Source organism: Vicia villosa, linkage group LG3 (assembly GCF_029867415.1).
Source record: "Vicia villosa cultivar HV-30 ecotype Madison, WI linkage group LG3, Vvil1.0, whole genome shotgun sequence".
In the NCBI taxonomy this organism is placed as follows: domain Eukaryota; kingdom Viridiplantae; phylum Streptophyta; class Magnoliopsida; order Fabales; family Fabaceae; genus Vicia; species Vicia villosa.
This window is the reverse complement of record NC_081182.1, coordinates 27,514,212-27,586,300: the sequence shown is the minus strand read 5'-3', so window position 1 is coordinate 27,586,300 and position 72,089 is coordinate 27,514,212. Positions and strand designations below refer to the sequence as shown.

General features: G+C 34.8%; 4 protein-coding genes across 4 annotated transcripts; 1 reads left to right on the top strand and 3 right to left on the bottom strand.

Moving 5' to 3' along the window:
• Positions 1–3,089: 3,089 nt before the first annotated feature.
• Positions 3,090–7,198, bottom strand: LOC131660779 (uncharacterized). Its single transcript, XM_058930096.1, has 5 exons — positions 6,609–7,198; positions 6,379–6,471; positions 6,230–6,301; positions 5,940–6,059; positions 3,090–4,379 (listed from the first exon to the last, which is right to left on the bottom strand). The coding sequence occupies exons 1-5, from the start codon at positions 7,083–7,085 to the stop codon at positions 3,324–3,326; spliced, it is 1,818 nt and encodes a 605-aa protein (XP_058786079.1). The 5' UTR covers positions 7,086–7,198; the 3' UTR covers positions 3,090–3,323.
• A 10,597-nt stretch (positions 7,199–17,795) lies between these two features.
• Positions 17,796–21,322, bottom strand: LOC131660778 (NADH dehydrogenase [ubiquinone] iron-sulfur protein 7, mitochondrial). The gene is made up of 2 exons (XM_058930095.1): positions 20,841–21,322; positions 17,796–18,312 (listed from the first exon to the last, which is right to left on the bottom strand). Exons 1-2 carry the CDS (start codon positions 21,233–21,235, stop codon positions 18,078–18,080), a joined length of 630 nt encoding a protein of 209 aa, XP_058786078.1. The 5' UTR covers positions 21,236–21,322; the 3' UTR covers positions 17,796–18,077.
• A 6,907-nt stretch (positions 21,323–28,229) lies between these two features.
• On the top strand, positions 28,230–29,386 carry LOC131655253 (probable transcription factor At5g61620). The gene is made up of 3 exons (XM_058925148.1): positions 28,230–28,530; positions 28,626–28,828; positions 28,962–29,386. Exons 1-3 carry the CDS (start codon positions 28,299–28,301, stop codon positions 29,211–29,213), a joined length of 687 nt encoding a protein of 228 aa, XP_058781131.1. The 5' UTR covers positions 28,230–28,298; the 3' UTR covers positions 29,214–29,386.
• Positions 29,387–57,500: 28,114 nt separating this feature from the next.
• On the bottom strand, positions 57,501–59,703 carry LOC131660777 (zinc transporter 4, chloroplastic). The gene is made up of 4 exons (XM_058930094.1): positions 59,438–59,703; positions 59,296–59,350; positions 58,516–59,195; positions 57,501–58,156 (listed from the first exon to the last, which is right to left on the bottom strand). The coding sequence occupies exons 1-4, from the start codon at positions 59,450–59,452 to the stop codon at positions 57,701–57,703; spliced, it is 1,206 nt and encodes a 401-aa protein (XP_058786077.1). The 5' UTR covers positions 59,453–59,703; the 3' UTR covers positions 57,501–57,700.
• Between the last annotated feature and the right edge of the window lie 12,386 nt (positions 59,704–72,089).

The following is a 72,089-nucleotide window of genomic DNA, read 5'->3' as shown; positions in this document are numbered from 1 at the left end:
TAGATGGCATATCCCAAGAAGAAACTTATATGAAGAGGAAATTAGTATCCTTATTTGAAGAATTAGGCTATGTTAACAACGTTTCTCTTTCCGGGGGAGGAACCAAGGAAACAAAAGAAACATTTGTTACTGGAAGATGCTTCAAAAGAAGATAAGCATGTCATCTTAGGTAAGTATTGTGGGAGACTCCTTTCAACTGTGGTTTTTCTCGAAACATGTAATCCGACCTCAATCCTTTTTTGAATATCTAGCATTTTAATACATCATTTATACCTCCTAATTTCATGATTACCTTGGTGAATCAGTTAATGTACTCTGTCATGATATATTTCTTATTTTGCATGATCATGTTGAGTACAACCATAATGGTGTGTTGCCACTTTCGAGCGACAAACTGAGCAGTGAACGAGTCACACAATTCCTTCCATGAATTTATGTTCTTGTCTAGGAGAATTTCAAACCAGATCATAGCATCTCCCTTAAGGGTTAGTACAAAAAGCTTGCAGTTCACACCTCCCTGAGCGTATTGTCCATGTGTTAAACGTGCTCGTCTAAATTCCACTTATTGTTATAAATCTCTAGCTTATAGAACTTCTCAAAAGACCTCGAAATCCTGTAGTCGAGAATGTGTACGGAGACTGGGTTTCTCTTTCGCTCAAAGGTTTGGAAATATTTGTTGTGTGTTTCTCTTCTTCAAAAGTGGTGTGTTAACGAACTACGAGGACAAAGAACCTTTGATAAAGTATGATTGTCACTTTTCTCTCCGCAGTTGGGAGCATGAATGTGATATCCTCTATTTCGATTTTGGCTTAGTGGCCTCATAATTACTATGTGTTGTTAGGTTGCGTTCATTTGAGGTGTCTGTTGTATGACTCATTGATTGTTGCGCAAAGCCGCCTCGCACATGGTGCTGGTTCTCGGAGGAGCGCGTTGTAAATTCTCTTCAATTTTGAGTATCATGTTTGTCATGGCTTCAGTATTCGACTAATATACCAAGTTATAGACAATGTTTAGTAGGTCAAAAACTCTTTATATGCCCATATTAGCTTGCAGTTATTGAATATTCATGATCATCTACTATATAAGTATTTCCTTTCGATAAAGGTTACTACGAAGGTTGACTTTGGAAAAGCAGTTACAGAGATTGGAAAAACTGAAGGGTTTGGAACGTTCCTCAGTCAACACTTAGAGGAACAAGATCTTGTTATGCAGGAACTGACTAAGAGGTCACTAGAACTAGATAATCCTCTACTAGAGGAGGTGGCGGAGCCTTGTTAGCTTCAACGTGACGTTGAACATTAGATATAGTAATCTTAGATGTCCCCATCATTTTGTGAGTTCCATATCTAATTTGATTGAGAAAGAGATCGGTGTTTCCTGAGAAGAAGATCGGTGAAAAGCCAGTGATTTTCATGGAAAACTGCAGAAATCAACAAATAATTCCCGCTGACGACAACACTCTTCTACTCAGGGAACCAAACAGAAGTGATGGATTAGATTTGCGGTGTAGTGGGTCAGACTTCTAGAGTGGTGGAGAGGGCATTAACGTGCAAAGTTAACACTTCAACGCCTAATTCAATGACTGAATAGTATGGACGTTTAATACCATCGTGTATGATTCATAACCTTATGTGGATTGTCGTTCTATTAGATTCAACGATGAGAAATTATGTAAGATTTGGAGGTGTTAACTTTGGATCAAAACACACATAATTGGAGAAGTAACGTAGGTTCCATGTTGCCCGGTATACAAGGATCAATATGGGTTGGTGAAAGATACATGTAACATATTGAATTCGCTATATTTGAAGAAGATGTAGCATTAAAGCACATAAAGCGTGAACCTATATTTAAAGGGAAAGAGAATGTCTCAGTTTTTGTTAATATAATAGGGTTCGTTTAGATCTCATATATACTAGAGATTTTTTTACAATAAAAACTTAAGCGAAAAGATAATACTAAAAAGCTTATTAAAATTTTTTCCATTTCTTTGTCTCACCATTTTTTCATTACTATAATTTTATATAAAAACACACATATCTAAGACAGGTTATATATAATTAATATTTATTTTACTTTATACTCATAAAATTATTATAATTGAATTCTCAATTTCTTTTAAGAAATATAGAAAATCCTCACCCCTAAAAAACACTCAAAGATACTTACACCGACTATAAATGACCAAAAGAGTTGTTGCAGTATTTGAATAATTGTCACTTCCGAAAGTAGCTTTTAGGACTAACTCAAGCCTAAAACCTAAATTTCAATATGATATCAGTCTATTCTATGCTAGATATTTTCCTTTCCACCTGTATTTATCTTTGCTTCAGATGTCCCTAACTTATAAGATTGAATTTAGCCTAAAACTCAGAAAATAATAATATAAAAAGTTCAAAAAGCAAGATAAAATAATGTAGTAACTACTAACAAAGTCGAGACAAAATAGAACTATTAAGAAATGACTATGATCCAAAGACAGTGGTAAGAGCAAGCAAAGCTATAGAAAGATACATATTGTAGCATTATATAGTGAAGCATAACTATGATCCAAAAGCAAAGAGGATGAGGATTTTGCAATGCACACAAAAATGGGAATGGCTTGGGTATCTTTACTGTTGCCCATGACTTTGTAACTTTAGTTGATATCATGAATGATGAATAGTTAATATATATTATATTAATGTGATAGAGTAATTTTTTGCCTAAAGTTATCAATGTCATAATATTTGAAAGTCACTAAACTTGGACGAAAATCAGTAAGAAAAGATGCTATCCTATGATTTCAGGTTGGCTCCACAAAGAATTTTTTTGATAATTGCAACCATGAAGATAAGAAATATCATTCAAGATCTCCAAAAATGTGGAACTCATGCTCTAAACGTTTCTGTTTTCTTTTAATCATAAGCAATAGATATTTAAAACAACTAACTGGTATACAAATAGAAAAAGCAGGCCATTTAAGTATTCTGTGTTCTTTCAAGTAATACCTTTTAAAATAGTTGCACTGAATTCTGCCCATGGAATTTTGCAACTTTGTTTCAAGTAACACCATATATGATACTACACTAGCCAATATAGAACTCAAATGAAAAATATAAAGCTCGAACCATAATGCACCTGTAAATATAAATAAATTGAAAAGACAAATACTAGACTAACATCCGATTGAGTACAATTTGTTAGTTCCTATTCAACCTTTTAGAAAATATTCAAGTACTTGAACAAGTTGATGCTTCCATTTTAGACACTCCAATGCCATACAGGGAACAAAAAAATTAAACCACCAGCTCAAAGGACAATCATAACCCATCATAAAAATATCAACTTTTGGGGGACGCTTTAGCAACACCACCCTGTTGAACAGGCTGTGCAGCTGCCCCATCACTAGCATACACGGGAGGCTGAGTATAACCAGCACCATAGGAACTGTTTCCATACGATGGTGGGGTCTGACCGTAGCCAGGCTGGCCACCTTGAGGAGCACCATACGATTGAGAACCGTATCCTGGTTGCACTGGTGGCCTCTGAGTGCCTGACTCTGGCTGAGCATACCCAGAAGGTGGGGCCTGGGTAGGGGGATATGCTGACTGACCATAACTTCCAGCGGTGCCAGGTGACTGTGATTGACCATACACAGGTGGATTTGCAGTTGGCTTTTGAGATGGAGGGGCACCATAACCAGGTCCATAACCAGATTGTGGTTGATTCCCATAGGCCGTTTGGGAGGTAGGGGCTACCCCATAACCTGGTTGAGGAGTCCCTTGTTGGTTGGTAGCATAGCCTTGCGTGGCAACAGTAGAGGGTTGCGAAGTTTGGGACGAATCTGCCTGTGAGCCATAGTTGGAAGTGTGCCCTTCCTGTGTTGGGTTACTCCCACTGCCATAGCTGGGAGCAGAGCCATAACCTTGTTGCTGATCATATGTTGGGGGCTGACCATACCCTGATTGTTGTGGTGCATTATACGCACCATAGCTTTCCTGACCATAACCCCCCTGTCCTGGTTGGCTATAACCAGTGGAAGGTGGCTGACTGTAATTGTATGCAGACCCATCAGCTGGCTGAGCAGGACCCCCGGGATTTTGCTGTTGCTGGGGTTGTTGATTGTAATAATCATAACCACTTGCAGACTGCTGGTGAGGTGGTGCAGTGGACTGGTCCCAATTGGCAGGGTACCCGCCAGGTTGCTGGGGAGGATAGCCTGAGTATGGAGGCTGAGGCATGTTATACTGTGCTGGACCAGAGTATGATCCAGGTTGCCCATAGCCATAACCAGGTTGTTGAGCAGGAGCAACAGGGGGGGCCCAGCTAGATGGTGGACGGGATTGGTAACCTTGCTGAGTGTAACCGCCGGAGTTCCCTGAACCTCTGAGACGATTCTGCAGAGAGAAACATTACAACCACAACTTTAAAAGGTGAACTCACCCAAGAAACCATAAAACAAATCAATAGATGTACACACAACAGGTAAAAGGCGCATAAATTAAATCAAAATAAAAACTATAAAATAAATAGTATATCCCCTGAATTAACAAATTCCATACAGGGTTAGAAGGGTATGTGGTAAATACTAATGCTTAATTACCATACTGGTTCGTGATAAAACTGAATAACTTGGTTGTATGCATGTCTTTTCCCTATTTGAATCAATGGGTAGAAAAGGAAGCACAAACAATGAAAGTAGACAACATACAATCTTTATTGCCTCAAAAGTGCAATCGATTATATAGTGTCAAAATGTGCAAGAACTCATTTCAATTGGTAAGATTAAAAATTAGTTATTATTTTAATAAAACGGATTGTTAAGCCAGCAGATGTTTTACTCACTTCAAAAACAAATAGAGGAAACAAAATCCATATATACAGACAGTAAAGACAACTTTACTAAGCCCCGAGTACATAGAAACAGTCCTCTGGACCTTTCCTTGACCCAACCAAACAGGTCAATCTAAAAGAACTATGAAATAAAAGCAAATAAAACTGATTAGTGAGTGCCGTCATATTTATAACTGAAAGAGACTTTAAAGTACAGTAACAAGCCAGTGCACATAACTATTTAAAGTATAAGTTCTTACGAGCAATCAACAGAAAACCACAAATGGCATGTTGAACAGAATTTTAAACGAAAAAAATTTAATGTCCAGTCTAGTGATGATGACACTTGTCAAAGACACTAATGAGACTCGCTACACTTGATGACATTGAATATCAAAATTGGGTTATAGAGCCAAAGCCAGGCCATTCTGTGCGAACATTAGCAATGAGGTTCATGTTGCATGTTGGTATTACCAATTATTCACCATACCCCTACAATAGTCCCAATAAAAAGCCAGTCATAGGATAAACAATAAATAAGCATTTTCCATCGTGGAAAAGCTTACAGTCCCAATGTGTATCCATTATGAACAAAAAATCAATAACTTAATAGTATCCTTCATGGTCCCAAGAAGCTAAACCGCAAAAAGAACAAACAAGCCAACCCACAAAAGCGATGCTATGATAAAACTAGACAACAATTACAAAGCCATCCCACGAAAAGCACAATGCTACGATAAAACTAGACAACAATTACAAAGCCATCCTTTCAAGAACTAAGCCACTTAGAAAATGACTAAGAGAGACTCACAAATGACTAAGAGACTGAGTCTGCAGTGTACTATTGTATTTGTCTATTTTATAACTTAATGGGAGACTGCAGACAGACACTAAAAATACTAGAGATTTGAGCACCTTGTTTTTACGAAAAGGGAGAATAAAATGGATAAATTTTTCGCAGGGGCTTAACTCAAAAGGTCCATAATCCTATAAGAACTGCAAACATATTTATTCCTAAAACAAAACATGGTTACAAATTCATAACTTAATATTTAAACCAGACTTAGCATGTCCCAATAAAAAATGATAACCCGAATAAAACAAAAACAGTGTTGATATCATACCTCGCCAGTGATGATTTGGTTAACCAATAGCTTTGCTGCTTCAATTTGATCAGGAGCCCCGTCAATTTTTAATGTTCTTTCTGTTGATGGATCGCCTGGGGGAAGATGCAGAGGTATCACCTGAAAAAATAGACATTAGTTGTCAAAGTTACTAAGAATTGGAAATCCAAGTCTTGAGACTTGAGAGACATAAGCAGTCAACTGTTAACAGCATCCAACTTTAAACATAATTACAATTTATAAAGCATATATCAAAAAAATGCAAAGAAAACAAAAGCACAAAAGAGAACCTGAATCCTTGCTCCAGTAGAAGCTTGCATACTCTTAATTGTCTCTCCTCCTTTACCAATTATAAGGCCCACCTAAGAAACCAAATCAACTATAAACAAAACACTGCAGAAAGTACATGCGGGTACATATTTCGAGCAACTTTGCACACCTTATTGTTTGGGATTTGCATCGAAAACTCATCACCCCCAGATTGTGCAGCCATCCGTCTAGTACCACCACCAACAGAAGCCCCAGCTTCAGCCTAGTAAAACGAAGCAACTCTCATTATGATATATTTCAGTAACAAGTTACATTTACAGCAATTAGAATATCAATTGAGCAAAACTTATCATAAAAAACACTTAATATCACAGTTAAAAAAATCAGTAGAGAACAAACCTCAGCAAGGACTTCATTGATGAGTTTCTCAGCAGAAGCAACAGCCTCAGAAGTCCCCATAAGCTCCACCATCCTAGTAGTAGAATTAGGATCCGCATCCATATCCCTTGTAACCTGAATCTTCGCCCCAGACTGCATCTGAAGATACTTAATAGTCTCCCCTCCCTTTCCAATAAGAACCCCAACCCTCCCATTAGGTATCTCAATCTTCTTACTAGAACCACCACCATAAGAACCAGCCGAATACTGCGGCTTCGAATCGTAAGAATCGAAGCCGGATTGTGGACCACCGTTATCAGACTTGGAGCGTTTAGGATCGAAGGAGAGAGGAGGAGCGCCGCCGCCGGTGACACTGAGGAGTCGAGCGGCGACTTCTTGAGCTCGCTGTTTGGCGGTTGCGACTTCGAGGTCTATCTCGGTGGCGGTGGGTTGGTCTTCGTATTTGCGTTTTAGGGCGTATTGTGGTTCTTCCGCCATCGTGATAAACCCTAGAAGAAGAAACCCAAAACGCGCTCGGAGAAAGTTGGATTAGGTTATATTCGATTCAGCTGTGACTGGGAGGTGTATATATAGTCACCTGGTGTTGCGGCGTCGTTTTATACTAGTGCTCAATTTATAGTCAATAAAAGAGTCACACTGCTACTGGCTGGCACTTTTTAAGCGACTTATTTATAACTAAATCTTTTCGCAATCATTAAATAAATACGTATTAAATATATACTCTTCTTGTATCAAAAACAAATCTCAAATGTCTCTATTATTTATTACCATTCCTTCTTGTAAATCTTTAATTTATATAATTAATGAAAAATAACATTAAAAATTATATATTTTTCCTTCTTATATAAAATTAACTGAATTTTTTAATTTGTATAAAATTTATAAAATATCTTGTAATTTGAAATGACAAGAGAATATGTTGTTTTTCTCTTTCTCTATATTATATTTAGGTAAGGTGGCAAAACGGGTCCGACTCGCGGGGAAAGCCCGTTTTGCCCGCACATTTTTGTTGGTCGGGGTAAGGTTTTAGGTCCGCTCTCTTTAATTTGTCCGTCCCGTTTTTTTGCGGGCTTTTGCAGCCATGAGATTTTTCATACAATTTTACTCTTTTTAGACCTAAAAAATTCAATGTCTGCGGGCTTTCCCTGCCCTCACTTTTTTTACAGGGCGGGACAAGGTTTTAGACTCGCACTCTCAAATATGCCTGCCCCGTCCCGCCCCATTTTTTTGGGCTTTTTTGGGGCAGTCCTAAACGGGACGGGCATGCCCGTTTGGCACCCCTATATTTAGGTATGAGATATATTTGTATTTTTTTAATTATCATTCTTATTTAAGTAAGAATGACATTGCACTGGAGCACCAAAGAAATATAGAGTCTGTTAAAGATGACAATTGTACTCATATTTAGTGGGCACTTGCAAAAAATACCAACAATTAAAAACTCACAAATAGATATGAGCGCGGACATGTGTAATTATCCCTTAAAATAAGGGGTACAAATACCTTAGTACCCATCATGCCACATACTCGCACATTGTATATTTATATATTTTAATTTATATTATTTATAAAATACGTATGTTTATCTCTTTCTCTTTAAAAAATACATCACAATTAAACTATTAGACATTTTAATATAATTGTTCGTTTATTTCATAATTTAATAGTAAAATCTTTGAATTTTTTGTTAATTTTGTTAAAATTTTAAAATGGTATAATATTATAGACTTATTTTTATTAGAACTGCGACTAACAGGTAGAGAAAGGGTACTTAGATTTTCATAAGGTACATATACAAATGTAAAGGTTGGTGCGCACGCATATATGGTCTCGGGTACGGAATTTTTTTTAAAATTTTGGATAAGGGGACGAATACTATATCACCCTATCCATTGTTATCTCTAGGTCCGACATACACAAAAGTATATTATTTATATTAGTGATAATATTACTGTTTGTAATTTATTTTGACTATATTCTATATTCATGAATGATTCATTTAGATATAGCATTTCTATCTTATTTGATAAATGTATGGTTTAATTTATAAATATTTTATTATGATAGTATAATCATAATACACGGTCTATTACATTGATGTATTTCTAAAAATTGTCAAAAATTTAACTCCCTAGGGTGAATACAGAAGTATATATCTGTATTTTGTTGCGGAAATGCATATCCAGACAAAATCATGTCAAAATAAAAGTTCTCTGTGCGCAATGGACTAGTGCATTTAGGGTGAATAGGAAGTGCATCTCCGAAATAATTTCTGACAAAAAGAGAAGTGTGATTCATTTACGCATGTGAAATGGGTGCGTCCGAAAATGCACTTCTGAATTCGTAAGGGCATTTTTTTCAGATTTCCATAGGGTGTTTCTTCACCACTTAAGGCAGGAAAAATGACCTTTGAAATTTTTGGCTTGTAAAATTTTTGGCAGGGAAAATGTGCTAGGTTGGCAAATGGGCTAGGTTCAATATTGAGCTAGGACTCAGGTCACATTGGTTTGCAATATGAGTCCCCTTCAATACATTTTGAGTAATGTATTATTTTTCCCACCCTTGAAGGGTGTTAGTTCACCATGCTGAAAAGTCATAAACGCCTTTGAATTTCATAAGTGCACATTCGAACACATCCAAATCACACACACTCAATGCTTTTGTGTGTGAGTCATTTCATGTTGACCAAAGATGTATTCAGAGCTACATCTTTGTAATCATAGTAGGGTTAATCTGGAGGTGTATCTCCATAACCACCCTTAATTCGAAACTAATTTTTTTTTTACGAATATGCATCTTCGGAATGCACTCTATAAGCTTAAACTAGAAACCATTATCAGACGGATGCAAAAAGTTGGAGAAAAGCATACATTAATATCAAAATACATCAGATTACATAGATAATCGTAACACAAATACATAACAAGACATAAATAATTATAACATAGATAGGTAACATAAATTTAACATTATGCATAAGCAGGACGTTTCAACATCTTCAAAATATATTCGGTTGATCTCGTTATCTCCGTATCCAATTTGATAGAAATTTAGTAACAGTTAAATCTATTCCACATAACCCTTAAATCTGCATAAGTCTTTAGCTTAGAATTGTTGAATTGAATCTACTCATTTGACAAACCAGTATCAGATGGATGCAAAAAGTTGAAGAAAAGCATATATTAATATCAAAATACATCACATTACATAGATAATCGTAACATAAATACATGACAAGACATAGATAATTATAACATAGATACGTAACATAAATTTAACATTATGCATAAGCAGGACGTTTCAACATCTTCAAAATATATTCGGTTGATCTCGCTATCTTTGTATCCAATTCGATAGAAAATTAGTAACAATTAAATATATTCCACATAACCCTTAAATTTGCATCAGTCTTCAGATTAAAATTGTTGAATTGAATCATCCCTTCGTTGTCAATCGAGGGCGAACGGTACTGGAGCTTCATAATTCTTCGATTGTCTGAGTATTGTAGGAGCATGAATCTTCCTAATTGTACGTCTTCCTAAGTGTATCACCACACTTTGAACCATTTGATCATGTTTTCTATACTCATTTAGCTTCGTGATAAATAAAATTCAATCTCGTTTGAGATATGTTGTCAATCAATTATAAGTAAAGGATGTTGTCTTTGAACTAGTGTTTTAATATAGTAATGCTTTGAAGATGTTTGTATCTCATTATGTTGATTTTAGATCATCAACTACCTAACTAAGAATAGAATATACCTAAACATACTCTAATTTAACCTTTATCTCAATTATAATTTACACAAAACATACCATTTATTGTAATTGACTACTACAATATTTATTGCCTAATGAAAACCAAAGCTTTTGCCAAATGGCATCAGTTTTCCAATCGCAATGGTTCTTCTCTCTCTCTCTCTCTCTCTCTCTCTCTCTCTCTCTCTCTCTCTCTCTCTCTCTCTCTCTCTCTCTCTCTCTCTCTCTCTCTCTCTCTCTCTCTCTCTTCTAGTCATATTTTCCACTATATTTATTTACTTGTTTGTCACTATCATGCTCTTTTCCCTCAATTTTCTCTATTTTCAGATTTTGAAATTTTAATTATATTTATAATTATTTTTCTCTTCACATTTGACCTATCCCAAGAAATTTTGAAATTCTAATTCATTTCATGCTCAAGAAATATTTGTTCAATCCTAATTAAATGTGGGAAGATAGAAATGGGAATCTCTAATTCATTTCATGTTCAAGAAATCTGTGTTCAATCCTTAAAATATTGTAACTTTTAGGCAAAATACCCTTTTTGCTCCTTAACTATACCCCAATGTCCACTCTGGTCCCTTATCTCTCAAAAGTGTCAAAGTGGTCATTTAATTGTTCAAAAAGGACCACGTTTGTCCTTTCTATCAGCTCCGTTAGTCAAAGTCAAAGGAATGGCGTATGTGGCTTACATGTGGCAGACACATGTTTATTTTAATTGCCAGGTAGTTTATTTTAATTGCTAGATGGATAATTTTGTCTGAGAAATAAAATAGAAAGGGGAAATGAAATAGAAACTTCATTTTGTCTTTGTTGGTTCTTGGTGGAAACCCTAGCGCAGCTGCCATTGACGAATCTCCAAGCTCAAGTTGCTGCGAACGAAGACGTCATTCAAGGTGAAAGCGAGGATGAAGACGACATCAGAGGTAAGTTTCTGCATCTGTAATAGTAACATAGTTAGGTTTGATGCTCTATTTTGTTTTTAATTCCATGTTTTTGAAATTTATGTTCTTCGCTTCTATTTAGGGCATAGTCTGAAATGGATGAATATCTAATCAATACAATCCACCATAGTGGTGAATTTGCTAGTGAGGACTTGAGTATGTACGTAGGAGGTCAGATTGCTAAACTGAGAGTAGATGTTGATAAGTGGAGTTTTATTGAGCTGTTAGGTAGTATCAAGGAACTAGGTTATCCAGCCATAGAAAACATATATTATAAGGATCCAACTGCTGGGGTGAATCTGTTGGTAGATGATAGAGGGGCATTAGAGATTGCTGATTTATATAGGGTCCATCTTAGTGTTGAAGTCTTTATTAAGCACACATTGTCCCAGCCTGTTTTTGATGATGAGATTGAAGTTGTGTTGGATGAGATTCCACTTAATGAGATGATAGATGGGGTAGAAGTAGAGATTGAGGAGATGATGAAGGAATTTGATGTGAGGACCAATGATGTAACACAAGATGATGTGATGACCAATGATGTAACACAAGATGATGTGAGGACCAATGATGTATCACAAGATGAGGTGAGGAACAATGATGTAACACAAGATGAGGTGAGGAACAATGATGATAATGCAGTTGGAGCTGATAATGGACCTGTGGGTGGTGAGGTTGATGATGATGTAAGACTGACTGATGATAGTTCTGATGATAGCAACTTCGAGTATGATAGTGCAATGGAGATAGTATTTGATGATGACTCTAATGATCATGGTTCTGAATTGGAAGAGGAGGAGGGAAACCTACTGGACTATGATATTGAGATAATGAACAAATGAAAAGTAAAAAAGGAAAACAAATGTGTGATGAAAACAAAGAAGATAGTAAGGGAAGTGATAATGATAGTGAGGATCTTGGAAGTGATTGTGATAGTGATGATAGCAATAGGGCTAGGAGAAAGAAGTATCCAATTTTCAAGCTTTTAAAGGATATGTCCAATTACAAATGGGAGGTCGGAAGAGTGCTTATTGATGATATTGGTGGGAGGGAAGAGTGCCTCACATACACTTTCATTTCTGATCAACAAAAGGTATGACACTTTGATATGTTATAAATTTCTCATGTTATAAATTTGATATGGTATAAATTTCTCATGTTATATTCATTTTTGATGACTTAGGGGTTATTGCCTGCAATGGAGGAACTTCTTCCTAGGGCTGAACAGAGATTTTGTGTTAGGCATCTCTACAACAATTTTAGGAAGAAGCATCCTGGAAAAAAACTAAAGGAGATTATATGGAAAGCAGCCAAGTCAACTTACTACCAAGCTTGGGAAAGAGAGATGAAAGTAATGAAAGAGGTCAATGTAGAAGCATACAAGCACATGATGAGCACTCCTCCAAGATTTTGGAGCAGATCATACTTTAAAACTCATAACAAATGTGATGCTCTACTCAATAATATGTCAGAAGCCTTTAATAGTGTCATCTTGGAGTCAAGGGCCAAACCGTTGATCACCATGGTGGAAGAGATTAGGATATACATGATGGAAAGATGGGCAACAAATAGGATGAGGTTTCAGAGATTGGAAGATGTTGATGTGCTACCAAACATTAAGAAGAAGATTGACAAAACAAGTTCATACACAAACATGTGGCTTGTAAGGTAAACATGTTTCAATTCTGATTTAAATTCTGATTTAAATTCTGCTTGTAAGGTAACCTGTAGTATTCTGATTTTAATATTCTGATTTTAGTTTCAATTCTCATTTAAATTCTGATGTTATTTGTGTCTTAGGATGTCTGATGAGTTTATATTTGAAGTGAGGAATTTGGAAAACCATGCTGAAAAATTTACAGTCAATCTGATAGAGATGACTTGTTCATGTAGAAGATGAGAGCTGACAGGCCTCCCTTGTGCTCACCAGAAGATTGATGATTATGTTCCTGAGTATTACAGGAAATCAAGATATATGCAAGTGTACAAGCCAGTCATTTTTCCAATCAATGGCTCAAACCTATGGGAGAGAACAAAGTACCCTGATGTTCTCCCACCCAAATTTAGGAAAATGCCAGGAAGACCAAAAAAAAGGAGGAATTTGGAGCAAGGTGAACTGGATGGCACTAATAGAAAGATGAGAAGAACTGAATTCATTGTGAAGTGTAGTAGATGCAAGAAATAAGGACACAACAAACTTACTTGCAAGGTACCATCAACTAGTGCACAATCATCTCAGGCTACCAATGCACAATCATCTCAAGCTACTACTGCACAAGTATCCCAAGCTACTACTGCACAAGTATCCCAAGCTGCTCCTTCACAATCATCTCAACTAACTCAAGCTCAGAAGACTACTCCAAAATCAGCCAAGAAGACTACTCCTAAAGCAAAGAAGTTGGCAGTTAGAAGGCCAAATGCACCTTTTATCCCACCTGGTCCAACAACAAGGCTGACTGCTGCAAAAACAGTTGTAGGTCCAACAACAAGGAGAACAACACCTACTAAAAGGGCCACACCAAAATGGAAACCATAGTCTCTTTTTATGTTATGTAATGTTTTAAAATATTAGACATCAGTTACTATGATGTAGTGTCTTGGACCTGTATGCAATATTTTGTGTTTAAGTATTTTGAACCTATTATGCAATATTTAGTGTTAAGTATTTTGGACATGTAATTTTGTGTTTTGGACCTGTGATGTCTGATAGCAATGTTAATGTTAAGCATTTTGAACCTATAATATTTGCCATTTTCTGTCCTATAATTATTAGTGGTTTGCTTACGAATCATTTCCCATTTCATACAATTAATCAAAAGTCAATACATACTATTAGCAGTGTGTAACAAATCATTTGCCATTGATAACTTTAAAATTCAATATAGACTTTTCCAAACATTACAACACTAAAACAAATGACCAACTCCAATTCAATACTAAAACAAATGTCAAATTCAGTACATACTAATTCAAAACATTACAACATACTAATACAGACTTTTCCAAATGACCAACACTAAAACAACACAAAACAGCCTTTTCCAATTTTTTTCAGAATTCATCATCTTCTTCAACTCCCTTGTCTTTTGTTTTAGTATATCATTTGTTGCCTTTAAAGATACCAACTCCATTTTTGCTGCATCAAGTTCAATTTGAAGCTTCTCCATCCTACTATTTTGCATCTTCATATATTGGTCTTTCTCATCCACCACATCATCAAAGAACCATTGAAAAAAATCACACCCTGTTTGGGTTAAACCCTGTGATTTTCAACATTCTAATTAATCAGAAGGCAATACATGAGATGAAAGAACAAGTGAAATTCGTTTTTACCTTGTAATTACGACAACCCCAAAATTGCTTCCCGAAATTCGTGCTAGTTGAAGCCCTACGAAGCAAAGCTATCTATCCACACCCACATACGGGTTTCCATAGCAAATTTCCAGCAAAACCACCACCACTCTTCGTGTTAGATTCATATGAACATGGCCCTGCGATTGATGATGATGTCTGCTTTATTTTAAACAATCAATTTTGGAAACTGACTTGGGATTGAAACAAAACCCTAGAATTTGGGGAAGAAACAAAGATGAATTATTCTGATGGAAACGATGAAGAAGACAAGGTTGAAGAAGGAGTATATGACATTCCACATCACCTGCCACATATACAAACCTAACGTCCGTTTGTGCCATTTGGACAGAAAGGACAAACGTGGTCCTTTTTGAACAATTAAAGGACCACTTTGACACTTTTTAGAGATAAGGGACCAGAATGGACCTTGGGGTATAATTAAGGGACCAAAAAGGGTATTTTGACTAACTTTTATCTCAATATACGTTTTAGTTGTTAACCTTTTTTATTTTGTGGGTAGATGGTTTGACAGAGATAAATGCATCTTAATTGTTTGACACAATATAATATTCTGTGGAGTTTGTGGGATTATGTCCATATGGCTAAACTTAGGCAAACTATGTTCGATTCATTGACTTTCAGTAGTAATAAATATAATTTACTCTAAAATTGGATGGAAGATGTTGAAGTTTTATTTATATGGGAAGAAAATGAAAAATATGTGATAATGCCACTCAATAATTTTATTGTGTAAAGTAATGCCTCAACTATACACTTGCTAATATGTATTTGTTTTTATTCAATCAGCACATTTCGATGCATTCCCTAACAATGTTATAATCAGACTATATACTCCCTACAATGTATATGTTTTTATTCAAAAAATCATATGCTAGTTGTTATCTTTTTCACTTTTGATGACAACTCGGATGGTCTTCTTTCTGATTTTTGGTTTAACAACGGTACATATTCCATTATAGCAGCAGCACTACATAGATGGTTTCAAATCAACTTTTCTAGCCATCTTGTTATCACTTCCTAGTGTTGTCAAGAAATACATGGTTATAGAGCAAAGCTGCACCAGGTAAACTTTATTCTCACTAGGGCACTACAACCAATACTCAAACTTCATAATTATATAGTACATCCAAACTGTCAACACATAAAGTCTGATACAATCAGTTACTATTTTATTTGAAATACTAAACCCTGGTACAATCTGTCACAATCATGTACTCCTGCACCATTGATACAAGTCCGACACAGTCAATTCTGCCTCTATAAACAAGTGTTATGATGCAAAATACGAATTGTAATACTGGCACACACTTTATTTCCTTGTCTTTTGTGGTACATATCCTAACTATTTCATTTATTTGAAAAACAATTCAGTTTTAACAGAACTATATTATTATACTAAAGTTGATGCTAACTATACAATCCATTTTTATTGTCATTCATCAAATTCATAATCTTCAACCTAATTAGCAAAAACTAAGATTTTGAATCATTACTTGGAAAATATTTGACTCATTTTTTGGTTATTGCTTACAAAAATGTTGAATTTATATGGAACTATATAATATCTAAACTATATAATCTTTACACATACTTGAATTCAGTAAGTTTTAAATCATTTAGTGATTATATTCCTAATTGTCATATTTAATGAAACTTTGTTGTATTATGATAGAAACTATTCATATTTTAACTAAAAGATTTGTCATATTATCATATGTTAAATAACCAAGGACGTGTAGCTAAAGATGTTCCTACTTTTGAAATTGCTTCTTATTTACCTTGTCACTAAGCTCTTACATTTCAGGTTTTGTTCCTCTTATCACCTTGTTTACGACACAAACGTTATATATTTGCTTGATATTTGAGATATTTCTAGGTCTTTTGCATTTTAATGTTTCAAGTATGTTTTTGGACGTCACCATTTTCAATGTCATGTCAGAAACAACTTCATTCTCCTTAGGATTAAGACGACATACAATAGGATGATCGGCTAACTTGTGACACAATTAATAATTATATCCATAAGTCTTAAAAGGACAGGCACATTTTCTCGATCCGATGTCATCCCGTTTCAACTTTCGAGTAGGTTGTTGGTACATGCCCCTTCTTTCGCATCTCATTGTTACAAATTATGTCTTCTATAAGAACCATTATCGGAGCTCCTAATTACAACAACGAACCCAAGACGCTCTTTAACCATTGCCAGAGCTCCTAATTACATGCCCCTTCTTTCGCATCTCATTGTTACAAATGTATGTCTTCTATAAGAACCATGAGTCTTGCTAATGAGTGTCCTAAAGACGCTCTTTAAGCATTTCAAATAACGAAAATATTCTATAAAAAAATTAACAGTTTCAATTTTCAAGGCATTAAATACACATATTTTCAAGAAAAACTTGATATTTTAAGGTTTTAAAATAGTGTCTCTGAAACACTCGTTAGCATTTCCCTTTTATAGTATTGTTCGACTCTCCTGCTTAATAGGAAAAGAAAGATGGATTAAACAAAATATAACCAGATTTGATCTCTAACTAAGAGAATGATGTTAAATAATAATTCAATAAAGTTCGTAAAAAACATACATTTTCGGAAATTTGAAAAAAATAGTAAATGGTTTAGCAATAACTTGTGCGACCCTTCTTTTTCACGCTTAAATTGATTGTCATTCGTGATCCAACGAGGGAGATTTTATCTTGAGATTCAACGATCCATTACATACAAACTCTTGATGTTGTTTTCTAATTTAATCATGACATCTGTGACAATTATATTTTAATAACAGCATTCAAACATAAAATACCACAACATACCCCGTCTCTGCAGTATCCTATTTTGATAGAAAAACATCTCCCAACAATTTCTATAGAACATCCAAGTTTTATCCAAATAATAATTGCATAAAGTCATAGTCTATAATAAACCACACACTGTGCAAGGATATGATTATTCGTTTATTCTATGTAAACTGTATCGTTATTTGGGGAAAGCCAAGGGTGAAAGTAGGGGGATAAATGAAAGAAACCATCAGTTCCATTCCAAAATATTCAATGTGACATCCTTAAGTAGGAGTAAGCAAATTTTGTCTAAAAAAAATCAAGAGTAAGCAAGAATGAAACTGGTAAAAAAATAAACATTGTAACTTATGAGTTATGAGGCAAACATGAGTTGTTAAACAACCCTGAAGTACATAAGAAGCACTAGTATATAAGAAACATTCAACTTCTCCGAGACCGTAAGCCCCCAAAGATCTCCACATAGAACATATAGAAATAATGTCACATCACATATCAACAGAATATCCACCAAACAAAGGGTGATTCATAGCAAAAGTAAAACAACCATGAATTGCTTATTATAAATGGCTTGGTGCCAATAGATAAACTTAATCGATCTCACTGTGACCACCAATGGAGGAAGTCCTTGCGCCTATTGATCTTCTTCTGGAGTTGGAGGAGTCCATACAGTAAAGCCTCGGCAGTTGGAGGGCAGCCTGGAACATAAATATCAACGGGAACTATCCTGTCACATCCACGAACAACAGAGTAAGAGTAGTGGTAGTATCCTCCTCCATTAGCACAACTTCCCATGGAGATAACCCATCTAGGCTCCGGCATTTGATCATAAACCCTGCAAGAATTTGTCAGCATTGACTTCAGTACTGTATATGGTAATCTGAAGTGCAAAATTCCCAACACCAAGATTATCGACTTCAGTACTGTATATGGTAATCTAAAGTGCAAAATTCCCAACACCGAGATGATTGACTTCAGTACTGTATATGGTAATCTAAGTGCAAAATTCCCAACACCAAGATGACGACGTATTACAAAAGACGTCACAATTATGGTAGATGTTCTTCAAAATTGCCAAGAGTAATTTGGAAAAGAATCCTCTCAAATTAAAATTTCGTATAACATTGCCAAAATAAAGAATATGTATCCTTTTTTTTTTTTAATATATGCTCAAGGAAGAGGATTCATTCCCAAATCTCAGGTAAGTGAGACACCAAAACAAATTCAGAAACATAAAAAATTTGCAGAGTCCTATAAGTGGAACAGCAATCTGGATAATGATATATTCATAGATAAAGATGAGCAAACTATAGTTTTATATAGTAGAATCATACTAAAATTAAATAGTGGCATGCATTATATTCTCTGTAACAAAAGTTGTCAAAGTCACAAACACACATTGTTAAAAATAGCATTATGTTTAAATTTCAATACCACTATTACACCATAACTATATAATAACACGCTGTACTAATCAGTGTATTGCAAAACAATAGCAAATTGTTCCATTTCCACTATGCTTTAGCTCTATTGCACCTCTCTAGGTAGTCAATCTTGGAGAGCAGCGCAAAACAGTTGACCCCAAAAACAAGGTTGTGTGTAGAGGGGGGATGAAATTACATGAAAAATATTAAAAACACATCTGATATGAAATTAAACAAATAATCCAAGACTCGTTATAATAAAAGTCACATAATTAAAAAAAACATACATTTAAAGACCAACAAAAGTCAAGGAAAAAAAAAAAGAGGGAAACATAAAATTAATGTAGAAAAATATCAAAACAGGGAAACAAAATCAGAAGAGAGGGGTTTGAGGAGGAAATCAAAAGTTCAAAAGAATAGGTAAAAAGTTAGAGAAGCAGAAGATGAGAAGTAAGGAGACAAAGCAGGACAGAAGGGGTAATAAATGAGAGAAGCAGAGAAAGAGAAAGAATACAAAAAGAAACAGTTCATTGCGATGCGGATCTCACTGCAGCGTTCAGGAGGAGGACACTCAATGGTGTCACAAAGAAATAGGAAGGAAGTGGGAGGGGTCGCGGCAAAGACAGAAGGAAGTATAAAGTAATTGTAGAGCTTCACAGAGAAGGAGAAAAGAGAAGAGGGTAGGATGGTTTAGCATACAAAAATGTCAAGAACACCCCCTCAAACATTTTAATTTTTAAGTGCGGTGTGGATTTTTTCCTTCAAATTCATTGCAGTAGACACCATACAGGTGTCATTTCGACGCCCGGCATGATTTGATCTTTGTGAAAGTGCCTGTAGTGGCAGCATCTGACTTACACGATGTACTGAGCTTCACCGTGGCAACCAACAGCCACTCCACGCAGCTATAGACTGGAATTTACTATCTAGGCACTGCTATAGCCATTATTTGACAACACTATATTTAATGTAATATAAGATGATCACTACATATAAACCTCTTCCAACATGCAGGGACGTTCAAATTTAATTGAAATGATTTCTACAACCACATTCGAGCACATAGAGAAGACTATCTGCTAGCCAACTCATATGGACTTGGGTGTGTATTATAAGGAAGAAAGGAAACTGCTGAAGGGAATTAGAAGCCAACCCACATGATTTAGATGCGTATTATTAAGTAAAAAGGAAACTACAGCAGGGGACTAGAAGTTCGTAGAGGAGCAACGAGAAAAGAAATTACTTCTAATAGGGGAGCGCATAACAATTGCAAGGACCTGCACACTTGGTTTGTAAAGAAACCTACTTCTAATTGTAAAATAGAATAAGAGATGAAAGGAAGATGAGGGGATAATCAAAGTCTGAATGAGGATTGGAAAGATAAGAAAGAGACCATTAAAAGAGTGTCTGCAAACTACAGTGTGTCGCTTCATTTTTCCTGTTTGGTGCTTATCATCGGTATTTGAAAATATTACTATTTAATGATACTATGACAAAATCATAAGCAGCAGAAAGATAAATTTCAGGAGATTTCTTCTACTAGTTCCCTACAGGCAGAATATTCTGAAGTAACCTATGATAAGATAATTGTCAATCAAAACAAACGAAACAAAGTATAATTTGATGCAATTAAATCCTATTTGAGATATCTACTGGCCTAAACACTATTAAAATTGTTTCAGAGAGCTTATGTAACCAGCTTTCAAAAGCTGTTTTCAGCTTATTTCCATAAGCTCTACAGAGGATAGCTTATGAAATAACTTGTAGCTAATATCAAAACACTTTAACTTTATTTCATTTTTGGCTAGCAAAAACCTATACATAAACATTTATATGATTAAAAAGCGTTTAATTACGTTGTATATCCAAACAAGACCTAAATCAAGAGTATTTGAACAAACAGAACATAAAAACCCTAGAAAAAGGGGAAGAAACCTACTTGCGAAGAGCGGGTGCCATCTTGTTAGTAAGAGTACCAGCAACAATCATACAATCAGATTGACGAGGGCTAGGTCTGAAAATGATCCCAAATCGATCCAGATCGTAACGAGCAGCACCGGTATGCATCATTTCAACAGCGCAACAAGCAAGGCCAAACGTCATAGGCCAAAGGGAACCGCGACGAGCCCAATTCAAGAGATCATCGACCTTCGAGATCACGTACTCCCCCGTCTTGGAAAGACCGGCTGGAGAGGAAGCCGATGGGGGAGGCGGTGGAGCATAGGGTGTAGGTGAGGTTGTGGATAGAGAAGGTAGGGTTGTGTGGAGAGAAAGTGCACGTTGCGGCGACGCTAGGTGGGAGAATCGTGAGGATGTTCGAGATAGAAAAGCCATGGCGAAGGGTTGCTGCAGAAAACGCTGCTTCGTGAGGCCCTTTCTTTCTTCCCCCTGTTTGTGTTTATTTGGACGGATATGCCAATCAGCGAAACTGTTTATGTTGGCCAACTTGACGTGGTGCACCGTGGACCATCACTATTTTTTTGACAAACTAACCCCCAAACTTTACGATATTGTTTCAATTTTTTCAAACTCAAATTAAATGTATGTTGGCTGTGGGATGTCTAAAATTTATTATTTCATTGAAATTGTGAATTTGATTTCTAGTTTAATAAATAAATGCCAAATTTGGTATTTGTTCCGCGAGAGGAACATAATTGACCAGTGAAATTGAGTTTTTGTTGTGGTGGAAAAGATACTGATTTGCAAGGTTATCACTTCAAGATTCAAGTCAATATGAGAGTAAGATAAGTAAATGAAGTTTGAATTTGAATTGTACATGGAAAACAATGAGTTTCTTCCTTAAAGAGTAGAGCTGTTATAACAACTTGTTGATCTTTAGGCATGAGATGCAGAGAACCGTTGGATGAATCCGGAATTCGAATCACATGCACTCTAACCCAGGATAACATGCCTGCTCCGCGAGTGACGTGGTGGACTCGATTTATTCTCTAGGTCAAGGCTATTGGGCCTTCTAAGTGATCCACAACAATTACTCCCAAGCCCTTACCTCTCTGCTCTGTAGGGTGGGCCTTTGTTGCGTTTGCCTTTTTCTGCCAACTATAGCCCAACTTGAGCGGAAAGTTAAGAAGTGACATCATTGTTAATGGGAAATCGCTATGCTCTATCATAATGACATTTGAAAACTAAAGTACTTGAGTATTTTTTTTAAACAATCTGGATCGTTGATAATGCCTATCATCTTTCTTTTCGTAAGACTTTGTGAAACCAGTTATATAGTTTCTCGGGGGCGTTACCTTTGTTCTTTTCACCATTTGTATTTCTACAACATATTATTTTCTAAATTGATGGAAATGGTGTCCACCATGAGTTAAAAAAAGGATACATTTATCTCTTGGGTAGATCCCGCAATTTTAGCAACCATTTTTAACTTTGCTCGTTAAGGTAGTCTAGAAAGGGTTTTCCTTTAGGTGGGTCCTTCTTTTGGCTATGGCATATTAATCCTTGAGGAAGATAGAAGATAGAAGGATTTACGAATCCACTTTTTCTATAATAGGTCTCCGCTTGCCCCTCAATAGTTTTGAAATAGAATTTCTGAACCATTTTATGGTTGATCCCTCGCAATTGAACCCTGTGAGTTGGGCCTGTGCCAAAGTCTTTCAATATTGGTGTGACTATCAGAAAGGAAATCCATATTTGTAACTTTTCTTTCATCTTTTTTCCAGGTACAACGGAGTGTGACAAATCGTGCTGCACATAGGAACATACGAATATGTTGTAGTGAAAAATAAATTCTCCAAACTTTTCACAGACATGTCCTGACATCTTGTCTGAGACAAGTGTCTCTGCAGACACTATATGCTACAACATAGAGAATATTCTCTCTTACTTGCAACAACAAAACTCCACACACTTTCCTCTATCATACACTATCATGTATTCCTTGCTCTTCATGCACTACTACTGAAAAGACATTTAACAATGGTTGGGAAAGATATATAATCATGCAGGACTAGGCGTTGTTATGTAGCGTGTGGTAGTATATGCGACACTTTCAATCACGGTCCAATGAACGTCGTAGTAAACAGGAAAGTGCACGCTCTTTAACAACGATTATTCCTAATAACCGTTGTGATATTATATGTGAATAAATGTCAATCGTATCATACTAGAATCAACACTACACCATTTTTGAATTGTTGTCAAAACTTGTATTATAAGTACACAATAAATTTGAACAGGTCGATGTATGCAATCTTTCCAACTTCCAAAGAGAATAGAAAGCGTATAGAATTAAAGAAACAATAACGAGCATCTTTGGTTTTTAAACTTCCAAGAGAAGAAGATGAAGAACCAGAAGGGACAATATAAAAGCGGAAGAACCAAAACACAAAAACAACTTCATTCAAAGGAATCAACATGTGGTATCCTGCTCAAGCTACCAACAATGTTGAGAATCCAAATGTTGTTATAGAGGATGTTGTCATGCAAAACCAGCCTGAGCCTCAAGATGTTGCTGCAGATGGTGTTGTAGTGCAAAACCAACATCATATTCAAGATATTGCTGAAGAGGGTGTTGTGTTTAGACTAATGAGAGTTCTCAAGGTGAGGAGAAGAAGAAGAAGAAGAAGAAGAAGAAGAAGAAGAAGGTTGAGGCAAATAATTAATTTTTTCGATTTTGAAGATGATGATGAGGCCGACTATGATTGGTCTAGTTTTATTTCAGCAAGAGGGTTTAGATATGATTATGGTTTTTGATTAAGTAATGAAAGTTTATGTTATGAAGTTTTAATCTTTATGTTTAACTGTCTTAAGGTTATCAACTTAAATTATCAACTTAAACTATCATCTTAAACTACAAATTATATAAACTAACAAACAGATAATTGTAATTGAAAATTCAACAGTTTGCGACGAACTTACTCGTAAGAAATCGTCTTTTAGTTGCATTCCTGTCAAGTTCACTGCATCTTCAATTATTAAATTTCATAACAAAGTAAATATTAAACATAAAGCAGATAGGAATCAGTGTAAATTTTTCAAATTTCAAGCCCTACTTCAACTATTATATTTCATAACAAATTAAATATTAAACATAAAGGAGATAAGAAAACACAACAACTTCAAATTTCTACAAAATCTCCCTGACTTCAGTTTGTTCTTCAAATTTTTGTTCTTCTTTTCTGAATTTTCTTACATAGCCTTCAAATAGCCCACAACTTCCAACTCTGACTTCATATCACTCTCATCTTCATTTCCCAAATTTTCTCTCATGTCTTCACCCCATATGAACAAATTACATGTTTCATCACTCCTCCAAAATGAACATCTCCAAAAAAGCCTTCCTTTATTATGTCCCTTCTTGCATTGGTACAAAATCATACGACTATCACAACCACATAAATTTTCAGATCTAGATTTTACAGTGGAAGAAGACATAGCAAAACATTTGGATGAGTTTGTATTCAAATGCGACATTTGAAACGAAACTGAACAACAATAATGAGTATGGGTGTTCTTGTCTTCTTTCAGATGATGTCGACGTTGTTGGTGCTAGGGTTTATTTATTTTTTTAGTGGAAAAATGGATACTTAGTGTTTAACATATATAAAGAAGCGTCAATGTGTAACAATGGCTTTATAAAGGAGCCGTAGTGATATACCTATTATTTTTTAATTAAATATAAATAAAATTGAATAGGCGCACATTAACGTAAAATGGATTAACTATTTGAGGAACCTAAGGATCAAACTCGGAAAAGTTGGGTTATATCACTACGGTTAGGTAATTAACCGTAATTATAACCTTAAAATTTTTAATAAAAAAATAAAAAACAATTGTTAGCGCATGTGTTTAGAAGTGTCACCACGGTTTTAGGGTGAACCGTGGTGACTTTGGCGTTGTTGTTTTCGTGTTTTGTAGTAGTGATGGATTTGATCATTAAATCTTCCTTCCCTTTCCATTGAACCAGAAAGTATCTTCCCTGAATCTCACCCAGATACAAAACAGGATGTCTGCTCTGATTCTAATTGAAATTCTGGTATACACATCTCAGATGTCCTAAGAGATGTTGAAACATTGATCTCTGAATAACACACAATGACAGGATAAGTATTATTTAAAACAATATTGGAAAGTAACTGAACACACAAGATTGTTAACCTAGTTCGGTGCACGACAACACCTACTCTAGGGACTACCAAGCTAGGAAGGAAATCCATTATTACTAATATCAATTCGAAGCTTAACAACCTCCGGTTTACAACTTCTCACTTAATCCCTACCCAATGCAACTTCTACCTAGAAACCTCCTAGATATGAGAAACCCCCCTCACTTCCAATCACCGCAGTGATGTCTCACAGTAAAAATCTCATTTACTGATATTGACGACCCTTTACATCAATCTTCAATTACAAACGATTCTAGATTAAGAACCTCTTAATCAAGAATAATACTTGATCTTGCTTAAAAGCTTCGATCAAGAATAATAGCTTGAGAACCAAGCAACACACACTTAGATAAATGCATCAACGATACCTAAGTGACATACAAACATTCAATACTTAACAACTTATGAATGAATGACAGAACTTACAACACAATGAAAAAATCATTCTCTTCTATCAAGAATGATATTAGATAGGCTCACAATTAACACACAAACCCTAATCAATTCTACCGTAAGTTCTACTCTAAACTAGGTTTGTCGTCTTCCATATATAACGCACTTCTGGACTGGATTTGGACTTCAAAGCGCAACAAGGAGACTGCTATAAATCTGCACAAGATTCTCCATAAAAATAGGTCTCCAATAATTAGTTTCCTAAATATTCTCCATATTTAAAAATTATGAATACATCTTAAAACAGATAAAATCTTTTATCCTTAAACTAAGCTCCAAATTGAATTGCATAAGATTTCCAGAATATTCTGTATATGTAACAATCCATATTCCAAAAGCCCATATTTGCATACAATCACGATTTTGGATGATTTTGCATAAGACATATTTTCTCGACATGTTTCTTCAGTTGCAGTTGATAGAACATTCTATTTAACATAAATTTGCTGCAAATTGAAATAGCCTATTTAACATGTAGCTCTCTAATTTATTTTACTAAATTTTTTACTAAAATTAATGTGAATCATACAATAAAAAATTAACGATATATAAAATTAAGGTATCACAATGACTTGCATCCAAAACAATCTCGTTGTTTAGGTTGAGGTTATGAGGATGTGTTGTAGATGATTTACAATACTCTCGTAACATTACTTCCGACCTCCTATTCTATGAGTAATACGAATATGACATATGTCTCACTCATGGCATATGAAAATAAAAAATTAAACCATGTGATAAAAGAAATCCCAACTTACCCCTGCTTCGGAGATGCATCTTCGAAGTAATTTTTTTTTAAAATTTTTTTCAGACTTCGGAAGTGCATTTCCGAAAACACCCAAAAATTGGTGTTTTCGGAGATGCATTTCCTTCACTATTTCATCATTTTTCTCCAAAACAAACCCAAACCCTCTCCAAAACTTCCATTATCTTAATTATTCACCATTACAGGACAAAAATTGTAATCGCATTGATAGTAAATTGGGAAGTCTCTTAAATGATAGTAAATGCAGAACGAGTTGTAATCAACCTGATTTGAAATTTCAAAGTGCCTTTTCTTCCTACTTAAAAGCGTGCTCTCTCACCCATTTTTCCTCCATATGTTGCAGCTTCGGTTGTTCGTCCACCTGTTGCAGCGCCGTTTGTTCCATCTGTTGCAGCGCCGGTTGTTACTCCATCTGTTGCTGCGCCGGTTGCTTCCTTGAGTTCGGCTCCGATTTCCATCGAGAGCCTGAATGCCGAAGTTAAACAGAAGGCTACTCTAGAGCCGGCTCCGTCGTCTTAGAAGGCGGTTAGGTTCCCTAACCGACCTGGTTACGGTCAATTGGGAAGGAAAATTCAAGTTCGTGCTAATCATTTTCAGTTGCGAGTGGCTGATAAGGATCTACACCACTATGATGTAAGTATAGTTTGCTCATAAGTTTTTTGAACTTTAAGTGTATAATTTTTGTTGTTGTTTATTATGTTGGTAAGTTACAATGTGGTATGGATTTCTAGAGGATCAGGACTTTCTAACCTGTTGCAGCGTCTCCTCCATCGTCTTTCTAACCTCATTCTTTTATCATCAGGATCGGGACTTTTCAAATTCCCACTCATATGAGAGTCAATCGGGTTAAACTTGACTAAAGCACGCTTCATATATATGAATGTACTAGTACTCATTAACTGTACTCATACAATATCCTACAAGATATTTTACAACATGTTTAAATGATAACAGCCGTGTTAACAAAAGGGCAACAATTTCTACACCTCTTGGTAAAAACATTGGATGAATAATCAAAACAAACCCTAAATTAGGTGTATTTTCCCATTAGGGTTTCATGATCATGAGAGTAATGTGAGGGTTTCATGATCATGAGAGTAATGTGAGTGGAATGTAAGAACAAAAAAACAATAAAAGTAAAGAAAGTGTAATTACCGGGAATATGAAAAGGAGGAGGTAGGTGAACAAGGGTTGGGTTTGGTTCAGTGATGTTGAGTTCAAAGATCGGGGACCGACGTTATCAAAATGTTGACTCATCCTCACCTACCCGTGTTTAACAATATGTAACTTTAATCTTATGTAATGTGATCGATGTAATCTTCATCCGATTAAATAAAGCGAATTGTTCTTGTTTGTTATTTTTCTTCTGTCCAGACCTTATTTCGGAAGTGCATTTCAGAATTCCTCCAAGGGGGTGAATTCGGAGATGCACTTCTGAATACACCAATTTTCTGAAAAACAACTTTATTTCGGAGATGCATCTCCAAAATCAATATTTTTCATTAAAATATTCACCTTTTCGGAGATGCATTTCCGAAAACACCTTTTTTTCAATAAAAGTACGTTTTCGGAAATGAACTTCCGAAACAAGGGGTATTTTTGTAAATTCACCAGAGGTGACCAAGAAGATTAGGAGGTGGGTAAAGAAATTTCCTAAACTTTTTACAAGCTTGGCTGATTTATTAATAATTGAAAGCAAAGCACTTCATCAGAAAAAGGTATCAAGGAACACAAAGGACTTAAATTTCTTTCTTTATAACTTCTGTATTCCATTTCAACTGCAAAACCTTGGGTGAGAAAGGTCCAAAATATGAAAAACCATGTCCTCTATTTCTACTGGACTTTCCTCAAATGGACCTTTTTACTTCCACTATACAATAGTGCCACCAAAGACCGCACAACAAAATTGCTTTGTTTTGTTTGTGAGTCTAAATATAATATTGCATGTTATGTTCTATAGTGTGTATATATATGGTGGTGCTAGTTTGGTGGGTAGGTTCATTGTACAATTGATCACATATCCTAGGGATATTCTTAGTTAAGTTAAAAAATGAGAGTAGCTAGAAAATGCTCATATTGTGGAACTATAGGACACAATTCAAGGACTTGCAATAACAGTCTCAGTCACAAACACAAACAGCTTTATCTTTGGTCTTCTTCACCTTCATCACATAGCTCTTTATCAATATATTCCTCCTCGCTTACTCGGTTTCGTGTAAATGAAAATTCAAACAATTGCTCCGGAAGTTGTCTCATATCTACAATCCCATGCAACAAAAAAGGTAATAATTATATTTTTATTATATATGTGTATCTGTCCTCTTACAAGTTGGTTTTGTAGAGATGAACTAATTTCGGTCTGAGTTTTTATGATCAGGTGTGTTGTGGACCGAGGATGAACACTATATGTTTCTCAGAGGACTTGAGAAACATGGGAAGGGTAACTGGAGAAGTATATCTAGAGATTTTGTGACAACAAGAACACCAACCCAAGTGGCAAGTCATGCACAAAAACATTTTATTCGACTGATTTCGAATAGCTTCATGAATAGAACACAACACAATCTCAACCTCCTTAGTGTAAGAAAATTATAAAAAGTCTCTTTCCATATTAAAAATAGTTATGTACATGTGCTTAGAATTAGAGTTACATGCACAAAAATTACTTTCAACTTAGTTTTTACTAAAATGATTCTGTAATAAATTTTGGCAGGTGGGGTGTGAAAGTAAAACAAGAACTTTTGAAGCATTTCATGAACCAAGTGAAGCTTTTGGCAGAAGAAACTTTCTCCCTCACTGGCTTTCTCATCATCAATATTCAGTTCTGAAATGGCCTAACTCTTCAACTTCAACTTCAAGGAATTGTAGTCCTGAGAAAGAAGCACCTGATTTAGAACTCAAACTTGCAACTCCTATGCCATTATTAGAGCTAACAGAGGCATGCTCTTTAAGCCATTTAAGTTAATCAGTATAGTGTAAGTGACACTGACTTTGAGGAGTCGTGTTTGTTTTATTGTGTAACTCACCCTATTCAAGCAAACTGTGAAGCACTGATTTCATGAAATAAGACAGAATTGGAAGTTTGTATATATAGTAAGTACTGACAATGTTTCACTTTAATTTTAGGGTTAATAGTCATTCACCCCTACCATATAGGCGAATTTTGATTTTTCCCCCTTTAAAAAAAAAGTTTTGGATTACCCCTGTAATTTTAAAATTTTTAAAACTTAAAGTCTTCTTCCCCTAAGAGGAAAAATTACCCCATGTAAAATATATTTTTTTGATTTATCCCCCTGGTTTTTATACGCTTAGGGGGTGCCCGAAAATTATAGGGGGTAATCCAAAACTTTTTTTTAAAGGGAGAAAAATCAAAACTCGCCTATATGGCAGGGGTGAATAACTATTAACCCTTAATTTTATTTAAAAATATAGCAGATGTTTAGGATAAATTTAATTTTGAATCGGCATAAAATCACATAATATACAAGATGGCTAGCTAGAAATATCAAGGGGAATTTCTTAATGAAAAAGAGTTATCTTATTCAGTTAAGATTCGTTCTTAGAACTGATTTGGGGCTGATTGTATTGGGTCTAATACTTTTAGTTTAGTTCATTGGCTTCACAACCCTTTAGTGTGTATTAACTTTGTGGTTGTAAGCTAATGTTTTTTTGATAGCTTTTGGATCCTCTTTCTTTTTTCTTGTATTGAGTTGAGTATCTCATATACTCTCTTCAATATATTTTCTTGCTTGTCAAATAAATATATAAAATGGGTGAAGATTTAGAGTATATTGTTGAAGAATTTGATCATCGATGTAGTTTGATTCCATTTTCTTGTAATCATTGATCTTTCACCTGCAAAATAATAAATAATTATATAAACCTGAGGCGTGTAAAAATACTGTCCTTAAGGATTTATCCGCCTCATAAGCGCAAATCCCCCAGGATTCAACAGGTTCTTCCCAGATTCTCATTATAAATCTGAGGTATCAGAACAACAAGAACTACTCTTTGAGATCACCAGAAGATGTAATCCAAAAACAAAAGAGCAACAAAAGAAAAGGAAGAAAAGAGGTTTTGTTAGATTATTACGTTCAAGTATTTTATTTTTTCTACTATTTCTAAAAGTAAGAGAGTAGACATATATATACATATAAGAGAATAATATTTAATGACTTGGACTAAGTCAAGTCAATATTATAATAAACTCATTATGGACCACATTAATATTTGCTTTAAATTATAAATAAAATAATAATAATAATAGTAATTTTCTTTAAAAATATTTTATCTTATTTTTCACTTAAAATTGAGACAAAAACTATTTAAAACTTTTGAAATATCATCAAAATTTACAACAATCCCCCACATATTTCAAAAGTTATTAAAAGTTGTATAAAAGAATTTCATGGATTAACATCATGGATGTGATGCATCAAACTAGTGTAGCAAGCTATATGAACTAGTCCTAGAATGATAGTACTTAACATACAGTAAAATTGGTGTAGCAAGCTATATGAACCAAAGACACTTTATGTATGTTAGAGGTCTACCACTCACATCACACCCCCACGGTTTTTGTTGTTGACGCTGTGGTGCGCTAATAGGCCATGCGCGTGCCTGGTTATTTCATGAGTGCTCTAGAGATTTCGCCAAGATCTCATACAAGCGGCCCCACTTAACACTCACATAGGTGATTTCATCAAGTGTATGCTGCAAATCATACACCACCTATAAAGGATATGAAATTCATTAAAAGCTACATAAACTTATCCTCTCAATAATGCAGTGTCTAGCACCTTCTCAATTACACCATGGGAAAAGGACGCAAACAAAAATTAATCAAATAATTTTTGGTGCTAGCAGAACTAACAAGTGACTTGTTCTTACCCATATGAACCTTTTTCATGGGATCTCCAATCACAAAGGTTGGGTTCCCATCATTTGTTAGTTTCAATTGGCTAAGTCCAATTCCCTTCGATGTGTCACAAATTAATTTCTTCCCAGGGCTTTGTCAGAAGATCGACTAGGATGACTTTGATTTGACTTCACATAAATAGAGGATCTTACCTCGTTATCAAGTAGCTACTTTATACACAAATGAGGAAGTCACACATTTTCTTCCTAAAAAATATTGACTAAGACGTCTCTAAGTCAATGAATCTCAAATATTACTCAAGTTTTAATATTAAACTTGGTCTCCATAATTAAATTTATACAGGTCTGCTTATATGACTTATAAGCGACATCATTATTTCTCAATAAAAATAAATAAAAATCTATTTAAGATTTTAGTACTGTAAAGGTGTGTTTGAATGCTTTTCAAATAACAACACCCCCCACAATGAAAAATAATTTCACATTTAATTTTATTCTCATTTCAATCGTATATTAACATCAATGTATTATTGTAACACCTTGGATCATCCACACTATAATAAATATCACAACTCAAAATGTCTCATGTGATTAAAACTCACCATACAAATATTTTTCACCATACTCAATAAATAATAAATAATTTTCCATTAATATGAAAAAATTTCTTACATTGAGAACAATGTTATCTCAAATTTCTCAAGTTATTATACCTCATAAACTTCCCAAAATTATTTCTATAATAACAGTTACGTTTCTATTTTTTTTCTCATTCATATCGTATATAATCTCAAAACTACTTAATATATTATCAATAAAATAATTAAATAATATTTTATAAAAAATAAAATATCTAAAATCATATATATATATATATATATATCAAATTAATTTCTTTTTATAATATAAATATTATATGCCCCCACATAAAATATATTCTAAGCAAATTAAAAGTGGGCATATCAATATATTGTATAATCTCATAAAATTTCATCTATAACAAAATATCTCAAATTCTACACTTAACTCAAATGATTATTGAGAATAAATAATATATTAAAATCTATTTAATTAATATCAATGAAATAATTGTTCATAAGTAAACCTACCATATAACTTTACAAGAATAAGTATCTCATATCTATAAAATCACAAAGGAATAAACATTCGTCCATAATTTTATAGATGCACCGTTAATTCATAACAAATATCTATACCGTTTATATATTTTTTTAATTTTACACCACATTCATTTATTGATATCATAAATACAATTATTTATTTTATTTAATACCACAATTAAATTTCAATCAATATATATATATATATATATATATATATATATATATATATATATATATATATATATATATATATATATATATATTATTGTATGTAATGATGATTCTAATCTTGTACTGTTTCTAATGGCATGAAACAACTCGAAGAAATATTCTATTTAATAATATTTAATAATATAATATTATAAAATTAAGACACAAAATAATAATTTATGATAAATGTTTAAGAAAAAGGTATTGTTAATTCTAGCTACCAGTTATCGTACGGATAAATAAAATGAAAAATCACCACCAGTTATTAACAATTCATAAATATTATGTTTTCTTTCTTTCTCAATATATTTTTTTTTAATAAGCAATTTTATAAGATATCGCACTAGGAGTGCAACCCTTACAACAAAAACTCTAAAGAGAGTTAAAATAATTTAGAGGTAATTTATACCAATCATAAAAATGTGTCCTAGATCATGATATGTCACCACAAAAAATAATTATATTGTATTTAGTTTCGATTAAGTAATTAAGCATACATTACAGAATTAGATACAAACTTGAATTTTATCACCATATTTTTTCTTTATCATTTGATTAATATAATAATTAAATAACAATGACAAAAGATATGTAAAGAAATGACGCTAAAATAAAAGGTATAGACCTATAGTGTTCAACAACAAAATTAGGTGAATTAAGAAAGTCTATGGTCTACATTACAAAATCTCATTATATATTTATAATCTATGACATGTAAAAAATAAACATTATCTTCGCATAATAAATATTTTTTTTTCACCCAGTTCATAAGCAGCAAAATAAAATTATTGAGGAAGAAAAACTTACTTGATTTTTACAGAGTCAAATATTAGAGTAATCCATTATGTCATCATTCTTTTTTCACAAAAAACAAATGCTTGTCAAAAACTCCCGTCGTCATGACTTTTCTGCTACTAGCAAAGATAAATCCTTAAGATTGTTGAAGAATTTGATCATCGATGTAGTTTGATTCCATTTTCTTGTAATCATTGATCTTGCACCTGCAAAATAATAAATAATTATATAAACCTGAGGCGTGTAAAAACACTGTCCTTAAGGATTTATCCGCCTCATAAGCGCAAATCCCCCAGGATTCAACAGGTTCTTCCCAAATTCTCATTATAAATCTGAGGTATCAGAACAACAAGAACTACTCTTTGAGATCACCAGAAGATGTAATCCAAAAACAAAAGATCAACAAAAGAAAAGGAAGAAAAGAGGTTTTGTTAGATTATTACGTTCAAGTATTTTATTTTTTCTACTATTTCTAAAAGTAAGAGAGTAGACATATATATATACATATAAGAGAATAATATTTAATGACTTGGACTAAGTCAAGTCAATATTATAATAAATTCATTATGGACCACATTAATATTTGCTTTAAATTATAAATAAAATAATAATAATAATAGTAATTTTCTTTAAAAATATTTTATCTTATTTTTCACTTAAAATTGAGACAAAAACTATTTAAAACTTTTGAAATATCATCAAAATTTACAACATATTTATATTGTCAAACTTTAAAGTTAATTCACAGACCGACTAAAAACTATCAAATGTGATTCTTTTTGTGCTTTAAGAGTTTACTAAAAGAGTGTTAAGTACGGGGTTGGATTTTTAAGCTAGTAGACCAAAAAAAATATAAGTAAAAAACAAAACAGAAAAATAGATGAATAGATTTAAGCTTAAATATATTTTTGGTCTTTATAAATATTTTAAATTTTATTTTTAATTTATATTAAAAAAATAATATATTTTAGTCCATACAAAAATTTTATGCATACAATTTTAGTGTCTGCTATTTTTTAAATTTTTGAAAATTGTTTAATTATCCTTTAATTTTTAAATTTTTAAATATTTTTTTCATACATGTTTAGAATACTGTAAAATATTTATTTACCAAACTATAAAATTTTTTAAAATGAGAAAAATTAATTATGAATTTTTTTAATTCCAAAAGATAATAAATCTTGACTTAGATGTTAAATTTTGATTACCTTTTGTTTCAATGAACTTTTTAAAACATTCTAAACTTGTCTGCAAAATAATCATTCAAAAATACACATTGGATAATAGTAGGGACTAAAATTACATGCAGAATAATTTTGTAGAAACTAAAACATACCACATTTTTTTATAAGGACCAAAAGCAAAAATTGATATTTTATAGGGATCAAAACCATATTTAACCCGTAAATTTATGTCATTTATAAACAAAACTAGTATTACTCGTCAGAACTTCACATCCTGCGAAACGACTCATTCATCTATTTTCGTGAGTTGCGTGTATTTCCTCTCGTTGCTAGGTGTATGTGGTTAGGGGTGGCAAAATGGGTTGTACGCCCCCGCCTAAACCCTTTTAATTTAATGGAATAAAGAGAAAATTTGGCAAAAAATATTGAATTTTCAAAACAAAAAATTTAGTCTCAATAGAAAACATAGTTATTTTATGATTATTAAAAAAATAATTCATAATTATAAAATTAATAAATTATTTTATCAAGACAATTATCTTTATTTGAGAGACAAAACTTTTACCAGCATAATAACTATTATTTTTAATGCACAATTTTCTTTAATTGAGTAGCAAAATTTTTTCTTTATCCATCTCATGAGTTTTTTTCTTTTTGTATAATTATTTAATACAATTTAGTTTATTCGATCATTATTTATTTTATAATTAAATAATTCATTTTTAATTTATATGTTTATTTAAATACATTTTATATTTTATCAAATTAAATATTCAATAGCGGTGTAGACAACTAATTTTTTATCTCATGAATCACTATGAGAATAATATCTATTTTATTTTAATCAACAATTGACTTTATTTGAAAGATAAAATCTTTAGTTCTAAATTTATAAATTTTCTTTTTGTTAGAGATTTTCAAAATATTATTTGGAAGTTTAAATATCTATTAATTAGAAACAATATTTTCATGTTTTGATTAGATATCCTGATGGTAAGGCATAATTATTTTATTACTCAGATATAGGGTTTGAGTTCAAATGCAAGGCTCAAACTCGCGTTCCTTGGGACAGAGACGCACGACTCTACCACTAGACCGTCATGTCGCTTGGAAATAATGTGAATGGTTAAGATATATAATGATGAATTTGTTCACCAAGTGACATCATTTTCTCTAGGGGTGGCAAAGTGGGCGGCCCGCCCCGTTTAGGCCCACCCCATTTAAGCCCGTCCAAAAGCGGGGTGGGGCGGGGCGGGCCTACTTAGGTGGCCGAGCTCAAAAGTCATGCCCGCCCCGTTTACTAACGAGTCGGCGGGTTGGCGGGCCGGCCCGCTAAATTTCATTTATTTTTTTATTTTACAATTTTATTTACCACATAATTTACAAAAAAATTAATTATTACCAAAAGATCGATAAACTATTTTTTTAACAACGCACAATAGAACTTCAAACATGTCTTAAGTCCAAACACTTCAAAAAATAAAACAAATAAAGATCAATTATAACAAAAAAAATAACGAAATAAACTCAACCACAATAAAAAAACGTATCAAAATAAGTAAATAAAGAATACATATCACTCTAATCCATTTTAAAGACTAACTTCTAAAAAACCCAATTAAGAATTTACATAAGATAGACATTGATAACAATTACACTGCATAATACATCACGGTGCATAAAATAGTAGTTCATAAAATATCAACACCTAATTTTCTCACTAATTACTTTATATAAACTTTTATATTGACCGATTCCTTAATAGTTAAATCCAAAATTTGTCACACTTATAGACTCATCAAATCTCTCCTTTTCTTAAAATCAACATCTATTTCTAAAGAAAACATGTGAGCTAATGTATTAACAACTTAATAATTATGCATGTTATACAACTATTATTTTCTTTCAAGCTTTTCCAATCAACACATGTATTAGAAAGTTATAGAAAGAACGTTACAATTATAATTCAATTTGTATGTATAATAATTTAGAATACAATTCAATCAACATAATTATAAGAGAAGAGTGTTATTTTTAGAATTAAAGTTGTTTTAATTCTAAATAAAAAATAATTTTTTTTAATAAAAAGCCCGCGGGCAAAACCCGCCCCGCCCCGCCTCGGCCTGCTTTTTTAACCGAGTTAGGCGGGGCGGGCCAACTTAAGGTACCGAGCCGAAAACCTCAGCCCAGCCCGCCCAAAATGGCGGGTCAAACGAGCCGACCCCGCGGGCCTGGCCCGTTTTGCCACCCCTAATTTTCTCTATAAATAGAGACACTTGGGAAATCAAAAATACACACTAAATAGAAATATACAAATCTATTTTCCACCATTTTAATTATTCTAAAATCATGACATTAAAGAATTCAAAGTATCTTAAAGGAAATTCGTTGTTAATCTCAATTGCATTCAATATACTATAATTGGTGGGGGGGAATTGATCCTAAAGGTTAGTGTGAAATTCACACGCTTTGAATTTTCAAGTACGATCTTCGTCAACACCTTATTTGTTCTGGTGCTGCCACATATCCACCAACAACCACAAATATCTAACACTTTTTTTACTTTCTCCATCTCAAGAGTTCCTTTTAATTTTTATTTTTGTATGGCTATTTAATACAATTGAGTTTATATGATCATTGTTTATTTCACAATTCAATAATTCATTTATATGTATTACTAAATACATTTTATACCGTATCAAATTGGATAATACTTCAAAGTCGTGTAGACAACTAATATTTTCCTAATGCATACATACCTTATAGAATAATATTGACTATTCTTATTTGTGTTGCATATGCTGAAAGAAGTTTTTCTAAATTAAAATTATTAAAATCTTATTTGAGATCTACTATGTCACAAGATAGATTAAATAGTCTTGCGTTGGTTTCAATTGAAAATAATTTTTTGAAGAACCTTGATTATGAACAAATTATTATTGATTTTGCAACAAAAATTGTTAAGAAGAAGAAGAAGAAGAATAAGTCTCTTTATAGTGGTTTATGTTTTGATATAGTATAAGCATTGATTCAAAGATCCATACTTGTATTCTTTTTTCCCAATGTCAAATGAAAATGTGTTTTTATCCAATTATTGCTTTTATCCTTATGTATTTATCGTTAAAAAAAATTCGGGGCACCACTATTTTGATTCGCCCAAGGCACTCAAATTCAAAAGACCGGCCCTGCGCCCCGCCTTCACTTTTTTGCGAGGCGGGGCAAGGTTTTAGACCCGCACTCTCTAATATGCCCGTCCCGCCCCGCACTGTTTTTTCGCGGGCTTTTACGGGGCGGGCATGCCCGTTTGCCACCCCTATATATATATATATATATATATATATATATATATATATATATATATATATATATATATATATATATATATATATATATATATATATATATATATATATATATATATATATATATATATATATATAAACTAATTTCTTTTTACATATAGCGTATAAAAGACTACAGGACAAATTGGTTTTTTAATAATATCGAAAAAACAAGGAATCAATATTATCACTAAAACATAATAAAAGTATAAGAAAAATATTTAAATATCAAAATAAAGCTTCTTTAAATTTACAAAATTTAATATTAATAATTTAAAACATATATTTCAACAAAATCATGATAAATATAATCATTTCTTTCGATTATATTAAAAGATAGACAATATCTCAGTTACTACTATTTTTATTAAAACTATATTAGTTTTATATTAAAACTATATTAATTAATTTTTATGTATCATTTATTTAATTAATAAAATATATTTTATATTCTTATTAGTTTTCTTTAAAATAACACACCCTCTCCCTTATCTTTAGAAAAAAAATTATAATTAAAATTAAAAATAAACATAAAATTAAAAAAATACAATGATAATATAAAATAATTTTATATTATTTTTTAATAAAAATTTATCAAATGTCACTCAGATGAAATATGACATGAGTGCGACATGTGTATAATATCGTTGTTGGGATTAAAAACGGTGAGACTAGCTGTCTAGGAAAATCCGATAGAGAGACTGACAAACACAAGACCAAATCATAAATGGTTCATTTATGAAACTTAGGATTTTGGTGGGATTGCGTTTCTTCCATTTAAGACGGTTCACCTACACCGAGTGAATACAGCACGCACCGTTTAATACATTACCACTAGCACTAGTGTGGGGAGAGTCTAACGACAGTCTTTGCCATTTCATGTTACTCCCTCTCACTTTCTCAAATTAAATCTTTGTTTTTACTCTTCTACAGTCAAAATCATTCATTTCAGAAACAAATGTTTTAAAATAAATTATCTATTTTAATTTGTAATATAATATTAATTTTTTTATACATTTTTTAATATCCATGAGTCAGTGTATACTATACCTTAAATTAAAATTAATTTCAAATTTTAATTTATTTTAAAATAAAATAATTGTAAAATGTGACATAATATTAAATTATATTGTTTAATTGGATGAAAATACTTATATCTAATTAAATTCAAAGATACGAGAATATTCATATTTATTTTTAAATTATATTTTTAAATTGGGTCATGTTAATATGTAGACATATGTTAAGCATACTATAATTAAAAAAAATTAAATATAATAAAATTATATTTAAAGTTTCAATTAAACGTACGTGTTCCAAAAAAATATTTCTATAAATAATTTATTATCTTGTGTTATTGGAGCATATGTTACATTTTTCCTTTCAAATGTTAACACTCTAATGCTTAAGTTAATGAAATTAGAGAAGAGGAACTTATAAGTATGTATAAGAAGATGTATTTTAGTGTGATGGGTAGTCACATTTATATATAAACAACATATTAAATAGTCCTTGATGAACTCGGAGCCTTGTGTAGGGGAGTATTGGATGGATTCTAATGATTGAGATTAAAGTGATGTCGAGCTTTAGTGCATAGCTTTCCAGCAAGAGTATACATGTTTGTTTGTTTAAGGTTATGTTTGGGAGTTTGAAAGGGAATGAAGGAGAGAGTTTTAAAAAAGAAAGAGAAGAATTAAATGAAAAGAATTGAAGAATTTTGACTGAGAAGTTTTGGAGGATTTGCTTTTATTAATAACACTAAAAATCTTATAATTTGGAGAACTCAAAATTTTTATTGAAGGAGATTTTTGAAGAGTTTTGGGAGACTTACATAAATTTTTAAAATATCTTTTATGTTATTATAGTATTCTAAAAATAAAAAAATATATTATTAATAAACACTTTTATATCATTCTATACAAAATTATTTAAAAATGTCAAATATTCTTCTACATATTTTTAAAATTCGTTTTCGGAAATCTTCCTCCTCTCTTCCTTCAAAACTCTCAAACATAACCTAAATAAATACAACTTTTAAAAGAGCCTTTTACTTGTCGATCTTAATAGATTGTTTGGACGGTCCTAAATAGATCCCCAAGTCCTTGCTATCAATAAGCTAGGATTAATGTTGTAAAATTATTAAAATCAACTTTAAGGAGGATAAGAAAATAGGAGCATGCTTGTCCCATATTTTAATATTTTTCTATATATGAGTACTCATGTTCTTTACAAGGAGGACCAATGTGCCTTGTCTTTGGTTAAATTGTTTCCCATAAACATCTAAAAAAGAGTGACATCCTCTATCTGTCTCTATTTATACTAAAACTTTGAAACACAAATGACGTATTTTAATCAATCATTAGTTGATTTAGTGGTAATTAGCGTTAGATTTGATAGAAAAAATAACAATTACAATCGAGAGGGGGTTGAAATCATTTAATGTTAAAATTAACCCTCAAATCGAATTAAACCGACGATGATAAAAAAAATTACATATCCTAAAATAAGTTAATGACGTAACTATTATTTATATTTGTGTTACTTTTTTCATCTCATAAAAATAATTTATTTAATATGCGTAAGTTATTAAAAAGATAACTAAATCTATTAAGTTTAATGGTGAAGTGAAAATTAATAAATAAATATATAATATTAGAAAAATAAATGAATATTATATTTATATTTAAACATTAATATTTTAAAATAAAAATATGAAGAAAACACTTTTATATAAATAGTATTAATAAGAGTTATAATTAGGCAAAAAGTAATAAATATATTTAGAAATTCAAAGAGGATTTTATATTAAAGGATTTTGCTAACCAGTATCCTCAAGACACTTTTTAAGTAAAATAAAAAAAATTCTTTATAAGAGTTAATATTTTAATTTTCAATACATTTTTAATGTATTAATACACATATTTTAAAAAAAAAAAATTACTTTAATCACTTAAAGAGTATTCAAAACGCATTGATTAACATTTTCTTATATTAAAAATATTGTAAAAAAAACTCTTATAATTAAAACGGATATGAATGAATGAGCTAGATCAACTAATATGAAATAGTTGAAATAAATGAATTTAAGTTGTAATAATGTTTGTTTATATTGTTAAAATATATTTATATTCAATAAATTTTAAAACCAAAAAGAAAAAAATATTAAAATAATTTTTTATTATGAAATATTTGTGTCGTAAATATTTTATTGTTACCAATAAAATGTGACAAAAAATTAGTAAAATTTTATTATTGACTACATATTCAAGTAACAATTATAATATTAAAGTGCTTAAATGTTTTTATTGTACTAGAACCTATTCAAATTTCTTTTTAGAATATATATATATATATATATATATATATATATATATATATATATATATATATATATATATATATATATATATATATATATATATATATATATATATATATATATATATATATATTAGCGGGTGAAATATCTCAAAGTGTTGTTACATTATACTAAACCATATAGATGATTGAAAGGAAACCAAGAGCTAATGAATGTTAACTTAAAATCAGGAAAAGGGAAGAAGAGAAAGCAAATGTAAAACGAAGTTACATTAACAAAGATGGGCATTTACATAGGGCATATGATCATAGTAGTTTATTACCAGCTAATACTCTTCCGATGAGTAAAGCAGCAGAACTCACGATTTTTTTATGCAATTGATTAGGTTAATTAAAATTAAAACCAGTGATCAGTGTCCCCAACCTTACCCTGATTACTCCAATTAAGCACCTTTGCAAGCCACTCACTGTCAAAATCAACTTCATCTTCAAATTCTTCTTCCATTTTGTATTCTTCAACAACTCTAACCTCTTCAAACTCACCAGCATCCACCGCATCACGGTGGAGCTCCACCACCGGAGAAATCTCCATCTCCTCCTCCTCCGCCGAATCCGCCTTCGGCAGCAACGGCGTTGGACATGCAACGATCTCTTTGTAAAACTCTTGCATGACTTCCTCTATTGTTTCCTCTTCGAAAGAGAATTCGCTTGCATCGGTGTCGGAGTCGGTGAGAAGCTCTTGGAGTTTTCCGGCGAGAGCTTCTGTGGTGGATTCTGCAGTTGCACGTGCATTCTCTTCTTCCATCAAAAACAATAGTGTTGTTTGTTCTCTGATATTGTGAGTGAGTGAAGGTTAAAATATGAGAGAAATGAAGAAAGTGTGATGCCACGATGGAATTAATGTAGTCGTGGAGTGATGACGTGGCAGGTGGTGGAATGAAACCACCAGTCATCGCACATGGGAGTGATGTGAATCTACCTACCTATATATAACGACAATGGATTTTAAATACAAATCTATATTTAATTTTGTTTTTTTATAAAAATAATTCATTAATAAAAATAAAAATAAAACTACTCAGATATAAAAAATGAATTAATACCATAAATATTCTATTTTAGGTCCTAACTCCACCATTTAAAATTGTATGGTCCTAAAGGATAATTGTAATACCTGAAGTAATACCATAAATATTCTATTTTAGTGGAAAACCTCTCAAGAAACCAGACTACCAATATCTGGTGGAACAAGTCAACAGTAGGCTTGCTAGTTGGCAGACTAATGTTTTATCTTTTGCAGGTCGGGTTACTCTGGCGAAAAGTGTTATTGAAGCTATACCTACATATCCTATGATGACCAATCTGATACCCAAAACCTGTCTTGATGAAATTCAAAAGCTGCAGAGGAATTTTATCTGGGGAGATCAGGTTGATAATAAGAGGTTTCATGCTATTAAATGGGAGCACCTTACTTATGAGCGGGGCGCTGGAGGCTTATGCCTACGAGATCTTTGTACAGTGAACAAAGCGTGCTTAATGAAGCTTAATTGGCAACTCATGTCGAAGTCAGAGGATTTGTGGTGCTGTGTTTTAAAAGGATTGTATGGTAAAGATGGTCACGTCGATTATGCTTGTAGAAAACCATCGCACTCTAGCATGTGGAAAGTCATATGCAACGGCATGATTACACTGCAGAAGACAGGTATTTGGAGTATTGGGAATGGGAGGAAAATCAATGCTTGGACGGACATTTGGATAGAGTCAGAGTTGTGTATTGCTGATTCTGGAATCCACGTACCAGAAGGGATGAGGGGAATGAAAGTAAGTGATATTATTGGTGCTAATGGAGATTGGAATTGGAGTCAATTGAATTGGCTGCCCAATAATATTCTGGACAAGCTGCACTCAGTGCTACCTCCGGTAGAGACGAACGATGAAGATCAGTTGTTAATTACAGGGACTGGTGGAGGTGAATTTTCGGTGAAAGAGATGTATCAATCTTTGTATCAAGTGCAGAACCAAGTCAAGACGGGCGTTTGGAAGCACATTTGGCAGTTGAGGGTGCCGGAGAGAATTCGGTACTTTATCTGGTTATCAACGCATGATAGATTATTAACAAACTCGAAGAAGAGCAGAATGAGGCTTGGGTCGGCTAGTTGTAATATCTGCGGGCATGTTTATGAGGACGTGCTTCACGTCATGCGGGATTGTACAACTGCTATGCAGGTCTGGAGTAACTTAGTGCCTCATAATCTTGTGCACCAATTCTTTACGATGAACTTGCAACAATGGATAAATTTTAACAGCAAGAAGAATAATAGGGTGGACAAAGAGTGGTCCAGTCTGTGGGCTACTAGCTGCAGCTCCTTATGGATGTGGAGGAACAAGGAGAATCACTGTGATGGGTACCTCAGGCCGTTTGACCTGGGTGATTATATCAGGCAAAGAGTTGCGGAGTATGAGGAGGCGATGCTTCTGAACCAGGTGGCCATGGAGCAAACTCGAGTGGCTCACCGAATTTCTTGGTGTTCGCCCCAAAAGGGTTGGATCAAGCTTAATGTGGATGGAGCTTGCAAGAATGGCTCAGGATCAGGTTGTGGGGGGTTGATAAGGGATGATAAAGGAAGGATGGTTATTGGATTTGCGAAGTATCTGGGTAAGTGTAATGCGTTATGGCAGAATTATGGGGGTTATATGAAGGTCTCAAACTCCTTGAAGGATGGCATGGTGTCAAAGTGGAGATTAATGTGGATTCCACTAAGGTCCTTAAGGCTATAGAGAAGAGATGTTCTGACATGATTGAGAGTTTATCTCTCATCATTCAGATCAGTTGGATTATTGATCAGTTGAATGAAAAAATTATTTGTCATACGTACAGAGAGGCGAACAAATGTGCAGATGCACTTGCTACTGTGGGATGTGGAATTCAAAATGACAAGATTATATATAGTGATGCGCCTGACTGCATTGCAAGGCTGATTCAAGAGGATGTTAGAGGATCTTGTAACCATAGACTAGTGACCGTGTAGTTTCGTTGTTTTCGGGCTTAGGCCCTCCTTATTTCCAAAAAAAAAAATGATGGGATTGTATTAGATTTTATTTATTTTTTCATTTAGTTACACTATAAAATTAACAAATGACTAATTTTTTTTTAATAATTATTAATATTAATGCAAAATAAATTAATTATTAATGATATTTACAATTCAATGAAAATAAATATAGGTGATGTTTTTAAGAAGGGTCTGTTTGGTAAAAATAGTGGTTGACTGATAAGTTAGCTGATGATAGCTTATAGCTTATAGCTTATGACTGATGACTGATGGCTTATAGTTTATAGCGGATGGTTGAGACTGATAGTTTATAAGTTAATTGAAGTGTTTGGTAAAATTAATGGTTCAATTAACTTATAAATGTAAAATGACATAAAAGATATTTAATATCTAATTATTTATTTTAAATTAAAATAAATTATAAGGGTTAAAAATAGATTTTAATTAAAATAATAAAGATAAAAAAGGAAGAAAAACTAATAAGCTATAAGACATAAGTTAAAACGCTAACTGAAAAATAAACTATAAGCTAGTAAAATAAGCTATAAGTTCGTGATGAAAAGACCGTTACCAAACAGATTTTAACTATTATATGAGCTAATAAGACATAAGACATAAGCTATAAACTCAAAAACATATATTTTACCAAACAAAGCCGTAAATAAAATTGAAGAGGTGAAGTTAAAAATTCGTGACCTCTTAAAATATGTCAATAATTGGTTTTGATGCTGTTTGGCGGTCTTTTTAAAACTTTTTTTTATTTGATTCGGTGTGAATTGTATAATTACAAAAATATTGTGTCTTTCTAATTTCTCTTATATCAATCATGGTTCAAGAACATATGTTCATTAAAAGTATTTATATAAAGCAAGTGAACTGTATTAAATAAGTGCTGGAACCACACTATCATACTCGGAGAGTCACATTAACTATTGCTTTCATCTAGATGGTGACACCGAAAGGATATTTAATATTTACAACACTCAAATCTAAAAGTTTAAATAATACTTTTTACTATAAAAAAACTATCTTTTAGATACATCAAATAATGACTATTACTTCGTCTTTTCAAAATAAATAAGTGATTTAAAAAAAATATCTTAAAATATTTGTCGTTTATATTTAATATACAATCGGTAAGTTTTGAGTTTGAGTTATTTTTTAGTATTTTCCGTAAAAGAGTTAGAATTCAGTTTTAGGTGTAGAAATCATTTGATAATTTTAGAAACATAGTTTAGAGACAATGTAGGTATTTTTTATGAGTAAAATGGACGACCAAGTCACCAAAAATAGGGTTTTCAACGGTTGGAACAGTAACAGATGCCATTGTTGCGTTTTTGAAGCTTCAAAATATTATGGAGGTGCATCTACAGAATAAGTAAATGTTGGATGCCTTCGTAGCTGCAACTCCGGAACAATCTCAATTTTTGAGAATGTTGGGTGCTTCTGTAGCTGTATCTACGGAAGCTTTCCACATTTGCATCTACGGAGTTAAAATTGTTTTTTGTTTTTCCTTTTGTTTTTATAACTTAATTGTATTCAGATTCGTATTTATTTGTTATAACTTGCAGACATTATGGCTGACGAGACAAACCGAATGATACATGGGAGGGTTGTCCAACATGCCTCAGTGCGACGTGCACAGAGCCAGATAGTCCCAGAGGTAGCTGACACATCAGTTCCAGCAGAGGGGACAGTTGATGCCACGCCTTCCACTTCTACTTCTTCATTCTGGAGGCGTCAGGATGATAGTGAGGGTACTTCACAGGCTCCCTCCACCCGCAGACATTGTCAAGATATTTCTGCTCCTCCTGTGCCACCTCTAGCCGATGTTGCATCTCCTTTGCCACATCCTGATGGTATTGACCCATTGCATGAGGGTGCTGATGCTGGTGCTCCTGTGCCACCTCTTAAGGCTTACCCAAGGGGTCCCTCCAATATATCTCTGTTGACATGGTAGGCTGTTCATACCACCAGACATGTCTGGAACTGAGAGGTAACATTGCTTGAACTTATTACTTTTTTGTCCTGAGTGGAAATTTATTATTTCTAACTTTCATTGTCATTAACATTTTTTTTTTGGAAATTTTAGGATAGGGCACCCCACAAGTTCTATAATCACGAGTGGAAGATATTAGCTTTAGAGCAGCCTGAGGAGTCGTGGTTCCAGGATATTCTCATGGCATCTGGTCTAGGTGAACTATGTCATATTAGGTACTCCATTATACACAACAGGATGCTTATGGCATTTGTAGAGAGATGACACCCAAAGACGTCCGCAATCCATTTGTCTCGTGGTGAGGTTACTATTACTTTGGATAACATCTCATGTCTACTGCATATAACTATTTGGGGGTACCTTCCTTTGTCACGGTAGGATGACGAAGGAGGAAGCGAGAGAGGATCTGATTGAGGAGCTTGGGGATGATCCACTCGATGCACTTGAGGAGGTGGATAAGATTCGCGGCGCGCACATGAGGTTTTCCTTTTTGACGTTGAGATATGATGAGGAGCTACTTACAGCACGACAGGCTGTTGGTGATCCAGTTGAGGTGGAGATACTTATACAGCGAGTACTTAGGTGTTACTTTCTATTTTTGATCGACACTCAACTGTTTGTGAACACGAACTCCTCGTACACAAATGTCGCTTACCTTTGGTACTTTTTGATCCCGCACGGATCCATGAGTACAATTGGGGGCGGCAACGTTGGCGTACAACTACTCGAAACTCAGAGAAGGATGCCAGTGGCAAGCACTTGTTCACTCTTAGTGATAACAATCTTATATCGATACTTTTTTGTAAACTTGTTCATTCTATATTCGTGATAATCTTTGATCACCGTGTTTTTTATTTTCATTTCAGGGTTGGATATTACAGTACTTCCCGATGATCATTGGATAGGGAGAGGTGGATGGCTACACTAAGGCCATGCCACATGCTCATGCCTTCATCCCCCTAAGAGGGAACCAGGTGGCAGAGCCTTATAGATACTATCTAGATCGCATGTTTGCCGAGGACACCCGCTACGACTGCTATGCTTCTTACTGTGAGAGGCGCCCGTGGGATGAAATTGTACTATATTCTGGATAGCTGGTTGCTAGTTCGACCATCATTGTTCGTTATCTTTCAGAGTCCGTCATGCGGCAGTTCGATTACTGTCACACGATACCTCGCCACCCTTCTGTCTTCGCTCTTATCAAGATGACTCGTCGGCATATAGATGAGGATTTTGCAGACTATGAGCATCACATGGTTCAGGACGAGGCTTAGGCGACCAGAGCAGAGTCAGACTAGAGTTGCATCGATGGGTACATCAGTTGGTACATCACTGTGTCACACCCTTACCTGATCCACACTACAATGTGATCACCGTCTAGACCAGCTCATCATGAGATATTACAGACTCATCAGTCTTAGTTTGACCATTCTCGGGATGTGTTTCCTGGTTGTCGTGAGATACTTGAGATCGCGCGGGCAGGCATTAAAGGTGGTTTCTTCCCTGAGAGATCTGGTCAGAGGCGTATATTGGATGATATCATGAGGATGGCAGAGGACATTTTTGTACCGTAAACATCGTGCCAAGACAGGTGGGGTAGTTGACAGTAGAGACGGAGTAGCTGACAGACGGAGTGATGGATACAGAGGAGGCGCTAGAGGCAGAGGAGGGGATGAAGATGTTGTCCGACACACATACTTGTGATTGTGCTGATTATTTTGATGTCTGTATTTTTATTATATTGATGTACTTTATTTTGATTATGTATATGACACTATTTGGATGATTTATATTTTATACGATGTATTCTTTTGGTGTACTATATACCATTGAGTTTACATTACACTACTTTGATGTATTATTCTGTTGTTGCACAAAAAAAACTGGAGTTTTGGAGTGAAATGTAGTTGGTTTAAAATATAACAGAATATTTCATAGGTACATCTACGGAACATTATGTTTTTAAGACATTACGTAGATATATCTACGGAATATTCCCTGAACTGAATTAAATTGAATTTTTCCAATGTTCACTAGTTTATAATGCTTCCGTAGATAAAACTTTGAAAAAAACAAATTTTGGCAAAAAAATGTGCTTCCTGATGTGCATTTTCGGAATCAGGGGGCATAAATGAAATTTTTCCAGGTGCCTAAGAGTATCAAGGGGTGGATTGAGATATTCTCTTTATTTATTATTGTTTCTTAATCTTTGTGAAATGGTCAATTGTGACAAATAATATGGGACGGAGAAAGTACTAATTATTCTTTTCAGTTTCATATATAAGTAACTTTACAAAAATAACTCAATTTAAAAAAAATTGTCTAAATGCATTTAACTATTTGACTTTTTTTTTTAATTCTACCTTACTTTTCGCTTTGAAAATTGTTAAAAACATAGAAATATGAAGAAAAAATAGAAGTACTAGTATTAGGAATAATGACATTAAATGTAGTAATACTTTTGCTTATATTTAAAAGTTGAGACCATTACCAATCATTAGTTGGTCTAATGGTGATTGATGCTAGATTTGATAAGAAGGACCACAGTTCGATAAAAGCCAAAAAAAAGTTAAGACCATTGATTTTTTTATTGCTTATATTTAAGACCAGATTGAGTATTTAATATATTTTTAAAAAAATTATATAATTAAGGCTTTGTTTGGATTGATGGAATCGGAGGGAGCGGAGTGGAATGGAATGGAATAAAATGATATTCCCTTGTTTGGATAATTTAAAAACGGATGGAGCGGAGCGGAAAGGAGTGGTATGGATTCCATTCCATTCCATCACTTACCACCATATTCCTTCCCCTCCAATTTGGGCGGAATGAATAATTTGTCTTATTCCGTTCTAAAATTTCCAAACAATGGAATGGTACATTCGTTCCGCTCCGTTCCACTCCGCTCCATCCCACTCCGCTCCATTCCATTCCGCTCCGTTCATTTCGTGATATCCAAACATACCCTAAGATAAAGAGTGTACTCCCTCAGTTTCAAAATGAGTGTCGTTTTAGGGAAAAAAAATTATTTCAAAATGAATGTCATTTTCACTTTTCAATGTAGCAAAGGTTACTATTTTTCCAATTGTGTCATTTAATTATTAGTCTGTACACTATTTCCAACACATTAATATGGTTAATTTAGTAAAAGTGTTATGTCTTATGACAACATTATTATATTTCTTAATATGTGTGCAAAAACCTTAAACGATACTCATTTTGAAACGGACGAAATAATAAACAAGAGGGGGATGATATCCATGTAAGATCATTCTTTATGACAACAGAAGATAAAGAAGATTCAAGGTCTTTTTATTTTAGCTTTAAATTTTTTTATATATTTTTAAAAATAGGTTTTATATTCTGGCCTAAATTATAAGAAAAAAAGGATAATTTTATGTTTTTTTATTTCATGTAATAGAGAACATAATTACTAGTATATCCTCAATTAAATTGTTAGCCACTAACTATATTTAATAATTAATGGAAAAATAATTTTGGAATAAATATATTAAATGCACATAGATTTGGTTACATTTGTTTATATTTAATGTAAAAAAAAAAAAAGATTTTTGCTTATAAATAAGGCATAAGGGAGTATAAGTTTTTTATATTCATTTTTTTTAAATTGAAAGAGTAAATTTGACATCCTATAATATAAACATAAATTATTGAAAACCAAAACATAGTCGAAACCACACTTTATTCAGAAAGTTGTATCTTAAAAATTATTTTAATAAAAAATTATTTGAAATAACTTCAAAATTAAGTAATTTTTTGAAATTTTGATATCCAAATTTTTTTCAATAAAAAGATAAAATATATATAATTACATTTTAAGAATGCATATTCAAACCAAATTTTCATTTGAAACTTTTATGAAAAGTTTCTTTGTAAATTTTTTTTACATAGAATTATGTAACACTATAAAAAATAATTTATAAAAAGCCAAAATTAACGGGTTGTTGATCTTATTGTACATTTCATTTTAATTACACTAATACAAATAATACATACAACAATATCCATTTTACTACGGTTCTATGAAAGAGCGTGGTGACATCTATAAAATCATTCGCTGTCATTTTTATTTATTTATTTAATAAAAATAGTTTACATATTACCAAGGTTTGATAGATAAATTATGGTGAAAATTCTTAAAGTTTAGGAGTTCGAATCTCAACGGCAGCAAATTTGTGATTTCTTTAACTGATTGTGGTGAAATGTTATATTCAGAAACAAGAAACACAACTTAGCTTGTCTATTCAGTAGCCATTTTTTCTTCGTTAGTCATTTGAACCCTAACATATTCAGCAAAACAATTTGAACCCTAACCATATTTTCATCTCCATTAACGAAACGAAACACACACACAAGAAACACCATTGTTTCTTAGCTTAAGGTACAAAGGCATCACTTTTGTTCTTGGCTTAACGTGGAAAAAACGTCGTTACTAACGTTCTTAATTTGCAGCAGACTCGCGTTGGTTCGTGTTGAGTTGTAATTCAAATTCAATTTGCTAGTGCATTTAAGTTGGATTTTATTTAAGTGTCATTTGAGTTTCATTTCAAATTTTGAACTTGTACATAAAATGAATTTACATTAAATTAGTTACATCGATTGAATCACTTTGTAGAGTTTGTTGAGAAAAGTTAGTTACATAATTCTCCCTCTCTCTCTCTTTGCAATTTTCTTCCATCTTCATATTATTCTTCTTGTGCATCAATGAAGTTTGTGTGTTAACTCTAACAAATTGGTATCCAGAGCTTCGGTTCTGATCTAAGGAAATACGAGTGTACCTGAGGTATGTGATTGATTTCGTTCTTAAAATTCACACTGACTTGAAGAATGAAATCAGAGAAGAATCACATCCCTTGATTCTTAGGGTTGGAAAACACGAGCGTTTCTTAGAGTTGAATGATTTGCACAAGAACGAAGATGAACGACATAAACGTTAGCTTGAACACAAAGCTTCCAGTATTCCACATAAATAATTGAAATCAGTGGTCGATTCAGATGCGTGTGTTGTTTGAAGCTTAAGATATTCTTGATCTCCTTAATGATGGTTACATGCTGATTATATAAGATGAAATAAGTGCAAATAAACATGAAACATGATAGGAGAAAGAAGGATGATAAGGCATTTTTCTATATCCATCAATGTGTGGATACGAAGGTGTTTGAGAAGATTGTTAACGCGAAAATGGCGAAAGCGGCGTGGGATACAATTTTGTGGTATTATGGTGATGATGCATCAGTGAATAAAGGTGAAGTTGTAGTGCATACGCAAGCAATATGAGAATCTTAGCATGAAGAACAATGAGAAGTTACCAGATTACATTTCAAGAGTAACTCTGATCACGAATATGATGAAGACTTTAGGAGAAACTCTCTCTGAACAAGTAATCATTGAAAAGTTAACCAGATCCCTTACTCTCTGTTTGATTACATAGTTGTAGTCATAAAACATTCTAAAGACACTAGCACATAAGAATCGAAGAACTTCATAGTAGTTTAGAGGCACAAGAATTGCGTCCGACTGAAAGAAACTCTAAAAAGGTATCAGAACAGACTCTGAAGGCTTCTTTTGTTAAGAAGAATAAGAAGCAAGCCTGGATAAAGAACAAGAAAAATAATGTTCATAGTCAGAACCTTCTTATTTAGAAGAGAGAAACATAATAATGTTCATAAGGGAAAGAAGAAGTTTGATAAGAGAAAGGCTCAGTGCTACAACTGTAACAAATTTGGCCATTTTCCTCTTATTGCTAGTCAACCAAAGTAAACAAGTGTGAAGAAGACAATATAGCCAGAGGAGATTCAGATGATGAACCTTTGATATTGATGGCATCTGAGAAAGAAAGGTGAAAAAATGGTAGACTGGTGGTATGTGGACACAAGCTGCTCAAATCACCTAACTGGAAATAAGCAATGGCTTATTGAATTTGACTCTGGTAGAATGAACAAGATCAAATGTGATGATGATAAGTATCTGAATGCTTAAGGAATGGAAAATGATAGGGTGAAATTGCATAATGGCAAAACAACTTTGATTAAGGATGTGTGGCATGTTTCTTGCAAGAAGAGCAATATGATGAGTGTAGGTCAACTGATTAAAAAAGTTTTTTTAGTAACCATGAAAGACAATCTCTTAAGGTTGTATGATGAATTAGAGGCTGATTATGTAGTCTGAACTAGGAAGAAATAGGACATTCAATGTGAATGTTGAAACAGCAGAGACTCAATGCCTTAGTGCAACAAATGTTGCAAAGGAGAGTGAGTTATGGCACAAGAGATTGGGGCATTTGAACTTCAGAAGCTTAGGGCATCTAAGTTTAAAAAATCTAGTAGTTGGAATTCCTAAGATTGTGGCATCAGAGAAATCATGTGGCATATGCATGAAAGGTAAGAAATCAAGATTTCCTTTCTCATTATAATTTCCTCCAAGAGCAACTCGTGCTTTGGGTGTGGTGCATTTTGATGTATGTGGCCTATTTGAAGTACCTTCAGTTGGAGGAAACAATTACTTTGTGTCATTTTTTGATGATTTCACAAGAATGTCATGGGTAGCACTCATAAAGTTCAAACATAAGGTGTTTACTGACTTCAAGAAGTTCAAAGTGAAGGCTGAAAATTAAAGTGGGCAAAGGTTAAAGATCCTCAAAACAAATTTTGAAGGTGAGTTCAACTCTAGAGAGTTCAAGAAGTTATGTGAGGAGAATTGTATTGAGCATGAGGTGACTGCTTCATACACTCCACATCATAATGATCTTGCTGAAAGAAGAAACAAAACTCTGGTTGACATGATCATAAGCATGTTGAAAGAGTTGATCCAACAAAGTAAAGTTTAATAAGAAACTATCGGTTGTTTACCAAAATTCTGGGTAAACACTTATGTATTCAACAGATGTCAAACAAAGAAGCTAAAGGAAGTAGTTCCCCTGGAGAAGTGAAATGGAAGAAAGTAAAGTGTAAGCCATCTGAAGGTGTTTAGTTATGTATGTTACAAACACGTTACATATGCTACTATAAGGAAACTGGATGACAGAAGCAAAGTCATGTTGCTTATAGGTTACCATAGTACAGGTGCTTATAAGCTCTATTGCCCAGTCAACAAAGATGTCATAGTGAAGGATTTAGGGTTTACTTTGACTCTGAAGGAGGTTTTAAGTCTGAAGTTGAATCTGAAGGTGATTATGAGTGTGAAGGAGATTTTGACTCTGAAGGTGACTTAAATTCTGAAGGTGATCCAGCCTCTGATGGTGGTTCAGCCTCTGAAGGTGGAGCTTCTGAAGGTTCCGACCTCTGAAGGTTGAACATATGAAACTAGACTTGGCTCTAAAGATGAACTTGCGCGGTTCCAAAGGCCACAGAGAATTAGACAGGTACAAAGGAGACTTGCAAATTTTGAACTGCTACATGACACTGAGATTGACTCGGAAGGTGAAGTCTTACAGTGTGCCATAATGGTAGATGATGAACCAGTTAACATTGATGAGGCTCTCAAGAAGAAGGTGTGGATAAACGCCATGAAGGACGAACTTGAGGTAATCGAAAGAAACAAGACATGAGAATTGTCTGTTATACCAAAGAACAAGAAATTCATTAGAGTGATATGGGTTTTCAAGATAAAGCTGAAGCCAGATGGGTTAATTGTCTAGTATAAAGCAAGGGTATAAGCTAGAGGATTTCTACAAAAATTCATTTTAGACTATTGTGATGTTTTTGCATCTGTAGCTAGACATGAAACAATCAGATTGATGATTGCTATAGCTGCAAATAGGAATTGGCCTCTGCTATATTTAGATGTAAAATTTGCTTTTCTGAATGGTCAATTGCAAGAAGAAGTTTATGTGTTACAAACTCTTAGATTTGTGATAGAAAACAGATAAGGAATGATGTACAAGCTGCATAAAGCATTGTATGGACTTAAGCAAGCTCCAAGAGCTTGGAATCTAGAAATTGATTCATTTTTCATGCACCAGGGATTCAAAAAATGTGAAATGGAGTATAGTTTGTATGTGCAACATACCTCTGATGGCAGTTTAATTCTATTGTGTCTTTATGTAGATGACATATTGCTAATAGGAAGTTGTAGTGCTGAGATAAACAAGTTCAAGAAGGTATTGATGAATGCTTTTGATATGAATAACCTTGAAAATATGATATATTTTCTAGGGATGGGGATTTTATACTTTGAAAAGAGAATTATTATGCACCAACTGAATTATGAACTTGAGTTGCTGAAGAGATTTGATTTGATGGATTTTAAGTGTACAGTAACACCTGCAGAAACAAACCATACTGGACTCTGATCTTGATGGTGAGGATGTAGATGTTACAACCTTCAAATAGTTGGTTGTAACACTAGGCCTGGCATATGATATATAATTGGTATGGTGAATAGGTTTATGAGTAAAACCAAAGTGGTCACATTATCAAATTGCAGTTAGAATCCTCAAGTGTATTAAGGCAACTTTGAAGCATGGAGTTAAGTTTCCATCCAGAGTGTCAGATGACTCTGAGCTGATATGTTATTCAGACTCTGATAGGCGTAGAGAGAGGGTAGGCATAAGAAGTACTACATGATACATGTTTATGTATCTGGGAGCTCCCATTTTTTGAGGTAAGTAGCAACCAATTGTTGCATTATTAACCTATGAAGCTGAATACATAGTTGATACTTTATCAACTTGTCAAACTGTTTGGATGATGAATTTGGTGCAAAAACTGAAGTTCAAGGTGAGCAAACCTGTCAAGCTGGTGATTGCCAACAAGTCAGCAATATACATTGCCAAGAACTCAGTGCTGCATGGGAGAAACAAGCTTATAGATACTAAGTATCATTTTCTACGAAATCAAGTTCAGAATAGAGTGTTTGAAGTTTTTTACTGTAGCACGCAGAAGCAACTTGCAGATGTGCTGACCAAAGCGATCAAAACTGAACACTTCATTAAATTGAGGGATAGAGTTGTTGTTGTTAATTTTAAGTTGAATATGAATTAAGGGATGGTGTTGAATTGTAATTCAAATTCAAGTTGTTAGGTGCATTTAAGTTACATTTCATTTAAGTGTCATTTGAACTTTATTTCTGATTTTACACTTGTATATAAATTGAATTTATATTCGGTTAGTGACATTGATTGAATCACTTTGTAGAGCTTGTTGAGAAAAATTAATTACAAGATTTTCTCCCTCTTTCTGCAATTTTCTTTCATCTTCATCTTCTTCCTCTTGTACATCAATTGAGTTTGTGTGTTAACTCCATGAAAAACGAGGCGAATGATCGTCAACGAAAATCGTGTGATGATTTCCTGTTGTGGACAAATGTGTAAATATCGTGTGATGATTTTCTGTTGTGGACAAATGTGAATCAGCTACTGCACCTCAATATGATTGAAGTGCAATTTACTTGGTCGGATGGTAGGATTGGAGCATAATCGATTTCTTTACGACTAGATTGGAGGGGTGATCAAAACCAAACCAACCCAATAGAAAACCGCAAACCAAACCAAACCAAACCGAAACCGCAAAAAACCGCATTTGGTTCGGATTAGTTCGGGTCAGTTTTTACAAAACCGCACGGTTCGGTTCGATTTGCGGTTTGTATTTTGTAAATCGAACCAAACCGAATCAAACCGCACTATGTTACAACCTAAATTTTACTAACTCACATCCAACCCAAACTTAAACTTATTATACATTAGCATTATGATTACGAACAATTTTCTCATCCTTACACATATAATTTCAGTCCCGATCTTCTAAAATCTCTAATAACATTATCGCACCTTCTTTGCCACATACATCTTCTCTCTTCTTCTATAATCTTTACTCTCTTATATTCTTTCTTTTTCACCTTCTCATTTTTATGTAAATGTTCCGTATTTCAATTTCGTTTTTATTGCATATCTTCTTCTCTAATCTCTCAACACTTTTTTTTCTTTTTCACTTTCACTAATCTTTCGTCTCTTCTATTTTTTTGTTTCGTTATAATAATTTTTATATTGTTTTATGCTATTATTTTATGTTTAATATTTCACTTTTGTCTAATTTAATTTTTACATATTAAATGGAAAATTGTTGTAAAAAATTTGACGAGTTTTGTTGTTATTTGATAGTGTATGAAAGTATAAATACAAAATTATGTTATCATCTATATGTGTATGTATGGCTCAATAAAATATTTGTAAAAAACCGAACCAACCGAACCGAACCAAACCGCATTAGTTTGATTTGGTTTGGTTCAGATTTATTTTAAAAGCCAACCGAACCAAACCAAACCGCACTATTTTTTCTCTTGCGGTTCGGATGATTTTTTTCGTCAAAACCGCCCGAACCGCACCGCGAGCACCCCTCATTGGAGTATAGGCAACCATGCATGATTGATTCTTTACGACGAGATTGGAGTATAGGCAACCATGCATGATTGATGCATTCGGAAGTGGTTAATTATTGTTGTTGGTGACTCAAGAGCTTACTGAATTTGCTTCTGACCCTTATAAAATTTTCAAAGTCTGAACTAATTGTGCCCAGTTGGTTAAGAAAATATGTGAACGAAATCAGTTATCAGTGTCTTGGTTGCAAACTAAGTTGAAAGAGCTGAAAGTAGCTCTTAAAACATGAAATCAAAAATGGCTTTGGAAATGTATATCATAATGTAAACTTACGGTGGAAGAGGTAAATAAGATTCAACTCTTACTTGATGAAGATGGCCTTACAGACAGATTAAAGCAACATAATTACGAAATGTAATTGACTCACAAAAACTCTCCTAACTCAAGATGATTTCTGGCGATTTCTGGCATCTGAGAAAGCTAGAGTTCGGCATTTCTAGCATGGAGCTCGAATTATCATCGTTTGACAAAAATAAATGTTGTTTCCAAGCGGGTTCTCTTTCTAATGCGGCGCACATAGCGCAATACTATGTCAACTACTTCCAATCAATTTTTTTTGATAACAATTGCATTGAGACCCGATGTGTTCTGTGGTTACTTTTATCAATTCGTCTGTGGTTGCCACATATATTAGTGTGTTTTCATCTTTCTTTCACGTTTTCATTTTGTTTCACCAATTGATTATGAATTTGCCACCTATGTTAGTTTGTGTTCATCACATTTTCCTTCACTTATTGACTGTTGACACATTACATCGTTTATCAAATTTGATATATATTGTTCATCTACATCCCATCGCTTAACAGCAGATTTGATATATAATCTTTTTTGGTTTGCATTAGACCTTTTATTCTTTCTATTTAGTAGTAAGTTATAGGAGTATTAAAAAACAATTATTTTTCTCCTTATTTCAATGTTGTCAAGATTTTCTTCCTTGTTTGGAAGAGTGTGCACCATATGGAATAATGAGCTCCTCGGTGTGAATGTTTGACTGTGTTGTAAAACTAGCAAAAGACAAACAAATTTTGCTTAACTTTTGCTCCCTATTACAAAGAACACATTGTGAACCAATATCTACTATTGTCTCACCTCTTCCCAATAAATTGAGCACATCTCTCTATAATAAAACAGAGTATCAATTACTCCAAGGAAAAATGTTCATGCCCATATTGCCAGTGAAGACATCAACCCAGCACCAAGGAAAAGCATACAATAAGACACTAACTGCAGCCTAAAGTTACAACTCATTCTTTTACTAAGAAAATCGGCTGCTATCAAGTCTACTAAAGCCATATAAACTAAAATCCCTGCTGACAACGAGTCCAATATACCCTCAGCAATCAGTGCACCAGGACTGTAAGGGTTATAAACCGAAGCAATGCCTGTTCCAATGCCAACACCAATAGGTGTAGTCAGTGCAAAAAAACAAGCCATTATTGTTGCTGATGAGGTCTTGAATTGAGCTTGGGAAATGCACCCTCCAAGTGCAAATCCTTCAAAAAACTGATGGAAAGATAATGCTGCAATTAGAGGCCTTATAGCACAAGGACTTTGTGAAACTCCTAGAGACAGTCCAATTATCACTGAATGTGATACTATCCCAAGCTCCAACACCTACAATGCACAAGTGTGAAATAAACATGTCATGTCACCATCTTCACTATATATACACAAGATATAGAGACCAATGGCCAAAATTTCCCTAGTTAAAGGTGAACAAGAGTCAATAATCAAGTAAATTGATGTTTCAGCATAACTACCAAACATAACATATTTCTAATTTAAAGTATGATGTCTCTGCATAACTATCAACTGCCTTAACAGAATAATTATTTCCAATTGAAACACGGTTATATACAATTTTTTCCTATTATAAGAAAAGGTAAATGTCAATGATAATATTGTATAATTTGAGGGATCATTTTGAAACATTCATATAGGGACTAAATTGATAAAGTTATACTATATATTACCTGTGAAACGACGACGTGTCGTACGTCAGTTTCTTCATCAGCAGTGAGTAGTGCATGTGCGTGAGCATGGTCATGTTCTTCCTTCACGATGCCATGGCCATCACATGCCTCATTACCATGAGCATGATTATGTCTATGATGCGCCGCATGTGCATGCATCCCTACTATATGCATTCCACCACTCTCCTCTTCTCCAAACACCTTCCCCGCAATCCCTTCCTCCAACGTCCCCACCCTCGCTTGCTCTTCCACCGTTCGGTTCACCCCTTGCTTCCTCTCATAATACTGAGTTCCCACGAAATCAAGCAAAAGCGTAAACAGCGCCGCCATCATAGCAAAAAAACCAGTAAACGGAAACTTCGACCACGGAAACTCCGGTAAGCAAGGACTGTTAAGCGCTTTTGTTGCATCTGATAACATATGAACGAAACCGGTGGCGAGAATCACACCGGCAGCGAAAGCCTTTGCGGCGACGAAGAGGTTGCCGTCGGTTTTAAGAAACCGACGATGCTTTCCGATGAGTGGAATAGCGATCCCGGCCATACCTGCTAAGAGGATTGACGCCATGGCTATGAATTTGAGAACGAACGCGGCAGACTCGTCTCGGCATAGGTCTGACTCAGCTCCTCCGCATGTTGAGTTCGTCATTGATTTACTGAGTCCGATGAACGATTTGTTTTCTATTTGTAGAATTGAATTAAATTAAAATAAAACTTGCTACATTCAAATATTCAAATACATAAAAATAGGATTAAAAAATAAAAGAGATTGAATAGTTACCAGAGAAGAAGCGAGTTTTTTCAACGAGGTACTGAAGAAGTACTTGCCAGAGATCCTGAAGAAAATGAAAAAGAAAGAGTGAGTGATCGTGAATTTATATTGGAAGCGGTGAAGAAACAAAAAAGAAAAAAAAGGAACGAACCTCGAAAAAAAACATGGGAATGAAGATGGATCGGTGGGTAGAAAAAGGTGATGAAATGGTTTATAGGGAAAAGAGAAGAGAAAGATGAGTTGATAAGAAAAGATTAAAAAAGAATAAAAATGGGGATGAATGATGCTAAGCACGCAGGGGATCGAATGCTTGAGAAAGAAAAAAACAAGGAGTGTCGTCATATGAGGGTAGAGAAGTGGGAGAAGAAGAAGTGGATGGTTCGGTTGGGACTTTTTTGAGATCGAATGAGGGTGATAGTGTCGACATTCTTTCATCACCTCTCTATTTCTTTATTTATGCTAGTTTTTGTTTTCGTATTTTGTTCTACTTCCTTCTAGACAAAACGACAATTTATTTATTATGTACTATGTTTTTTTAGTAAGTTTTTTCTAATATTTAAATTTATTCACACAAATATATTTATCCAACTAATGTTTTAATTTATCTAAAAAAATTATTTATTTATGTACAATTTTTTTAATAAATTTATTTATTAAAATGTGTGAATAAATTATCTAACTATTATTTAAATTTATTCACACAAGTAAATTTGTAATTTTAATTAGTTATAAGCTTAAAAAGATGACTAAATATAAAAGTATGATGTTTTAGAAGCGTAATTGAGCATGTAGTGATATATTTGTAAAAGGTCTAGTAAAGGCAGGAGAGTGGTCATTTTTAAGAGGGATGACATATAAGTCGTCTCTCATAAAGAATTATCTCGGCCTAAGTATACTCTCGAGTCGCCTAATCATAGAAAACATGGAAAAAATGTTACTTAGTTAGAGGAAAGTTATAGTCAACATATTGATTCACGTTCTCCTAGGATTAGAGATTTAACTGTCAACCATTGACTGAGTAGATGGTTACTAGTCTCTAGAAAACCTTAGGCCCAAGAGCCTCTATAAATACCTTTCCCCAGGGACAAAGGATAGATCATTATATCCACCATATAACACATAAACAAAGATCCTCTAATGTCATGTGAGATGACTCTCTCTTATCATCGCAAACATCACTAGAAAAAGTCTCCCGCCATCGTGAGCAAGTCATAACCATCTATAAATTACTAAGGCTTATGAGTATCCCATACCCGCGTAAGGATGCCACACACAACTGTACTTTTTGACACTAGCGCCCGCCGTGGGGCCCTGGTAAAACTAACTTGGATCACACCTCTTTCATCATCGTCCTTTCCATCTTCCCTAGATGATGACTTACAAATCTCTACATTCCAAGGTTAACACCATAATGGGGGGCTTTGCTAGTGGAGAAAGTTCAAACTCTTCTCGGAGGAAATACGCCAGATAGGCCTTAACTACGAACGTTATATCCACATGGTTCTCCAAAGTGGAGCGAAGAGAATCAAGAAGCGACATCACCTTCTCTAGCAGTGATACCGTCAGAATTCTTCCTTGTGATAATGGCCTCAGGGTCATCGTTGTGCAACATGACAACTGAGACATCAAGCGAGTTCTGATAGATGTTAGGAGTTCTGCTGATACCCTATTATAGGATGATTTCCAAAATTTCCAACTCAATCCTAGCGACATCTAAATGTTATTGGGTTCGCTGATAGGATTGTCAAGTGAACGGGTACAAGTGAGAGCCCATGTAATCCTAGAGACAACCTGTGGCGGGGGAGCAGACGCCAAGGTGATTGAAGTCAACTACCTCCTAGTAGATGCCTAGTCGCCCTATAACATCATCATGGTACGGCCCACCATCAATGCACAAGAGGCGATCATTTCTAATTTATATCTGGTCCTGAAATACCTACTATCTGATGGACGAGTCAAGACAACTCTAAGAGATCAACAAAATGCCCAAGAGTGTTAACAAAGCATCATGGCGATAGAGAGGGAATAGCTCTCCCTTGTGGGCCCTCCTTCCCAAGGTCCTAGATGCAGACATTGATTATTAGGATCTTTGGTTGTACGCGGACAACGAGATACTCATGCTTACTAAGGACTTCAAGGAAATCAGGATAGCCCCCCCATCCCATCAGGTGACAAAGATAGGCATTTCTCTTACAGAGGAAGAAGAGCATGAGCTAGTCGACCAATTCATTAGAAACATCGACTTATTCTTCTAGGCACCATCTGACATGCCTTGGATAGACAATAGAATGATGCATCATCGCCTCACCAACGGAAGAACATTATAGCATTAGGCATGGAAAAGGAACAACCCACCAACGAAAGCAACTTGACATGAGCGATAATCGCCCTAACCTCATGTAGCATCTGCACACCAAAGAACTTCTTCAACTTCTCCCCTTGGGTGGACACTTTCAATGGAGGCGCGTTCCTGTAATAATTAAAGTATAAACCATTAATTACTTTTAATAAATCAATAATAAATAAAAACAACTTAAAATTATATATTTATACCTCTCTTTATCATAATCTAAATGCCACGTGATTGTCATACTCAGTGAGAGAAAGGTAGGGTCATTTGGCCCTCAAAGGAACCCTCATTCTCTGTGTATAGGCGGCTTCGTATCAGCCCCAATCGTCACCTCTTTTTTACTGCTATAACATGAACCTCTGCATCCGCCTCAGCAAGAACCTCAATATCAATTTGTGGATGAACCTTTACATCATCAACAACTACCATATCAGACTTGACATCAAGATCTATGGCTCGTCCAACTCTACCACCTCTAAATTGTAGAGTGCATGGTAATTAGAACTACTTTATCATCATGCGGTGAAAACCTGTGGGGGTTGCTTTACACACTATAAGGTGCAATTGTTGTATATCATTTTCGCCACCTCCACTAGAGCTCTCCACAAATAATCTCTTTATTATGTTGGTTTGTCTAGAAGCAATCAAGTCGTCTCTTCATATGGTCCTCACTACAATTAAAAAATGCAGATAAAAAACAAAACCTCTTTCTTTGTCGATATTTGAATTCTGGTGGGACATACTCACTGACCAAATAGTTCACAATATCTGCATACCGGGGTGTCACGCTAGAAATGATCAGAAGCAAGTGCTCATCAGGAAAGCTTTCACAATCAACCACACTTAGATTATATTGACTTGTTAACTATTACATGCCAACTGTTTGTGAAATTATTTATTCAGTAGATTATGTGTGTGTGTGTGTGTAATTTACAAGATGATCTAAAAAATAATGACTGTGAGACTGGGCAAAGTTATCAATTCCAATATCTATGAGAACTAGTCTGTATTCATCCCTGGTACTCTGGTAGGATCATTCATGACAACATAATGATAGCACAAGAGTTGTTAAGAGGATATGGGAGAAAACACATTTCACATAGATGTATGATTCAGATGGACATACAAAAATCTTATGACACAGTTGAATGGTCCTCTTTGGCACAAATTATGTGTACTTTAGGATTCCCCCAAAAGTTTTTAAGTTGGACCATAGATTGTATCACCTCTATTTCTTATAGATTTGATATTAATGGAGATCCAAGTGATGTCCTAAAAGAAAAGAGAGGACTGAGGCAGGGGGATCCTATCCCCCATGCTTTTTGTCTTGATTATGGAGTACTTTCATAGCATGCTGCAAGGATTTAAGGATATCCCTAACTTAAATTTCCATCCAAAGTGTGAGAGGTTGAAGATAGTGAACATATGCTTTGTTGATGATATACTATTATTTACCATGGGAGACATTGAGTCTATCAGGCTGATCATGAAAAAAAGTTAGGGAATTCTCCAAAGCCACTAGTCTTCAGATGAGCAGGCTCAAGAGAAAAATATATTTTGAAAGGGTGGATGAGAATAGCCAGAATCAGATGAAATAGGAAACCTGCTTCAACATTGGCAGAATGCTCTTTAAATACATAGGGGTGCCCCTAGATAGCAAGAATCTTACCATATCCAACTGTCAACCTTTGATTGAAAGTATGTTGAGCATATTTAACCATTGGAGTACTAAAATGTTGTCTTATGCAGGGAGGCTCCAACTAGTGAAGAGTGTAATTTTTTCCATTATAAACTACTGACTTCAAATCTTTCCTATGCCAAAAAGGATTCTTGATCACGTGGAGAGTTTCTGCAGAAGGTTTCTATGATCCCAATATCCTGGGATCATATATGTGATCCAATTGCTGCAGGAGTCTTGGATGTTATAGCCCTTGAAGAATGGAATCGAACCACTCTAGGTAAAATGCTGTGGAACTTGAGTAACAAGAAAGATTAATTGTGGATTAGCTGGTCCATCACTACTATATGAAGAGAAATGACATAAACACTTACCTTCCCCAAAAGTACTACCTCCTGGATAGTGAAGGCTATGTTCAAACATAGGGATAATTTTCTTAATTCTACAGCTTGGAATTCTTTTCATGGGACAAGTATATACAAAATCAGGATTATTTATCAAGAGATTAGAGGAGATAAAATGAGTGTCCCTTGGAAGAACCTGATCAGGGGCAATATGGCTAGGCCTTGAGCCATCTTCATCCTTTGGATGACATGCCAAAAACGCCTCCCAACTAAAGATAGGCTCCGAAGATTTGGCACCACATCTGACGACAAGTGTGTGCATTGTGGTGGGCCTGAAAGCCGTGGGCATTTGTTCTTTACTTGTAGGGAAACGAGGAATGGGATAGTGAGCTGAAATGGATTATCGGTATGATAAAGGGCAAGAACTGCAAAACAAAACTGCTGAAAATGTGTGTGGCTGAGACTGTGTACCAAGTATGGATTTTGAGAAATAAGAAGGTTTTCCAAAATAATAACACGAAGGAGTTAAATCTGAAGGATAGAAAAACACTTAGAAAGGGGGGGTTTGAATAAGTGTAGTCTTAAAAACTTGAACGATAAAAACAAATTGCACAGTTATTTTTATCCTGGTTCGTTGTTAACTAAACTACTCCAGTCCACCCCCACAGAGTGATTTACCTCACCTGAGGATTTAATCCACTAATCGTAACAGATTACAATGGTTTTCCACTTAGCCCACGACTAAGTCTTCTAGAGTATCCTGATCACAACCTGATCACTCTAGGAACAAATGCTTAGACACAATGTCGCTACCGCGAAAATTAACAGAGTCGCCACTAACATATTTATCCTAAAAAGGAAGGGAATGCCAGCAAACCACAAAACAAAACAACGGTCTCACGACCAGAGAAAAGGGTAAGGGAGTCGGTTACGCGAGGGGAAGGTATTAGCACCCCTCGCGCCCATCGTACTCGATGGTATCCACGCCTGTGTCTAAATCTATGGGTGTGTAAGCAAACTACGCTAATCTGGACTAAAATGAATGCATAATGTAGGGAAAAGAAAAGATTGTGCTCGCACGGGCCCTACCCCGCTGCCTACGTATCTGTTTTGCAGAATCAGAGCTACCGTAGCTCGGCTAATTAATTTCTGTTTGTTTTGTGTTTTTTAGGTGAACGAGTTACATTCACACTCCGCTGCTCGACCTTTGGAGACTTATGCTTGGGAATGGAGCGAAAATAACAAGCTCTTAATAAAAGAAAATGAAAGAGTGTGGTTTGTGTTTTAAAGAATGCATGAGGAAAACCTAAACTAAGGGGGAAAGCTTGCTACCTAATGTTATCATACAAAGGGTGCAAATCTAAGCTAAGCTAACAACCTACGAGAAAAAGGGGAAGCACACAATAATATCACACAAACGAGCTCTGCTCGTGAAGCAAACAAACCAACGGTACTGACCGAATGGTAGAAAAGCGGTCCCGCCATAGCCAAGGGGAGCAGCTCAACCCAAGTCAACCAAGCATTAGACCTCGCGAAAATGATCGGGCCATAGACAAGAGGGCGGACCCCTCTCAGCAACCAAGTCGTCACGGATCGTAAAGGAATACGGTGCGTGCGTACACCGAGCGTCAACGTCGAGCGACGTGAGCTATAGGAAAGGCGGGGGTCCGGCTACATGAACCCTTTTCCTGACATACTCGATAACAAGATCTTATGCAGGTTCAGAAGCGAGCCACGCGTAGCGTGCGCATACTGAACAGACTCGATGAGACTAGGCGGGGGTTGATTGCTAACCCTTTCCGCGTGCCTTCCAAGAGGACTTAACAGAGTGCCATATAGGACTTATTACACCGTGACTCCCTGCCGCAAAGCACAAATGTAAACACACCAACAAAAACAGAGCCTCTCTCGAGGGCTTGGCCAGATGCATGTCTAGGTCCTACTTCTCATGTTATAGGATGATGCGGAAAGCGGTAAAAGGGACCAGGAGACGATACCGAACGGATAGCAAATCCGCAATGAGCTAGCAAGTGCAAGAAGAGAAGTCTGAAATACTTCGCGTAAGCCATCATCAAGCAAAGCGAGTCAGAAAGCGTCGTCGTGAAAATAAATCACGAGCGACATGTGGCACACGTCGAGCATAACCACACGAGCAACCTGCAAGAGAAACAATCCAGACAATACAAGAGTATACATCTCAATGAATGAGAGCTTAGATGAATCGCATCGGGAGTAAGTTCGTGTCCCACAAATAAAGTGGAACACGATGCAAATCAAGTCGCATCGGAAGCGAATTTGTGTCCTACAAATAAAGTGGAACACGAAGCGAGTCGAATCACAATCAAAGGCTCTCTCGAAGTACCTCGCACATCTCAGCAAACAAATCAGTAATAACAAGGAGACACGCACCCGCCATAGAAAATAATAGAAATTAAATTCTAAGTAAATTCTAAAGCGAAATCTAACAAGATTAAATTGTTTTTTCTGACATTTTTATCTAAAAGTAATAGATCAAAAACTATGTACAAAACAATTAAATTCTAACAAGAAAATAATACATGTTTTTATTATCTTTTTTATCATGCAAAAGTCTAACAAAAACAATTGATTTTATATGTCATTATCATGTCAAAATATAACAAAAATGTAAAGTATTTAATATACTAAAAGAGATAGAAAATAAACTAGTAAAAAAACTAATCTAGAATAGAAAACTTATGTACAGGAGGGTTTAAGGTTGAAAACATGGTGCAAAAGGGTGAAGGGCGCAGGGCCAAAGGAGTCAGGTCCAACAACTTGTTTTTTCTCAGATTTTTTGGAAGAGAGGGTGCGTGGGCCAAGAGGGAGTGTGGCGCAGCAAATCTCGTATGAAGGCCCAAGGTTATCTGTTTTTTGTTCATGTTTTCAGATTTTTTGTCAAAAGAAAATGATGGCATTGGGCTCATGGAGGAATGTTGGTGTGCATTTTCGGTCAAGGCCCAAGGAGATGGAATTGATCCAAATGATTCTGTTCAATTAACTTCTAATCAGATTCTTACTCAAATTCCTTCTCCCTTTCAAACGAAAACGGCGGCGGACTGCTCCTCTCATCTTCTCCGACGACGTCTTCCTCCCGGCAACGGCGATCGGCTCTCATCATCTTCGTCTCACTCTTCGGTCTTTGTCACAATTCCTCTTCTGACTTCTTCGATCTCTCTCGCTCATATCATTCTCTCCGATTCGCTCTAACCTCTCTGCTTCTCCGTTTCAATTGTGCATTATTGTTGTGTTTTTGAAGAATCTTGACGTTGATCACATTGTGTTGTTCGGTGCGATGTGATACGATGTGTTGAGTTGAAGTTGTTGTAAATTGTTGAAGATTGCAGCAAGTCGATGAAGAGTTTGAAGGATGAGACAATGATGTGCGATGGTGATCTTGAAGGAGAAGAGGTGCGATTCTGATTGTTCTTTCTTCTACTTTTTGATTTCTGAGCGATTCGTTATTGTTATTGTTGATTCTCCGCAGTTGCGATGAAGAACGAATTGCGGTGATATTGAATCGGTAACAATACAGCTACACGGAGAAGATTGCTGAGGCGTGAAGATGATGAACGAGATCGCTGTGGATTGATGTCGTTGTGGTGATGATGAAGAAATGTTGAAGGTTGCTACGATGTGAAGTGAAGATTGAATGCGATTGGTGAAGACGATGTTGTTGATGAATCGACTACGCTTCAAGTTTGTTACGGTTTGTTCTCCTCTCAATTTTCTTTTTCTGTTACGTTTTCTGGTTTTTCTCCCTCGATTCTGTTATGGACTTTCCTTTTGTTCGATTCTTTTCTCTGGTTTCTCAAGATATGGTGGTGATTGAATGAATATGGAGATAGAAAGGTGAAGAGCGTTGAAGGTTGAACCATGGAGGTTCTGAGATGATGATGATCGAATGGGAATTCAGAGAGAGAGAGAGAGATGATTAGTGATGGATTGGTTATGGTGATTTTGTTGAGATTGAAGATGATTGATGAAACTGTGATGAAGTTTTGGGGAAGAAGATTGAGAGAGGTTCAGAGAGAGTTTGTTACAGGTTGTTACCATCTTTTTTTTCTGTTATCAATTTTCTGTTCTGAACTTCTCCCCCCTTTCTCCTTCGGTTCTGAGTTCTTGTTATAGCTAATTCTCGAACCGGTTTGGTTTCTTTGTTATGCAGCAAATTGCGGTTTGGGCTTGGATGAATCGCTTCGGTTCAGTTATGTGCAGGGAACCTTGTTGAGTGCAGCTCGGTTTACAGTTGTGCAAGGCAGATGGTTTTTAATGTTAGACTGCAATTTTGGAGTGGCTTCATGAGGCTTTATTCACAGTGCAACACAGTTTTTATTTGACTTTGCTGCAAATTGGTTTCACTTGTGTACTGGGTCGGTTTTCAACTATCATCTGTATATTTTTTTTGGAATTTATTTTGGGTAATATGTGACTTGGGCTGGATTGCAATAGATTGGATTTGGGAATTTTTGTAATGGATATTGATGCATCTTGAGACCATACCTTATGACTTTGAATCGCGATGAACTTTGACTTGATGAGTAAAAAAACTTTGAATGACTTTGTATTCCCATTTAAATCCTCAAATGAACCTAAATTCAATTTCCAACACCATTCACCTTGTATTGCAATCAACAAACAATTGAAAGAAATGATAACTCCTTGATCATAAACAATCCACAAACCCATCTCTTGCACCATGTATTTTTAGCTTGAATTAAGTTCTTGATGAACAAAATGCCTTGAACGAAGTTTGAATAATAAGATCAATTAGACCATCAAATCGACTTCATCCTTGAATCATTGGGACCTTAATTCAATCTCGATTCCTTAATTCAAACCAAACTTGTACAATTAAAAGTATAATGGCGCCTTGAACACAACGCTCTCCTTAAGCTCATAACTTTGTACCATGACTCAGCATCTTTCGCAATTCACCTCAGAAACCCCTTGACTTAACAATCTCAAAACAATAGAAACTCTTTAATTTTTCTCGATTTTTGAATGACGAAATAAACGTCTTTGATAACTTATAGCACAAATAAAGAGGGCAAATTTTGGGGTTCAACAGCTGCCCCTATTCAAACTTCTTGAACCTGGCGTGTGAGAAACGAAAGTTTCGAACCGTTGAGGTGGAAGGAGATTAAATACCAGAATGAACTCGAAAATTTGCACTCGTGATCAATAGAAGATTCCATCTTGCAATAAGAAGGAATATACCACCCTGCAAGCAGGGAGAAAAAACTTCAATTGATATGGATAATTAAGTAGCTCCAACTTGCGATAAGAAGGAACAGGCAACCCCACAGGCAGGGGGAAAAAACTTCAACTGATCTGGGCATCAAGAGAAGGAACATCTCGACTGATCTGGGCATCAGGCGTAGCAGATGTCTTCCGAACAGGAATCGGGGATAGATGTCTAAGTCGATATGGGCATCGAAATGAGATATTCTGGTTGATCTGGGCATCAACGGGTATTAAGTATCTCTGGTCTGTGTACCAAGGCGACATCTCCATCTGATGCAATTAAATCATCAGGCAGATATTCCAACTGATCTGGGTATCAGCGGCTTGCTCCTTCATAAGATCGACGAGATTCGGAGGCGGTTCCCTCAACTGAAAGTCTGGTTTATCAGGAATAGGAACAATATCTCTTCCGAACTGTGTACGCCGGGAAAGGAAGTCTTTGAACTGATCTAGGCTCGATGCTAGAAAATAAGTAGAACAATCCTCTTCTGAATGAAAAAGTCAATCAGGCAGATATCTCCATCTGATCTGGGTATTAGTGGCTTGCTCCTTCGTAAGATCGACGAGATCCGGAGGCGGTTCCCTCAACTGAAAGTCTGGTTTATCAGGAATAGGAACAAATATCTCTTCCGAACTGTGTACGCCGGGAAAGGAAGTCTTTGAACTGATCTAGGCTCGATGCTAGAAAATAAGTAGAACAATCCTCTTCTGAATGAAAAAGTCAATCAGGCAGATATCTCCATCTGATCTGGGCATCAGTGGCTTGCTCCTTCATAAGATCGACGAGATCCGGAGGCGGTTCCCTCAACTGAAAGTCTGGTTTATCAGGAATAGGAACGAATATCTTCAACCGATTTGAGGGTATCGGGAATAAGAATGCATTCAACTGATCTGACGATGTCAAGATAGGAAAACAAACTTCTTCTGATTAAGACATCAGGATAGGCGCCTGTAATGATTAGGCGAGTTGCTCTCTGGGAGACATTTTGAAACTTGATAACTTTCCTGCAGAAAGAAACAGATATGATATGATTTATGCATGATGCATGTATGAATGTATATGGAATAACGCTCCCGAGAGGGAAGGCACTATACGCTTAGAGAATGTAATGCAAATGATGCATGATTCGAACGTTGCTTAGGGAAACAACGGAAGAGCACTGAATTGCTGAAGAAATCCTTGAGAGAGTATGGAACTCTGCGGGGAGGACAAGAAGAGTGACCAAAGGTCACAACTACGAGCTGGCAAAGATGGATCAGAAATTTGCTGGAGACGATCAAATCTGGATGCGAGCTCTGTTTGGGGAATAAATCCTGCTTGGGGATACCCAGACAACTTCACTGGAGAAGCAAATTCTCGACATACTGGGGATATGGAGATGTGAGCAAGTCATGAAGACAACTCTGATGGGGAGTGACAAACTTGCTGGTGCATGAAGCATTCCGCTGGGGAAATCCTTGAAGGACGCAAATTCTGCTGAGGATGCACATGAATCTCTGCTGAGGAAAGAATTCAGTGGGGAAGATGAATACTTCTACATAATGGTCCACTGAGAAGATAAGAAATCCGCTGGGGATAAGGAACTTAGCATAAGAACCTTTTGTTAAGATCACTCCACTGGGGAATAAGATGACTCTCCTGGGGAAAACAGGTCAATCTGTTGGGGAGAGAAACACTCTACTGGGGGAAAGTGAGGAACGCGGGCAAGGAACCTCATTAAAAGCTTGCTGGGGAATCATATACCATTCAATCATGATTCAACTGGGGAGAAGATATTCCACTGGGGAATAGGGTTCCTGGAGCACGGAGAATGCATTAAGATGTGCTTTGCTGAGGATATGAGAATCAGAGAGCAAAGAAAAACCTCATTTGGATGCACTCAGCTGGGGAATGAGAATCTCTTACTTGGCTAGATCCGCCAACGCACTGACATGGTGTGCTCAAAATATGTACCTGCGAGATAAGCAGATGATAATGCCCCAGGATATAGCATGATGTCTTCACGGGATTTTCTCACATGACAGAGAATAGTAATGCTCACCCACAGTGGGCAAATGCAAGATCAAACAGATTGTCAGACATCTTGGCTTTGAAACTTTCCATACAGGCAATGGATTCAATGAGTTGATAGGCAAGCAGTGGTTAGAACACCAAACAAGTATCGGCCGAAGCATCAAACATGCATTGACTTTCTGAGATAGTGCCACCAGGAAGTGGGCTTAAGAGGTCAAGCAAGTGTTGTCTTCAAAGAGACCAGACAAGCATTGGCTCTCATAGTGTTCTGCATATTCGTTTGATTGTGAGGATGCCAACAAGTATTGAACTTTCAGCTTCTGACTGTTGAGGATGACGACCTGATGGTTCTCAAGTTCATAAGTTGTTTAGCTCACACCCGAACTTTAAACTGGACACCTCCTGATGAGGAAAGAATGCCACTGTATATTGCTTTGCCCCATCCTATAAGGACTTGGAAGAAATTCGTCTCGTAAGGACTTCTTGATATTCGTGCTATCATTGCCAACTTTCCCCAGTATCATGAACTTTGGAACCATGCCCTTGCCTGACTTGTATTGGAGGTAGCTTCGACTGTGCTTGGGTGAATGCCCCTGATTGATTAGCATTTTTAGAGTTTTGTTTTGAATCTTGACCTGATTGCCTCAGATTGTCTGGAAATTTTCTCGACAAAGTATTCAAACAATTTTGTGCCCCTGAGGGTGATCACACTTTGAAATATTACTGCCTCTGCTCAATGGAGTTCGGAAGACAACTTGTCCTTCAGGAGGATAAAACTGTTCATTTGAAGTTCATGATGGAAGCTTTCTTGATGTTAAGCACTTGTTCATATGCAAAGAATGTTTATTATGAGAAATATAATTCTAATGCAAAGAGTATGTTTGTCTTGAAGTTTAAAGAAACTTTTTGAAAGGATGTCGTAACATCGAGCTTTTATGAAAGAAAGATGGTGTGATACCAACTCAAGCGTTTAGCGGATCTCCTAGGAGTCAGCTTACCGTATTCTCTTGTATAGTCCGCTTTCGAATTAACCCTGTTTCAATTAGGACTTTCAAGGGTTGTAACGTGGTCAGGTTCACGGTTTGAGGAAAAAAGGATTTTTTAGGCTCAAAATTATTTGGTGCCCATCCCACTTCGTGATGTTCTCCAGTC

Bases quoted from the DNA above. Each gene is read 5' to 3' on its own strand.
- LOC131660779 (XM_058930096.1), bottom strand. From the start codon at position 7,085: ATGGCGGAAGAACCACAATACGCCCTAAAACGCAAATACGAAGACCAA. The intron at 6,472-6,608 runs GTTTGTTCTCTA...TCGTTTTACTAG, and splicing joins TCAATGAAGTCCTTGCTGAG to GCTGAAGCTGGGGCTTCTGT. The intron at 6,060-6,229 runs GTTCTCTTTTGT...CTATTTTTTCAG, and splicing joins CTACTGGAGCAAGGATTCAG to GTGATACCTCTGCATCTTCC.
- LOC131660778 (XM_058930095.1), bottom strand. From the start codon at position 21,235: ATGGCTTTTCTATCTCGAACATCCTCACGATTCTCCCACCTAGCGTCG. The intron at 18,313-20,840 runs GTAGGTTTCTTC...AAATTCTTGCAG, and splicing joins ATGGCACCCGCTCTTCGCAA to GGTTTATGATCAAATGCCGG.
- LOC131655253 (XM_058925148.1), top strand. From the start codon at position 28,299: ATGAGAGTAGCTAGAAAATGCTCATATTGTGGAACTATAGGACACAAT. The intron at 28,531-28,625 runs GTAATAATTATA...TTTTATGATCAG, and splicing joins AATCCCATGCAACAAAAAAG to GTGTGTTGTGGACCGAGGAT. The intron at 28,829-28,961 runs GTAAGAAAATTA...AAATTTTGGCAG, and splicing joins ACAATCTCAACCTCCTTAGT to GTGGGGTGTGAAAGTAAAAC.
- LOC131660777 (XM_058930094.1), bottom strand. The intron at 59,196-59,295 runs GTAACTATTCAA...TTCTACAAATAG, and splicing joins AAAAACTCGCTTCTTCTCTG to AAAACAAATCGTTCATCGGA. The intron at 58,157-58,515 runs GTAATATATAGT...TGTGCATTGTAG, and splicing joins GACACGTCGTCGTTTCACAG to GTGTTGGAGCTTGGGATAGT.